Source organism: Peromyscus leucopus, chromosome 1, assembly GCF_004664715.2.
Source record: "Peromyscus leucopus breed LL Stock chromosome 1, UCI_PerLeu_2.1, whole genome shotgun sequence".
Taxonomy (NCBI): Eukaryota; Metazoa; Chordata; class Mammalia; order Rodentia; family Cricetidae; genus Peromyscus; species Peromyscus leucopus.
Window position 1 is genome coordinate 119,241,576 of NC_051063.1, and position 68,665 is coordinate 119,310,240.

Consider the following 68,665-nt stretch of genomic DNA (forward strand, 5'->3'; position numbering starts at 1 on the left):
TTTTTAGGGTGGAATGTTCTGTAGATATCTATTAAGTCCATTTGAGTCATAGCATCTGTTAGGTGCTTATTTCTCTGCAAATTTTTAGTCTGGCTTATCTATCAGTGGTGAGAGTGGGGTACAGAACTCTCCACTATTAATGTGTGGGGTTTAATGTGTGATTTAAGCTTTTTGTAATGTTTGTTTTATATATGTGGGTTCTCTTGTATTTGAGGCATAAATGTTCAGAATTGAAACTTCATCTTCGTGGATCTTTTCTGTGATGAATATGTAATGTCCGTCTGGATCTCTTTTGACTGGTTTTAATTTGAAATCTATTTTGTTAGATATTAGAATTGCTACACCAGCTTGCTTCTTAAGTCCATTTGATTGGAAAGTCTTTTCCAAGCCTTTTACTCTGAGGTAGTGTCTGTTTTTTCAGGATTAAGTGTGTTTTCTTCTTTGCAGCAGAAAGATGGATCCTGATTTCATATCCATTCCGTTAGCCTGTGTCTTTTTATAGGTTATTTTATTGCTTATTCAGGTAATATTATTTCCTTCTCTGGTATCTGAAGGAGTTGAAGACTTTCTAGTTATACTTTTTCTTGTTACCATATTCAGAAAAGAAACTCACTAAAGAGACATAAAGTGTATAGAGTTGAGAGACATTAAGAGATAGTTTTTGGTAATGCAAGTTAGAATAGAAAGTAAATTATGTACAAACTTTTGGACTCACCAAGTTAAGATAGATAATGGAGTATTTTTTCTGAGTGTGTCAATTGTTAGCAGACTACACATTGTTGATGTAATTAATGCATGTATATATTGTATAAAGTTATTGTACTTACTGTATATAGTTTTTCTTATATTAGTTATAACCTTTTATTTTTTTTCTCATGAAAGAATGCACCAAACACATTCGCATTTATTTTCTTTTTTAAGGCAAATGACATAGACCCAAAATACCAACTTTTTTAAACCTAAGCTTAACATTACATATTTAAACAATTGTCAGAACTGACGAATTTGCCAGCATCCATGCACAACTAGAAAACATCCTTAATTTACACTAAACCAGAAATGTATTACCGTTGATGCAGTAATAGCTTTCATTACTAAATACTGAAAATAAAATTGAAATATATCTGTGGAAGGTTCATCTGGCAATGTTAACTTCACAGCAGGCTGACACTACTCAATCACATGTCAACACAATAAGAAGGAAACATATCATGCTGGTGTTAAACAACAGTCTTGTCCTAGCACTACTCAAGAGTCACGGGGCTCACCTCAGATTACATTTTGTTTTCTTTTGTTTAAAGCAAAGTGCATACAGAGATTACAACAATTTTAAAGACAAAAAAAATGGTCCTATTTTGTGGCCCCAACAACAAACTCAAAAGTCTATGAAATAGGGGCTCCGATGAGCTGTTTTATAAATACTTTAGGTACAGTTATACAGAAAGTCGAGTTTTGTTTGAAATCTTAAAAAAAAGTTCCTGTTATTCCTCAACTGGTGCTTGTTATGGTTTACCGTTTCTGTTAAACGCTTGTGTTGAATTACTTGTTATCCAAGCATAGCAGGTGCTCCTTACCATTTATCGTCAGGGACTTTAACTGTCCGTCTTCCTCAACTTCTACTCTTTCCTGGCCATTCTCCACAATTCTCTTTGTAGTATTTTTTGCCATTAACTATCTTAGTAGAAGATGATATTGAATTGAAGTTGCCCATTCTGCTACTGCCCAATGATGCTGAAGAGAAGGAAGTGATATCCCATGCCCTAGTGAGCCGAAAGGAGTGAATCCTGTATCAAAAGCAGGAAATCTACCTCCAAAAGGAGGAAATCCACTCAAGGCAGAGAAAAATGAGCCTATACCTCGGTTTCTGCTTCCTCGGGGACCCTTCGGTTCCAAAAACGTCATCAAATGGGTCTTCAAAGAGGTCAAATGAAAATGGGTCCCTTCCACCAAAAAACTTCCCTGAAGACATCATCTGGATTCTGGAATGTGAAGCCAAAACTCAAACGGACTGTCAAAAATGACTTCCACTCTCCACCACCATTTAATCCTTCTTTGCCGTATTTGTCATAGATGTCCTGCTTTTTTGCATCCGATAACACTCATAGGCCTCAGCTACTTGTTTGAATTTCTGCTCTGCTTCTTCATTTTCAGGATTTTTGTCTGGATGCCATTTCAGTGCCTGTTTCCGATATGCCTTTTTAATGTCCTCAGGTGAGGCATGTCTCTGCACGCCCAGAACTTCATAGTAATCCACCATGTTTTAACAGATTGTTTGTAACAAATCCGGGGCGGGGGGGGGGGGGTGTTGGGCGGCCTGTGGCCGGTCTCCTCCTGGCTCTGGCACAGCTGCGCTGGCGGCAGTGGCGGCTTCCATAACCTTTTAATTTTAAACAAAAAGATGGAATGTGGTGATATTTTTGTTTTGGCTCTAACAAATAATGCTTGCCTGAAGATTAGAGGGTGAAGCTAGCCATTAGTTAATGATAGAGGTCTGGAGGTCAGTATAGACAGGAGACAGGAAGTGATATGGCTGGTCAGAAACAGGAATATAAGGCTGGCAGAGACAGGAGTTCAGCCCTTTTCAGTCTGAGGAGTGATGGAGCTAAGAGGTCACTTTGGCTGCTCCTTTACTTCTCTGCTCATTCAAACATTTACCCTAGTATCTGACTCCAGGTTTTTATTATTAAGACAAATTAGAATTCATGCTACAACCATCTATCTTGTGGTGGCATGGGTGGGGGAGAGTTGTACTCTCCTCCCCGCTCCATTAATGTCTGGGGCAAGTGAGAAGCTGGCCCTATGGTCATAAGAGTGGGAGAGCCAACCTTGTTAGTGCAGGTGTGTGGGTGAGCCAGCCCCAAAGTTGTGAGCATTGGAGATCTCTCCCCATTTCTCTTCCCCATCTACCTTGTAATGACATGGGTGGAGGAATGAGACACTTCCCCCTATTAATGTCTGTGGAATGTGAGAGAGTTGACCCTGTGGTTTTAAGAATAGGAGAGCTCTTCTTGACCCCCACCAGCTGCAACACTCAGGAGAGCAGTCCTGCACCTTGACAGGGCAGCACAGTAGAGCCAACCCTGTTAGCATAGGTGTGGGTTAGCCAGAATGGAAATTGTGGAGCATGGGAGAGCTTTCTCATTTCTCATCTGTCTTGTGGTGGCATAGGCAGAGAGAAATGATATCCCTGCATACCCATCAATGCCTGGGACAGATGGGAGACCTGGCCCTGTGATCATAAGAGTGGGAGAACTACCCCTGGCCCACACCAGATGCAACACTCAGGAAAGCAGGCCCTACACTTTGCTAGGGAAACACAATAGAGCCAACCCTTCTAATGCAGCTATAGGTTCAGCCATCCCCAAAATTGTTTAGCATGAGAAATCTGTCCCCATTACTCATCTTGTCTTATGGTGGCTTGGTGGGGAAAAGCTGCCCTCATCCTCCCCCTCTAACCCATTAAAATCTGGGGAGGTGGGAGAGTTGGCTCTGTGTCATATTGCAGCTTTAATGATGAGATTTTTTTTTAAAGATTTTATTGTTTTTCCTTTTTTTTCTCTTAAGCTTTGTTTTATTTGGAGTTGTACAAGCGGGGAGGACAGATGCAAAGGGATGGGAAATGAATGGAATGAAGATACATGATGCTAAAAGATACATAGAATAAATAAGAAAAAGGAGGCCGGGTGGTGGTAGCGCACGCCTTTAATCCCAGCACTCGAGAGGCAGAGCAGGGGATCTCTGTGAGTTCAAGGCCAGCCTGGACTACCAAAGTGAGTTCCAGGAAAGGCGAAAAGCTACACAGAGAACCCTGTCTCGAAAAACCAAAAAAAAAGGTCCTGTAAAAAGAAAAAAGGAGAGAAAAAAGAATGATATCCTGTGTATTCAGCTTCTTTCTTTAACCTGCCTTTTAAAGACAATATTATGGAAACCACCCCAACTCCCATTTGGCCCAAATCTCCCATCCAGCTAAGAGGTGACTGACTCTGTTTATACCAGGGAGGCCTGCCCCTAGGTCCCATCCTTGGGCCCCAGCCTTGGGGCCCCAGGGAAGACCCACCCAACTGGGCCCAGGGAAGACCTACCCAACTCAGCCCCAGTTGCTAGCCCCAGTTGCTGGCCAGTGGGCAGGGGTCTTCTGGGAAGGTTCCCCTTCTCAAGACCATCCAGAAAACCCTGCAATTTACATGCCCTGCCCCATACCATCTGCCTGAGACCTCCACCACTTCCTGAGGCTTGGAGACCAATCCTTAGCTGCCATCAGCCCAGAGCTCCCATCTGGCCCAGAGAGCTCCAATCCAGCCCAGAATGCTCCCACCCAGTCCATAGATCTCACATCTGCCAGAGAAACAGAGAGCTCCCATTGGGACAAAGAGGCATCGTTGGACCAAGAGTAAACTCTGGAGACAGGGAAACCTGCCAGCCCTGATTAGAACAAGAGTGGCTTTCTGAGAAGTAGAATCCAGCACCTCTCATTGGACCAAGAGAGGCTTTCCAAAATGCCCGAATCTGTTAGCTCTGAACTGGACCAATAGCCCTGATAACACCAAGAATGAATCCGTGAGTCACAGAATCGACTAGCTTGGGTTGACCCAAGAGCAGCTTGCTGAGACACAGAAGCTGCCTGGTCCAATCAGACTGAGAGCTAAGATTAGACCAGAAGGGCCCCCTGAGACACAGACACAAAAAGCGCAGAGTGTACAAACAGCATGTCACTCAAAAACAAGCACCTCTTATACACATTAGATGAGGAGATGGGCAGATATCAAGGCAGAAGTACATACAACAACATAAAGATCAATACAGCATCACCAAACCTAGCCCTCATTCCAACAGCAAGACCTGAATATCACAAGGTGGAAGAAGCAGAAGAAAGCAACATTAAGAATTGAATCATGAAAGATGCTAGAGGCATTTCAAGAAAAAATGAAATTGGAGAAAAGATGACCAAAAAGTGGAAGAAATCATTAAGAATAAGAGAAAAAGTCAAACAAAAAAATTGGAAGAAAATCTATAAAGAACTAGAGGAAAAGAGAAATAAAAAAGTGGAAGAAGCAACAATTCCCTTAAAGAAAAATGAATGAAGCAATGAAACAGACCAGGCAAGAAAAACAGTCCACAACCTGAAAAGGAAAATAGAAACAATGAAAAAAGACAGAAACAGAGGGAAAGCTGAAAATAGAAAATCTAAGTAAATGAACAATAAATACAGGTGCAAGCATAACCAACAGAATACAAAAGATGAAAGAGAGAATCTCTGATGTAGAGGATACAATAGAGGAAATGGATTCATCAGTCAAAGAAAATACTAGTGCCAAAAATGTCATAACACAAAATGACCAAGAAATCTGGGACACCATGAAAAGACAAAACCTAAGAATAATAGGGATAGAGGAAGGAGAAGAATACCAATTCAAAGGCACAGAAAATATATTCAACAAGATCATAGAAGAAAACTTTCCCAACTTAAAGAAGGAAATGCCTGTGAAAATACAAGAAGCCTGTAGAACACCAGAGTAGACCCCCAAAAAATTCCATTGCCACATAATAATTAAACAACTAAACATACAGAATAAAGAAAGAATATTAAGAGCAGCAAAGGAAAAAGGCCAAGTGACTTATAAAGGCAAAACCATCAGAAAAACACCCAAATTCTCAATGGAAATTTTGAAAGCCAGAGGACCTGGACAGATTTAATGCAGATATTAAGAGATCCAACCGTGGATGCCAGCCTAGAGTAATATACCCAGCAAAATTCCAATCATGATAGATGAAGGGAACAAGACATTCCAAGACAAAACCATCTTTAAATAATACTTATCCACAAACCCAGCCCTACAGAAAGCACTAGAAGCAAAATTCCAACCTAAGGAAGTCAGATACACCTCCAAAATACAAACAATAAGTTAACACCACAGAATTAAACCCCAAAGAAGAGAAATACACACACACTACCACCAAAAGAAAAACAGGAATGAACAATCACTGGTCATTAATATCCATAATATCAATGAACTTAATTCACCTATAAAAAGATATAGGCTAACAAAATGGATATGAAAGCAGGACCAGTCTTTCTGCTGCAAACAAGAAACACACCTCAAAGATAGACACTACTAAGAATAAAAGGCTGGGAAAAGACTTTCCAATCAAAAGGTCTTAAGAAGCAAGCCAGTATAGCCATCCTACTATCCAGCAAAATATATTTCAAACTAAATCAATCAAAAGAGATCAAGAAGGGCATTACATACTCATCAAAGGAAAGATAAACCAAAATGAAGTTTTTAATTCTGAACATTTATGCCCCAAACACAAGGGTACCACATATGTAAAAGAAACATTACTAAAGCTTAAATTACGTATAAAACCCACACATTAATAGTGGGAGATTTCAACACCCACTCTCACCACTGGACAGATCTGCAAAATCTAAACTTAACAGAGAAATAAAAAACTTAACTGATGTTATGACTCAAATGGAATTAATCAATATCTAAAGAAAATTCCATCCTAACAAAAAAGAATATACCTTCTTCTGAACACCCTGATGGAACTTTCTCTAAAATCGACCACATACTTGGCCACAAAGCAAACCTCAACAGATAAAAAAACAATTGGAACAACCTCCTGCATTCTATCAGACCACATGGATTAAAGTCGGATTTTAACAAACAACAAAAACTACAGAAAGCCTACTCATGGAAACTGAATAATGCTCAACTGAATCACCAATGGGTCAAGGAAGAAATAAAGAAAGAAATTAAAGACTTTCTAGAGATCAATGAAAATGAATATATCACATACCCAAACTTATGGAACACTATGAAAGCTGTGCTAAAAGCGAAATTCATAGCACTAAATGCCCACATAAAGAAGTTGGAGAAATCTCACACTAATGACTTAACAGCACACCGGAAAGCTCTAGAACAAAAAGAAGCAAAGCCACTCAAGAGGAATAGATGCCAGGAAATAATCAAATTGAGAGCTGAAATCAATAAAATAGGAACAAAGAGAACAATACAAGGAATCAATGACAATTATCCACCATGATCGAGTAGGCTTCATTCCAGGGATGCAAATGTGGTCCAACTACGAAAGTCTGTCAATGTAATACACCATATAAACAAACTGAAAGAAAAAAAACACATGATCATCTTACTAGATGCTGAAAAGGAATTTGACAAAATCCAATACCCCTTCATGATAAATGTCTTGGAGATATCAGGAATATAGGGAACATACCTAAACATAATAAAGGAAATTTACAGCAAGCCAACAGCCAACATCAAATTAAATGGAGAGAAATTCAAAGCGATTCCACTAAAATCAGGAACAAAACAAGGCTGTCTGCTCTCTCCATATTTATTCAATATAGTACTTGAAGATCTAGCCAGAGCAAAAAGACAACATAAGGAAATCAAGAGGATACAAATTGGAAAAGAAAATGACAAGCTTTCACTATTTTCAAATTAAAAACACTTCGTCTTGATATGCTACCCCACAATGAACCCAGATTAGACTTCTCTACTTTTTTGCTTTAGTCTTCTTTCATTTCTGTTTGTTTGTGGTGTGAGTCTTAATCTGTTCTTGATTGAATGCTGTTTTGTAAATCAGTCAGTCAGTCTGTCTGTCTGTCTGTCTGTCTGTCTTTCAGTGCCTGTGTTTCTATAACTCTAACAATAGGCTTTGCTCTGTCTTTTTGTGAAAAGCTCAGACAGCATCACATCAGGGAAGGAATGCAAGATTCGTTACAGAAATTGTAGTGTTTTTACAAGAAATTAAATCATTGACTTTAATTGATCCTTTCTTTAATGCTACATATTCACATTATTAGTGACTCTGAGGTTATCATTCATGTATTAAAACTATGCAGCACAAGATTCAGTATTTTGGGGTACATCATCTAGAAGCAAATGCAATTGCTTTGCATTAGTGACAATTTCTCAAATGTCCCTTATTAATTTAAGAAATAAGTTCATATAAAACCTATCAATGCACTACCTTCTTGGCTACATATATTCTGTAATGAAACAATGGCACACAATTTCTCACTGGGAAATTGGAATCAGAAGTGGTTATCCATCAATTATAGAGTTAATTCTCAGCCGGCATACTATTCAAACGTAAGCATTAAAATGGAAGAAATCAATGCTGTAGATGTAGAAATAGCTGATCACAAAATACACGTCCATGGGAACTGAGGTCTTGGTCATGTGATAGAACTCTAATAAGCAGTTTTCTTTCTAGCCTTGATATTCAGGTAGTGATGAAAAGCTCTGGATTCAGAGTGATGATTGAACTTCTAACACAGGCTGCTCCATGGGATTGTGTGCACTAGCAGATACTCAAATGTGTGTGATTTATACAGTGCATGTTCTATCGATACATGATATCAAATATGTAATCATACTATTTCCAATCATGAGCAGTATTGTTCATAGTGCCTATATGTCTGTAGTAAGCTCTATCTAGGAAAAACTATTTCTTACACTTCCATCTCAAAACTCATTTGAAATATCTGATATAATCCAAGTCAACAATTCAAATGGTAATTAGAGAATCAGTTTGATGAACTAGGCTTTTTAGCAATTTGCCAAGAGGAATCATGTTTGGGGCCTTCATGTCTACTGAAACAGAAGTAACCATAAGGGATATGGAGAGAAAGATAATCATAAACAAAATTATTACCCTTATTTGTCACCTGGATATAGGAACTCAGATGCAGGGCCTCAGGACACAGAGTGCTTAAGAATCCTCCAGAGCTGAACAGTGGGCTGAAAAACATGACTGAGAGAAGTACATGCCTTCTTTACTAGTAACTACAGTAATAAAAAGAGACACCTAGATGTGTTCATGCATAAGTGATACATGGGTTTCTGTCTGACTCTTCATGCTGCACTTCACTCGGACTCCTCTCTTGCAGACATGACAAAGATGCTCTCTTTGATCTTTGTCTTTTTGACCCTGAAACTTTTCCTCATTTTCTGCAGTTTGACTGACCCAAGTGCTTCTGGAGAACAAAAGACAAGAGAAACCAGGAAGGAGATGAAGAGCTTGATTGTTTATTTTCTATTTACACAAAGCATGGATATGTGAAGAATGATCATTTCACTGGGAATCTAGACAAGAAGTAAGTACATCTTTCATTCATTAACTTTAGTTGATCATGGAAGATTATTATTCTAGGGATACTGAGAAATAGAACATGACTCTATGTGTTCTCAATCTCTTTTGCCCTCCCAACTCTAGGATATAATCCAAATTTATTTTTATGTTTTACTGCTGGTTATCTCCCTATATCTAATGATTAATGGGGAAGTTTGTAGCTTGTTTTTTTTATCACTCTTGAGTCAACATTTCCAGCAGAAGCTAAATAAATGGCCCACACTGTCTACCATGCTCCTAGGAAGATTCCTTAATATGACAATGCCCAATCAAATCATGTGATATCTCTCATAAACATAGTACCAAACACATCTTTGAGTTTACTTCACAGAGACTACAGTAAGATGGTGTTTATCCGCCTGCTAGTGCTTCATCCATCAGCATGGATACCCAATTCCTGCAGTTGGAATGTGGTGTGTCTGCCCTGAGTTTTAGTTGCAACTGTTGAAAAGATACACAGATTTTGTTTAAAATTCGGTCATAATTTCATAATCATGTGTTCTATGACTCCTGCAGTTGAAATCAGGGATGAGAATGCTATTTCTGTTCACTGTTATAATTTTATGCTTTCCTTTCCTTTACATTCTGTTTCATATGAATAAATACATTTTTGTTGTATTAACAATGTCAGGACATTTTTCAAAGTTCTATGTTGGAAACTTATAAAGCACGTGCTTATCTAGTACATAATTTGTGCATTTGTTAGAAGAAGAGATGCCCTGCAAGCAATCATTTCCTAATTCCCTTTTCAAGTGGTAGAATAAAAAGGTGCTCCTGTGGTACCTGCTAACATTTAAGAGAGGACTGCTACAGTTACCAATTCAGTCATGATTCTCCGATGGAAGGTCATTCCCTGACTATAAATGGTTATGTCTCTTTCTGCTGCATATATTTTATGTTTTATTGATTCTACATTTTCATCTCTTTTATCTTATTGAAAACAGATTATTCTCTCATATAATACATCCCAACCACAGTTTTCTCTTTCTCAACTCCTCCAGAACCTCTCCTCCAGCCTTTTCCACTCCACTTTGTTTCCTCTTCAGAAAAGATAAGACCTCCAAGAGAAATGAGCCATACAAGACAAAACAAGATACATGAAGACAAGGCAAAAACCCTCATTCTGAGGCTGCACAAGAAAACCCATTAGAATGAAAAGAGCAGGGAAAAGAGTTAGAGATACACCTGCTCCATTGTTAGGATGCTCATAAATTCACCACACTAACAGATATAACATATACACACAGTACCTAATGCAGAACCATGCAGGCATCATGCTGTTGCTTGTTTCTCTGAGCCAATGAGAAACCTGGTTAGTTGATTCAGAAGGACTTGTTCTTTTGGGATCCTCTATCTCCTCTGGTTCCTAGAATTTTTCTGTTTTCTCTTCTGTAGAATTTCTTGAGCTCAGAGTGGAGGAATTTGTTGGGACCTCCGAGTTAGATTCTCTCTCTCTCTATCTCTCTCTCTCTCTCTCTCTCTCTCTCTCTCTCTCTCTCTCTCTCTCAGCATAATATCTGGCTGTGGATATATATATATCCACATGCACTCCACACACACTCCCATCTGCTGATGAAGGAAGCCTCTCTGATGGCAACTGGACAAGGCACCAGTCTTGAGTATAATATAATATCATCAGGAGATTTTTTCCCCAGATGTTTTTGGTCCTACCCTGGGTCTCTGGGTTATCCAGTCTCTAGTTCTAGCCATTCAGGCAGTGTAGAACATGGACTCCATGTCCTGGCCTGGGCCTCAAGTTATACCAAACATTGGTTGGCCCTCCTCAAATTCTGTGCCATCATTGTACAAGCACATCTTGCAGGCAAGAAAGATGAGAGGTGGAGAGTGTTATGGCTGCATTCTTTCTGTAGCTCAAGGGTACCTTTCTGCACCAAAGAGAAAAGAATGTAGAAGTAAAGTCTCCATGTGTGCTCCAGCTAAACCTCTCCATGTTCAATGAGCTGTGAGTGCATTTTCCTGGGCAATAGGGTCCCAAAATCAGTTTTCAGAGAGCATTATTCTATATAGGCATTATCCTGGGTTGTTTGGAGATCTCCACAGGACCCCTCAACCAACAATACAAGCAAACACAACCCAATTCCATAACTGGAAGCCTTGTCTGGTTTTAAAATATGGCCATTTAAGACTCTATATTCTCCCTTAGAAGGAGTCCTCACTAGAATCAATCTTAAAGATTCAAAGATGTTTCCACTGCACTATTTCCAAAACAAATGAAAAAGCTTGTCGATTCCACACATCACTCCTGTTTCCCTCCATCCCTTCACCCTGACTTTCTTCTTCCCATACCCATTAACCACCAGACCCACAAAATTTATCCTATTTCCTCTTCCCAAGGAAGATCATGGGTTCCCTATATACCTATCCTCTTTACCTAACCTCTCTGGATCTGGACATTGTAGATTGGTTATCATTTAATCAACTAATATCCACTTACAAGTGACTACATGCCATATTTGTCTTTCTGGATCTGGGTTACCTCACTCGGGATAATTTTTTCTAGTTCCATTGAATGCCTGCAGACTGTATGTGGTCACATTTAATGGCTGAGTAATACTCCATTTTGTAAACATTTCTTTATCATAAAATAGTTTTCTTATCCATTCTTAGGTCAAGGCATATCTAGATTGTTTCCAGTTTCTGCATATTGTGAATAAAGCCACAGTGAACATAATTGAGCAAGTGTCCTTGTAATAGGTTGGAGTGTCCTTTCAAAATATGCCCAAGAGTGGTGAAAATGGATCTTGAGGTAGATTGGTTCCCAATTTTCTAAAAAAAAAAAACCCACCATATTTATTTTCACAGTGTTCTACAAGTTTGCACTACCATGACCAATGGAGAAGTGTTCCCTTACTCCACATCTTTGCAGGCATGAGATGTTACCTGTGTATTTGTGTTTGGCCATACTGACAGATGTAAGATGGAATCTCACAGAAGTTTTGATTTGCCTTGTCTTGATGGTTAAGGATGTTGAATATTTCATAAAGTGTTTCTCAGCCATTTGAAATTCCTCTATTAAGAATTCTCTGTTTAGATCTGATTCACATTTTTAATTGTAATATATGTTTTTTTTTTATTATCAAGTTCCATGAGTTCATTGTGTATTTTGAATATTAGACCTCTATCAAATGTGGAATTGGTAAAAATCATTCCCCAATATGTAGGTTGCCTCTTTGTCCAATTAATGATGTACTTTGCCTTTTTAAGCTTTTCAGTTTCATGAGGTTCCATTTTTTAATTGTTGAACTTAGGGCCTGTGCTATTGGAGTTCTGTTCATAATGTAATTTCCCATGCCTATGCACTCAAAGCTGTGCCCAGATTCTCTTCTATTAGGTTCAATGTTTCTGGCTTTCTGTTGAAGTTTTTGATCCACTTGGACTTGAGTTATGTGCAGGGTGATAAATATTCACATGCTGCTACATACTGACATCCAATTAGACCAGCACCATTTGCTGAAGATGCTGTCTTTTTTCAGTATGTGTTTCCGGCTTTTCTATCAAAAATCAGGTATCCATGTGTGTCTGAACATATGCCTGTTCTTCAGTTAGATTCTATCGATCATCATGTCAGTTTTTACACCAATACCATGTGTTTTTAATTACTATAGCTCTGTAGTACAACTAGAAATCTGGGATCGTCATACTTCTACCAGTTCTTTTATTGTTCAGGATTGTTTTAGCTTTCCTAGTATTTTTGTTTCTTCATATGAAGTTCAGAATTTTTTTTCAAAGTCTGAAAAGAATTGTGTTGAAATTTTGATGGATACTGTATTGACTCTGTACATTGTTTTTGGGATGATGGGCATTTTTGCTATGCTAATCCTATCAATCCATGAGCATGGGAGATCTTCCCATCTTCTGATATCTTCCGCAATATCTTTCTTGAAATACTTGAAATTTATTATCATACAGGTCTTTTACTTGCTTAATTAGAGCTACTCTAAGATATTTAATATTATTTGAGGCCTCTGTGAAAGATGTTGTTTCCTTGTTTTCTTTCTTACCCCATTAGTTATTCGCATATATGAAGGCTATTGAGTTTTTTTAATTAATCTTGTATCAACCTGCCTTTCTGAAAGTGTGTAATAGTTGTATGAGTTCCCTGGTGGAATTTTGAGAGACTTTTATGTATATTGTCATATTATTTGCAAATAAGGATATTTTAACTTCTTACTTTCCAATCTGTATGCCATTGATCTATGTCAGTTGTCTCATTGCTGTAGCTAAAACATGAAGAATTATATTGAATGGATATGGAGAGATTGGGCAAACCTGTCATGCTTTAGTGTAATTGCTTTAACCTTCTCTCTATTTAGTTTGATTTTGACTACAGCCTTACTCTAAGTTGCCTTTATTATGCTTATACTTATTATGTCAGTATGTCCCCTGTATACCTAATCTTCCCAGGATTTTTATCATGAAGGGGTGTTGTATTTTGATAAAGGCTATTTTGGCATCTACTAATGTGTTATTTTTTTTCCTTTCAGTTTAGTTATATTTACTGATTTTCCTATTCTACTTTTCCCCAGCTTCAAATTTCCATAGCTTATATACATATACTACAGCAAACTTTGGCAATCAAGAAGGTTACAAGGCTATTTCTCAGGGTCACAAAGCATTTCTCTGTAAATAGAATAAGAGACACAAGCAGCGTAAACTTGTCAGCTATGGTTAGTGACCAGCTGCACCTGCAGTAAAAGTTTTGCTTGTAACATTATCTCTTAAAGGGAGAGTTTACAGGGGTTACAGAGGAAAAAGATAAACTTGAGAATTCTAAGGAAGAAGTAAAGAAACCATGTACTATTCAACATTTCTTGAGTGTAACTAATACTATAGGATAATATTTTATGATCAGCAAAAAGAAAAAAGCATAAGTTTCTTCTGATCCAGGGCACAGCCAACACTGGAAGTGTTTTCTGATTAGCCAATGTACAAACACAAATCACCTGTGTGTAACTGTGGTGACCTGTGTTAAAAAAAAAAAAAAAACAAGGAAGCCGATTCAGCACTTTCTCCAAAGGCTGACTGGCATAGAAAACATCTTAGATCCAAAAATGCATTTTCTGTCCTATATGTAGCCTCAGAACACAAAGACAAAACCTCGTAGCTTCTTTGTTTAAGTCTGAGAGGCCAGGCCACCTTCCTGAAATTCTGGCAGTCTGTGGAGCTTCTCCCACAGTAACTAGGCTTAAAGGTGATTCCCTCCAGACTAGTTTAAGTTAACTAATTAATTCTCTGTGGTCCACATAATATCCAGGACTTAAACATAAACAATTAGTAAAATGAGCCTAAAATCTTGTAACATAAACTGAGGTTAAAAGTATATTTAAAATGCTAATTGCTTAGGGAATTCTGCCAGATGCCAGTCTGTGCATTATCAACTGGTCCAGTTGGGGTTAAGCTCAGAGCAATTTAAGTCACTTATGTGCCCCAAAAGACTTTGATTCAGCAAAATTGAACATTCTGTAATTCTATCCTTGAGTATAATCTGTGAAAGTCCAACTGGTGATCTCTCCACAGAGACACTTTATCTGACCAATTTGCCCTGTCAGTGAGCTAATGATAGAGAACAGGCTTCTGAGTTTCTCATCATATTGTGGAACAAAAGCTGAACTATTAGGGCTTATTTTATTCAACAGAAATATGCAGTGTAGGAAGAATTCATCCTTCTATCAATGCACAGGCATAATTGTGCCAAGACAATGAAGAACACACTGTCAAGGTTATGGACAAGTACCATGTCTATTTTAGAGGGGTACCATGATATCACACAAGAGAATTAAAGACAGAAGCAGTCAGCTATTCATAGGTAATATTTCTTATAACCCTTGCTCATGAGTTTCCTCCACCTGAAGGTTATTTTCTGGTGGGTTGGCTTTATAAATATTGCTCTTGCCTACTGCGTATATTTGCATACTCCATCAACCAGTGGTCTCTTAGAGTCTGCAGCATATATGTACAAACCCTTCTAGATTTTAGGGTCTCCATTGACCCTAAAGTTGTGTTTAATTTTAGTTTGTCTGCATTTATATGTGACTTGGCCTTTTTCCTTTGCAGCTTTTAATATTCTTTCTTGTTCTGCATTTTTAGTGTTTTTATTGCTATGTGATGTTGCTGGAGGGCTTCTCTCCAGGTTCCCCAAGCCCCGCAGTCCACAATCCACTTATAAAATAATCACTCAGACGCTTATATCACTTATAAACTGTATGGCCGTGGCAGGCTTCTTGCTAACTGCTCTTTTATCTTAAATTAACCCATTTCTATAAAACTATACCTTGCCACGTGGCTGGTGGCTTACCAGAGTCTCTACATGCTGCTTGTCCTGGCGGTGGCTGCAGTCTCTCCTCCTTCTTCCTGTTTCCCCAATTCTCCTCTCTCTTTGTCCCGCCTATACTTCCTGCCTGGTCACTGGCCATCAGTGTTTTATTTATATAGAGTGATATCCACAGCACTTCCCCTTTTCTTCTTTTTTTAAAAAAGGAAGGTTTTAACTTTAACATGGTAAAAGTACATATAACAAAACAATTATCAAGCAAGAATTACAGTTACAATATTAAAGAAGATGTCCTATCTATCTTATATTTGTGAGTTTAAGGTTTTATATCTAACTTATCTTTTATCATAACTGAGGAAATTACAACTATCTAGTCTTCAACCACATCAAAGACCTGAGAAGGAACATAATGGTACCTGAGAAATGGTAGATGGATGCAAGCAACTTTCGGGAATCTTGCAAGAGTAGACCAAGACAACTGGCAGCCTGGACAGTCACCTAATATTTTTTAGCATTGTTGGTGCATTCAAATTGGCTACAGGCCTAGAGTATCTGACAGACCATTTTTAGAGGCAGGAATTTTAAGAGACCATCTTACCCTGTCTTGGCAGAGTACAGTGGTCGCTTTCCTTGTGTCCCACTTGTCCAGAAAGGACAGCATTGCATTTGTACTGTCAGCCATCAAGGCAAGGGCAGTTCTTTGCCCAGTAGGCCATTTTGTGCCAAAAAGACAAACTTCCAAATGGAAATGTCTTAGAAGCCCAACATTCTCTCGGGATCAATTGGTGCACCCAGGAGCAATTGTGTCTCACATCAACAGAATTTTAAGTTATTTAAATGCCATATTCTCTAGGTCTATGAAGTGTTTGAAGATTACCTGTCTATCTGAAATATATCTATGTATACCTAGAAGACTTAACTAACATGGCTACAAATATGATTATCATAGATGACTAATTATTAATCTATTTTTTAATTATCCATTACAATTTTAAATGAGCTACATAACATAATACCTCAAACAAGAATAGAAATATATATATACAGTATAACAAAATTAACTTCAAGTTTGTATCAATAAACTAAAATTTATACCAATGTAAAACATTTTAAACATAAACTAAAATCTATACCAATGTAAAACATTTTAAACAAGTTGTTCTTTAAAAGTAGGTTCATTAATCTACCCTTTTATCTTATCATCTCTATATCCTCCTATATATCTATATCATATCCCCCCCTTTTTTTCAGAAAGAGATCACATTTATAATCAACCTGTTTTAAATAAAAATATTGGTTTTTCCCTGTCCCACACCAGAGGGCTCTTCTGATTTGGGACACAAGAATCTCTTAACCATTTTTTTTTTAAAGCAATATGTCTGGGTTTAGAGGGGACTGAGCCAATTCCACCTCTAAAGCCAGCTTGGTATATTTGGGAATTTGGGCGTAGCATCTCTTACTACTTCCTGCTGGAGGGGGCGCTGTATCTTATGGGGCCGCAAAGAAAATTTTAGGCCTATGGGGTAGTCCGTGAGGCTGTATTGTGTGAACCAGTTGCCTTGAAACCGCTCTGGATGTTGGATCATCTGGGCCATGGTGTCATCGGAGACCTTTCAGGGGGTCTTGGCTGGTGAAACCTGATGTATCTTAATCTGGAACAAATCCACAGCCTCTGGCTTTCTGTGGAAACAAAAGCAGAATCTCTTTTCCAAAGCAACATATCCTTATATCCAAATTTTGAAGTCAAGGTACCTTTAAAATATACATTTTGGCATAACTCAACAGCTTTTGTAATCAAATATTTTTCTTCAGTTACGGATATCAAAGAGAACATAATCCAGATTCTCTGTGTGGTAGCCATCTTTACGTGGCTTATGTTTTATATTACCTCGAGCCTATTGCTTTAAGCTGCACCATTCTAAGACTGAAACAGCGCTGTGGCTGCTGGCTCCACCCACTTCAGCTTCCCAACAAGTCGGTGGTACATTTTCCGCCAGCTTGAGGAGCCATCAATTCTCAGAAATAGTAGGTCTAAGCTTTTATCAAAGCAGCGTGTAGAAACCTCTCTCTCTTTTTTTTTAATACTAGTAAAGACTAAATCTACCACACAGCATAATGTGCTGCTGGCAGACGCCTCATTCCCGCCATACTGCCGGTCAAACGCACACGCCAGGAACCCGCCAGTGTTCAAACCCGCGTTTTGCGGCATCTAGCTGCCCGTATGAGACAAAAAGCAGGAACCTGGTTTTGGCTCTGTTTAGAATTGGTTATTAAATATTCTCAGGTTTAAGGTGGAAACTCGAGCCGTTGGGCGCCATTTGTTGCTGGAGGGCTTCTCTCCAGGTTCCCCAAGCCCCGCAGTCCCACAATCCACTTATAAAATAATCACTCAGACACTTATATCACTTATAAACTGTATGGCCGTGGCAGGCTTCTTGCTAACTGTTCTTTTATCTTAAATTAACCCATTTTTATAAATCTATACTTTGCCACGTGGCTGGTGGCTTACCAGAGTCTCTACATGCTGCTTGTCCTGGTGGTGGCTGCCGTCTCTCTCCCCCTTCTTCCTGTTTCCCCAATTCTCCTCTCTCTTTGTCCCGCCTATACTTCCTGCCTGGTCACTGGCCATCAGTGTTTTATTTATATAGAGTGATATCCACAGCAATGTGACAACATCAAATCTTTTGAAATGAGACTTAAACAAAATCATATATTATCTTTTTACTCCATGAGCTTTGTGCCACTATTACACTAGCACATCTTTCAGGCAGGTCACCATTATAGATCTAAAGGTTTGTAATTGGGTTAGTGTTTAGCTTTCTCTTTTGGTAGCATATAAAATATTTTCAAGTAGTCAGTCAATATGAAGTCTTTAGGTAAGCAATCACTTGACTTCATCTTCAATGAGCTGGGTAGATATCATCTTCAGTCATAGGGCCTTACTATCAGTTTATAGCGAGAAGGCTTGGCAACAGCATGGGTAATTTGGGAGTTCCCACGGTGTCCCTTTGGTTCACTATTTCCTAGGATTCAACCCATTTCTGGCACCAAATGAAGCCTCATTAGGTGATAAAAGATGTCTGGCAGTGTTGGTCTCCTCATTATTTGGCAATTTCATTTAGATTGCCTTCATACATGTATGTATTTTAGGATGCTTATGCTATTTTGGATTTCCACAAAATGAACATGGTTGAGAAAGTATCTCCCATAGTAGGATGTAAAGTCATCAGGGTATATGTCCAAGAGTGGTGTGCTGGATAGTTTTATGTTGATTTGACAGAATCTAAAGCCATCTGAGAGCAAAGAACCACAATTAAGATGATGTTGCCATTATACTGGTCTAAAGGCACACCTGTGGGGCATTTACCTAATTAGTGATTGGAGGGAAAAGCCCAAGGCATTGAGGATGGAACCATCCCTGGGCTGGTAGTCACAGGGAGTATAAGAAAACAGGCTAAGTATGCCATAAGAAGCAAGCCAATTAGCAGCACCACTCCATGCCTATTAGTTTCTGCCTGTTTTAGTACCTGCTATGAATCTCTTCTATCATGAATAGGGATATGGAATTGTAAGACAAACAACCCCTTTCCTCCCCAACTTGCTTTTTTTTGAGACAGGGTTTCTTTGTGTAGCTTTGTGCCTTTCCTGGAACTCACTGTGTAGTTCAGGCTGGCCTCAAACTCACAGAGATCCACCTGCCTCTGCCTCCCAAGTGCTGGGATTAAAGGTGTGTGCCACCACTGCCCGGCTCCCAACTTGCTTTTTGTCATAGTTTTTCATCACAGCCATAAAAATCCAGATCAAGACAGGTAGTACAGCTTGATGTAGATCTATACCAAGTTTCCTGAGGAATTACATACTGATTTTTATAGTGCTGTAAAATTTTGAACTCCCATCAGCACAAATGAGTGTTACTATTACTCTGCATTCTCATACCATGAGTTGTCATTTGTTTAGTTGGTGTTGGCCATTCTGACTAATAGATCAAATTTCAAAGTACTTTTGATTTGCATTTCTCTAATGACTAAGGATTTTTAATATTTCCTTGTGTATTTCTCAGACTTTTGTATTATCACTATCAAGAATCCTTTTTAGATCTCTACTACATTTTTGGCATAATTTCTTTTTTTTTCTTTCTTCTCTTTATTTAGTATTATTACATCCAATGTATCCTGAGCACAGTTTCCCCTCGATCAACTCCTCCCATTTCCTCCTCCTCATGTCCTCTCTCCCACACTATTCATTCCTCTTCAATTTCCATTCAGAAAGAAAATGCCTCCCATGGATATCTACCAAAGACAACACAACAAGTTATAATAAGACTAGGAACAAACCCTTACATCAGGGCTGAGCAAGACAATCCAATAGAAGGAGAGGAGTCCTAAGGCCAGGCAAAAGAGTCAGATATCCCCAGTCCACTGTTAGGACTCCCACAAAAACAAAAAGAAACAAGCTAACAACAATAATGTACTTGCAGATGACCAGCTATGGTGACTGAAAGTTTTGCTGGGTATAGTGGTAGTCTGGGTTGGCATCTGTAGTATCTTAGAATCTGCAGGACATCTTTCAAAGCCCTTCTAGCTTTTAAAGTCTCCCTTGAGAAGAGGGGTGTAATTCTAACAGATTTGCCTTTATATGTTACTTACTTTTTTCCTTGCAGCTTTTGATTCTTTCTTTGTTCTGTATGTGTAGTGCTTTTATTATTATGTGGTGGGGGACTTTATGTTCCTGCCCAATGTATTTGGTGTTCTACAACCTTCTTGCAACTTTACAGGTGTGTCCTTCTTTAGGTTTCGGGGAATTTTCTTTTAAGGTTTTGTTAAATGTATTTTCTGGATCTTTGAGCTTGGATACTTCCTGTTCTATTTTTTATTGTTCTTAGTTTAGGTCTTTTTTCAATTAAGTTCTTTATTGCTTCTTTGAGAGTTTCACCTTATATACCACAATTCTGCACACCTCTTGGTCCCTCATATCTTCCACTCATCCCTGCAAAGTGCCCCCACAAAAGAAAAGTTTTTAAAATCCAAACAAACCAAGTATGAAAACAAACAAACAAAAACAAGAACAAACGAAACCAAAAAGAAAAACCCTCTTTACTTCTACTTCTCCTACTGTCCTGCCTATCCAACACCTCTTCATTTATCCTGGTGGCATTGGGAGCCCCAGTATGTCATATAGTATACCCTTTTGTCTGATCAACTTTACTAACAAATGTTCATTGCAATGAGTCACTGGCCTAGTTCAAGGCCTCTGGTTTCTGGTACACTATCTACACTAGATCCTCATGAGAATGCCTCTGTGATAACCCATGGCCACCCCCCAAGTCATGGAGATCCTGCAGGTATTGTTCAACAGGACCAGTCACTTCATGAGTTGCAGCAGATCCTTAATAGAGTATGTTAGGGTGGGACAACCCAACACCCAGACTGGGCCTGGGTGATAGCTAAGCTGGTCAGTCTAGCCACTGGGTCCAGCCACCTCAAGTGAGGGGGCAGAGCCAGCTCCCCTTTGCCCATGCCCTCAGGGTCATGGCACCCTCCCTGTGGTGAAAGGTGGAGCCAGCCCTCCCAAGTGCAGAGGCCAGCTCTCCAGAGCCAGCTCTCTAGCTACAGTGTTCAGTGTGAGGTAAAGCCAGATTTCCCTGTGCCAGTGAAGGGCAGAGCTGGCTCAGCATGGCCCTCTGATTTCAACTCACGTTTCCTATGGACCCAAGGTGACATGGGCCACAGAAATCACCACAGACCCCATCTGTAGTTAGAATGTGGACCCAGCCGGACGGTGGTGGCGCACGCCTTTAATCCCAGCACTCGGGAGGCAGAGGCAGGTGAATCTCTGTGAGTTCGAGGGCAACCTGGGCTACCAAGTAAGTTCCAGGAAAGGCACAAAGCTACACAGAGAAACCCTGTCTGGAAAAAAAAAAAGAATGTGGACCCAGACATGACCCTCAGCAGTAGCTTGGATGCAAATGACATTCTGTCTCTGGGTTGAAGTACTGGCCACTCAAGTCAGGATGGGTCTGGTCCAGGACATCACCAAAGCCTCAGGTTGTAGCACTAGCCCTGGGCTTCTATGTTACAATTGGTGGCAAAATTGGACTCAGACTTCAGTATAGACCCCAGCCATGGTAGGACCACAGACCCAGACAGCAGTAGCCTGGTCTGGATGTCACCATTGCCTCAAGTGGCAGTACAGGTCACTCAAATCATCACTGGCCCCATTGGCAGTGTGGCCCTCAGACACTAACAAGGCCACAGGTTGTGACCCAGGCCTCCGTGTGGACGCTAGTGACAATCTAGCCAATAGACTTTGACACAGACCCCAGCTGTAGTTTGACCACTGACCCAGACATGGCCCCAGGCAGCCACTTAGCCCATTAGATATCCTGGCTCCAGGTAGAAGCCCCAGCCACTCAGAGCAGAATGATTCTGGCAGCAGCATAGACCCCAGTCACCAAGAAGTGGCCCAGCCCCCAGGCTCCATGTGGCCTTTGGTGGCAACATGGGCCACATGAATGACTTACTTCACAATGCCCACTTCACTTGTATGTGGCAATTTTAGAGAAAATACTCAGTTATCTACCCTATTTGGTGAGTCCAAGTTTTATCCTAACTGGTAATATCAACTCAAAACTATTTTTTAGGGCTTAAAATAATTTTTTGACAAAAATTTAAGTGTTTATATCTCTCAATCTTATAAATTTTATACCTCCTTTGTGAGTTTCTTTTCTGTATTTGATAAGGCATACTAAAAAACTGTAACTATCTCATCTTCAATCCCATCACAGACCTGATTCTGATATAATATTAACTGAGTAAACAGGAAGTGCACAGCAGGCAACTTCAAAAACTGTTAGAAATGACAGAAATGGTCGGTTGCCTGGACAGTAACCCAAGCTACCTCCGCAACATGGGGCATCCATCTTCAACCAAAAGACCTAGAATAGATGACAGACTTTTCTGTGTAGCAGGAAATTTGAAGAATTGCCCCACCTTGTCTTTGCAAAGTATGGCAGTTTTATCAATTTGAGTCCTACTTGTCCAGTTTGTGCAGTATACTTTTATATTTTATCAGTCAAAGCAAAGGCAGTTTCTTGCCCAAATGGTTAGCCTTGCCACAATGAAAGCAAATTCCATATGGAGATTCTTCAATGCCCATCATCCTTTTTTTAAAGTAGATTCATCCTTCCAGGAGAATACATGTCTCACTGTCAGGAAAAGTCTTAGTTTATTAAACATCTTAAATGCCATGTTCTGTAAGTCTTTGAAGTGTTTGAAGACCACCTGTCTATCTAAAATACATATCTGTATGACCTTGAGAGCATACCTTACATGACTACATGCTTGATTGTTATATATGACTAACTGCTAACCTACACTTCTTAGTTATGCTAAGAAGTTTGTAATAATAACTTTCAATGACTAGATATTTACATTAAATTGGTAAATCAACTGTATAGGTACAATACCTTAAATAATAGTAGAAACATATAAACATATATACAGTATAATAAATATAACCTTACCTTTATTTCAATATACAAAACCATCATAAATAGTAGAAAAATATATAGAGTATGTTCTAACAAAAATAACCTTAAATTTGTGTCAAAATAAAATAAATCCATACCAATGTAAAATATTTGAGATTAATAGTTGCTTTTTAGTTTAAAGGAGGTTCAATAATCCAACCTTGTATTCTATCCTTTCCATATGCCCCTTTTTCTTTTCAGAAAGAGATCCTTGAATATAATCTCCTTTGTTCAGCTTCTTTCCTGGCCATTACCAACAACAACTTGTAACCAACCCCCCCAAATGATGACAAACATCCATATCCCACTGAATGATCCAAAACCACCCACCCTACCTCTTGGGATTGTAAGAATCATGTTCTCTAGACTATTTCTTGTTGTCTGGGGGTAATGGGATCTTTGTTGGACTCTGAGAAAATTAGGATAATCAAGTCCTGGAGAGCTAGCCATAACATTTGTTGTCCAGTGTGGTGATATTTTATTTGTGCTAGAATGTAATATTTTATTTGTATGTTAATAAATAAAGTTTGCCTGGAGATCAGAGGTCATAGCCAGCCAAAACCAGAAGTCAGGCAGTGGTAGAACATACCCTTAATCCAATCACATGACAGGCTGAGTCTCTGTGTGTTCAAGGACACAGCCAAGGATTGTGCTCCATGCCTTTAAACCCAGTACCAACCATAGAGACCTGGAGGTCTGTATAGACAGACAGTGACAAGAAAGTGAGGTGGCTGGGTTAAGAGAGAATTAGAAGACAGAACAGCAAGGTAATAAAGGCACAGTTTAGACAGGAAGCTGAGTCACTCACTCACTTGGGAAGCTAAGGCAATGTGGTGAACTAAGGTTAGTTCGTGGGTATTCGTTATTTCTCTGATCTCTTCAGCTATCAACCCTGTATTTGGTTCTGTGTTTCTTATTTAATAAGACTGTTTAGAAATTCATCTATACTTGATACCCAACATGGGGCTCAAAACCACAACCCTGAGCTAAAGAGTCTCATTCTCTATCAAAAAATATCATCCATATAATGACAAATTATAGATTTAGAAAACACTTTACACATCATTTCCAATGACTGTTGCACTAGAGAACCTGAGTTGGGGGTTGAAACAAGGCAATAAGGAAAGGTATGGGTTGGGATATGGTGGTTGTAACCAAGATAGTCAGGGGTATCCCCAGGAAGGCACCCTACCTGGAGTATTGGTGCCTGGCATGACCTCTGGTCAAACAGGAGACCTGTGCCTGAATTAGGAGCTGGGACATGGTGAGGAGGAGCCAGGATGGATAGGGGCTATGTTATTTGGGCACTGAGAAAGGATGGGTGATCCATGGAAAGATGGCCTACTTGGACTTCTAGAGGCCAGCATGGCTTCTAGTCAAGCAGGTGCCTCTGTTGGAATTGCAAGCCAGGATATGGTGACATGAAGTGAAGGAGCAATTGACAGTAGAGTAGGCAAGCACTGAGAGGTTGGGGGAAGTTCATGCATGGGTGGCCTACCTAGAGTTCTGGCAGGAAGAATGGCCTCTAGTCCAGCAGGGTGTCTCCATTCTGTACCACATTTTTAATGAGGTTATTTATCTTCTGATGTCCAGTTGTCTTTTGTTTGTTTGTTTGTTTGTTTGTTTTCTTTATATAATTTAGATGTTAATGCTCTTGGATGCTTAGTTGCCCCCCCCAAAAAAAGTGCTTTCCCCCTGTTGTTGCTTTCACTCTGTCTGAATGATGGCATTCTTTGCCATAAAAAAGCTTTTCAGTTTCATGAGATATAACTAATTTATTGAGTTTATAGGCTGCCAGTGTTGTGTTCAAAGACACTTTTGCTGTACCAATGAATTCAAGACTATTCCCTTATTTTTTATTTCATCATATTTAGTGTATCTTGTCTTAAGTTGAAGTCTTTGATATACTTAGCATTAAGCTTTGTGAAGGGTATAGGTAAATGTGTGTTCTTTATCATTCAGTTATACAGTTTGGCCAGCATCATTTTATGAAGATGCTTTCTAATTTTCCCAGTGTATATTTCTGGCTTCTTTATCAAAACTCAGTTACCCATAGGTCTATGGGCTTATGTATTGGTCTTCAATTCCATTCTATTGACTAAAATGTCTGTTTTGTGCCAATATCATGCTGTTTTTGTTTTTGTTTTTATAACAGCTGTGTAGTAAAATGTAAGATCAGGAATGGTGATATCACTAAGAGTTATCACATTATTTATGGTTGTTTAATCTATCCTGGACTTTTCTTTCTTTCCATATGAAACTACAAATTGATTCAAGAAGCAAAACAATTAATTTATAAACAATGCCCTATATCATTTGACATATTAAACATTCACAGAACAGTAATAGCAGTGGGTTAATTGAAGAACTCACTTTTAACAACACATATACGTCTCCAGTGCAGAATGACAGGGACCTAGAAAATATGCAATAACTACAGGCCTTTCTTGGGGAAAAGGGAGTAATTGTAGGAGATAAAGGAAGAAGACATAGCAGAAAAAAGTTATTCAAGTATGAAAAGCAGAAAAATAGAGGGAATATAGATGGTTCAGTAATTCAATACCAGATTCACAGACACAAATCATATCTAGTTATTTGATTATGTACTATAGTCACAAAGCATGGCAGGAAACATAGAACATGAGGCAAAAGTTAAAACACTCATACACAAAATACTGAAATGATATGTTAAACTTAAATAGGATTATCAAACTGTCTAAAATTATATAAAATCAGTTATAACCAGTTAAAATATGTTAAGTGAAAGGCAAAACCTCAAGTGAATATATTAGAGAATTGTGACATATCAGAACAAATCTGAACATACAAGGACTCAGGGCCAGTTCTGTAATACCCACCTAAGTGTATAGGATGATATGAATCAGTACAATCTAAGGGTCCATGTGAAGGAAAAAGAACTCATTCCTTTAAGGAAAAAGTTGTAGTTATAACCAACTTTATATCATTCAATATTTCATAGCCTCAAATAGAAAATGAAAAGTAGAAAACTGTGTGGAAGCAAGGAGGAAAGTAATAATTATTATTCTATTTGTATTATTTATGACTCATTAGAATTTTTAGAACTGTTGACACATATTCCTCATACCCATAGCAATATCATGACATTGGCCAGTAATGCCTCTATGTAAAAAAAAAAGGATAGCTATCTAGATAGCAGATAATAACAAACTATTTTCTACATATGTTAAGTATTAGGATTACAGTATAAATGTATGAGGAGATCCAGTATTTGCCAGGACTTCTTTTCTGTTCTGTAGAATGCATACAGACTTTGACGGTGTTCACAGAAAACAGGGTAGAATTGTAGGAAACTTCAAAATGACAGAATCCTACTGGTAGACAATACACCCCAACCACCTCAAAGAAATAAAATAAAACCTTTAAAATCCTTATATTCATTGCCATGTCTCATATCCTAATATGCCACAATAATAGGACCTGTGTGCATCATCATAACCATGGGTTAGGAAAAATAATCCAGTGCTAAATCCACACTAAGTGTGATTAAGATTTTCATGTTTGGAACCTAATCTCTCATGAATAGTGTCCTCTATTTTTAGGTTGACACCAAAGAACATCCACTTGATATTCTCTCTTTATTTTGCCATGGAAGAAATCAACAGGAACCCTCATATTTTACCAAACATTTCTCTGCTAGTTAACATTAACTGTGATCCAATTGCTAGTCATGTAAAAACCAGTTTGTCCTCAAGAAGAAAACATTTTCCTAACTACTACTGCACAAAACAGAGAAGATACTTAATTGTACTTACAGGACCACTGTGGAGAAAATCTGCCATTCTTGTGCCACTTCGGTACACCTCCAGAACTCCAGAGGTAAGACTGGGTGGATTACTTTAAATGAATTACTTTTTCCCTTCAAGTTAACTTTCTGGGTGCCAAAAGCAACTGGTACTGGGCAAGTACTGGGTGTGTTCCTATTCTGATCCATAAACCATAAACACTCAAATATTTTCTGTGGGGAAACATAACTTTATCACAAATGGGCATGGGGAAACTGTGAAATGTTTTACCTGAAAACTTAGGTTATCTGTACTTGTTTAGATAATCACAAGAAATTAGATATGATTTTAATAATTAAATGAAGAATTCATACTTTCTAATTCTCCCCACATTTGCTTAGCACACTTAGATCTTAGACTTAGTGGTATTCATTCCAACATCTTCATATTGTTGCTTATGTTCTATGTCTTTCAGCTTTACTATGGTCATTTTCAACCTCTCCTGAATATTCATGAACGAAATCCTCATCTCTACCAAATATCTCCCAAGGACACATCTCTAGCACTAGCTATGCTCTCGCTAGTGGCTCACTTCAAATGGAACTGGGTGGGGATGATCATTTCAGATGACGACCATGGAATTCAATTTCTTTCTGAATGGAGAGGAGAGATGCAAAGAAACATTGTCTGTTTAGCATTTGTGACTATGATCTCAACAGATTCAATGTTATACTTTAAAATGTTAAATAAGTATTATAACCAGATCATGACATCATCAGCAAAAGCTGTGATCGTTAATGGAGACAAAGAATCTCATCTAAAGTGGAACTTTATCCTATGGCAATCTCTAAACATTCGGAGAATCTGGGTCAGTGTGTCACAATTTGATATGATCACAGTAAGAGGAGATTTCTTGCTTAAATCCCACATGGGACTCTCATTTTTTCACATCAGCATTCTGAGGTATCTGGTTTTAAGCAATTTCTTCAGACAGTGCATCCTTCAAACTACAGTACTGAAATTTCTCTTGCAAAACTGTGGTGGACTTATTTTAAGTGTTCTTTACCATCATCTAATTGTAACAAACTGAAGTATTGTTCAACAGAAACCCTACTGAAATGGTTATTTAGGACACCATCTGGAATGGCCATGAGTGATACGACTTATAACTTATATAATGCTGTGTTTGCTGTGGCCCACTCACTCCATGAGGTGCTTCTGCAACAAGTAGACACATGGTCCAGTAATGCTGGGAAGGAACTGGAATTTGACCCCTGGAAGGTAGTGTGTCTTACACTGAATTGCATGTGTCTCATAGAGATGATGTTCTTAAAGGGAACCATAAGTTCTAAATGCATGTAAATAAGGAATCTTTTTCCTAAATGCATATGTGCCTGTACCCTAGCACTGCATGTGAGGTAGATCATGTTAGTATCATCAATGATGATGCACTAAACACTGGCATCCAAGTCAGCATTTTACAATCTAAGTCAAGAAATACTGCTTAGAGGTTTCCACCATACACACATCTCATATTTTTAACATTTGAAAAAAAATATTTTCTCATGAAGTTATTAATGATAATAAGAAAATGACTTGTCTTTTTGTGATAAAAAAGTTACTGATCAATGTAATGAAGAGACACAAAATAATGTTAAGTAGTTTTGTCACTTTTTAACCCATTGGGAATCTCAATTCCCTAGGTTATGATCAAATAACTGTTAGTAGAAAGAAGTAGGGAATGTGTCACTACTCTTCAAGAATACATTTAAGGTGTGCATGTGTTGATATGTGTTGAGGCATGAACTCCAGCAAGAAAATTGTATTTTTAAAGCATATTGATCTTTATACATACTTTGAATTTCTTCTTTTCTATTACTGAGTACTTATAATAGTTATATTTTAGGAAAGGCTAATGAAAATTAAGGTCATTACAAACATATTTTCTGGCCTAATGTGTAGGCCAGGTTGAAACTAATATGACCAATGTGTTTTAGGTGTTCTCTTTCCTGAAGAACATACAATTTGTAAATCCTGCTGGAGATCTTGTAAACATGAACCAGGAAGTAAAACTGGATGCAGAGTATGACATTTTCTATATCATGGATTTTCCACCAAATTTTGGACTTAAGGTGAAAATAGGAAAGTTTTCTGGACGTTCTCTATATTATCAGCAATTGTATATGTCTGATGAAATGATACAATGGGCTACTGGTCTTAGACAGGTAATTGTGTCTTAATACTAATGCTTTATATGTGACATAAGTACCTAAAATTAAATGATCTGCTTATGATTCCTCATGGGATAAGATGGGATAAAGCACTTTGACACTTATTACCATCTCTCCCTTTCTCTCTGTCTCTCTGTCTCTATCTTTCTGTCTTTCTTTCTCTCTCTCAATTGACAATATATATTATCCATACATTCATTATATTTTATTTAAAAACAATGAGATTTTGTTCTATTTTTTCTTCTATTGAAGATAGATTCTTTTCTCATACAATATATCCTGACTATAGTTTACCCTTCCTGTACTCCTTCCAGTTTCTCCCTCCTCTTCCTCCCTCAAGAGGCACTCCCTTGCCGGGCGGTGTGGCACACGCCTTTAATCCCAGCACTCGGGAGGCAGAGCCAGGCGGATCTCTGTGAGTTCGAGGCAAGCCTGGGCTACCAAGTGAGATCCAGGAAAGGCGCAAAGCTACACAGAGAAACCCTGTCTCTAAAAAAACCAAAAAAAAAAAAAAGAGGCACTCCTTTTCTGTTTCTCAGTAGAAAATAACAGGCTTCTTGGAGATAGCAACCAATCATAACAAAAGAAAGTAGAATAAAATGAAGGAAAAACTATCATATTGAAGTTGGACATGCATGCCAACAGAAAGAAAAGAATCCCAAGAGTTGGCACAAGAGTCAGAGACCCACTTATTCTCACAGTCAGGGGTCTCACAAAATTCTAACCTAATACTTTAATCTAGACCTTTTACAGACCCATGTAGGTTCTGTGCTTGCTGCTTCAGTCCCTGTGAGCTCATATGTGGCTTGCTTAATTGACTCAAAACACCTTGTTCTCCTGATGTCCTCTGTCTCTTCTGGCTCTCACAATTTTTCCACCTCCTCTTCTACAGGATTCCTTGCACTCAAATTGGAGGTATTTGATGGAGACTTCAAACTTAGACTCTCCACATAATATGTAAATGTGGGTTTCTGAATCTGTTCTCATCTCCTGCTGGAGGAAGCTTCTCTGATGATGACTAGTTAAGGCACTGATCTGTGAATATCGCAGAACATTCATGGATGCTATGTGAAATTAAGTTAATTATAAAATAAAAATATATAAAAAAGAACCATATTATTGACTTTTGTTTTTAGACCAACTGGTATTGGTCTCTGAGCTATCGAGTCTTTGCTTCATGTTTACCCAAGTTGTGGCAGGTATGACTTTCTTCTCATGGAGTGGGCTATATGTCAACTTGGACAGTTGTATACTCCCATGAGTTCTGTGCCACCATAAACCTAGCATATTTTGTTGGCAGGATGTATTTTAGGTGAAGTTCTGTGACTGGGTTGGTGTCCATTTATTTTTTTGGTAGCCTGAAAACTGCCTTCTGCAACAAACAGAGTAGAATGTAGGATGAACAACTTGACTTCTCCATTTTCAATGTATTGTAGTGCGTTGCAATGCATGTTCTCCTCAACAAGGAAGCCCCACTGTCAGTTTGCAGAGAGCAATGTTTTGTCTAAGCAACAGCCTTTATTGTTTGGAGATTTCCATGGGATCCCCTTAGCCAACAATTCATTGAATGCATCCTAGTTCTACAATTGGAAGTCTAGCTTCACTACACAAGGTGGTCATTTGGGACTCTTTGTTCTTCATTACTAGTAGTCCTCATTATGATTACCTTCATAGATTCCAGGAAGTTTCCATTGCTCTAGGTCTCCACACCACTCCTCAAAAAGCCCTCCTAATTCCAAATATCTATTCAATAACTCTCTCCTTCTACCCTATCTCCTCCTACATGGTTCCCCCACTCTCGTCCACCAGGCACAGTCTACAAATAAAATTTATTCTGCTTCTCTCTCCCAGGGAGATCCCTTTTTTGTCCAATGCCACCTCTTTATCTAACTTCTCTGGGTCTATAGAGCCTAGTTATCATATATTTAAAGGCTAATATTTGCTGATAAGTGAATACATGCCATAATTATCTTTCTGGATCTGTGTTACCTCACTCAGAATGGTTCTTTTGTAGTTTCGTCCATTTGCCTGCAAATTTCATAACATTTTTTTCTTTTAAAACCTAAGTAATATTTCATTGTGTAAGTATACAACATTTCTTTATTCTGCTGAGGGACATATGGGTTGCTTCTAGTGTCTGATTATCATGAACAAATCTTCAATGAAGGAAATTGATCAAGTGTCCTTGTGGTAATATGGAGTGTCCTTCAGTTATATGCTGAAAATAGTATATCTGGGTCTAGAGATACTTATTGTCATATTTCTGAGAAAATGATATTTTGATTTCCTTGCTGGATATACAATTAGCACTCCCCCTGGTAATGGAATGGTGATCCCCTTTTTTCACATCCTTACCAGCAAGAGATATCATTTGTGTTATTAAACTTAGCCAATGTGACAGGTGTAAGATGGAATCCCAAAGTAGTTTTATTTGGTATTTCTCTGATGGCTAAGGATGTTGAACATTTCTTCAATTGTTTCTCAGCTATTTGAGATTCTTCACTGAGAATTTCCTGTGTAGGTCTTTTCCCATTTTTAATTGGATTATTTGGTTTTTTATTAATTGATCATTTGAGTCGCTTGAATTCCTTCTATATTTTAGATATTAGTCCTCTGTCAACTGTTGAGTTGGTAAAGACCTTTCTTTTATTCTGTAGACTGCCTCTCTATCTAGTTGATGATATCCTTTGCCTTACATAAGTTTTTCAGTTTCAAAAGGTTCCATTTAATTGGCAGTCTTTGTGCCTGCATTATCAGTATTCTATACAGAAAGTCATTTCATGTGCCAATACCTCCAAGGCAATTCCCCACTTTCCCTTCTATCAGGTTCATTTTATCTGTTTTGTTGTTGTTGTTGTTGTATTTGATGTCTTTGATCCACTTGGAATTGAGATTTTTGCAGAGTGTTAAATGTGGGTGTTTTGTATTCTGCTACATACAGACATCTAGTTTGACCAGCACGATTTGTTGAAGATGCTGTCTTTTTTCCAGTGTGTGTTTCTGGCTTCTGTGTCAAAAATCAGATGTTCAGCCAGGTGGTGGTAGGGCATGCCTTTAATTCCAGCACTAGGGAGGCAGAGACAGTCGGATCTCTGTAAGTTTGAGGCCAGCCTGGTCTCCAAAGTTCCAGGAAAGGCTCAAAGCTACACAGAGAAACCCTGTCTCGAAAAACCAAAAAAAATCAGATGTCCATGTGTATCTGAACTTATATCTGGTCTTCAGTTAAATTACATTGATCAGTATCTGTTCTTATGCCAATACCATGTGGTTTTAATGATTATAGCTCTGTAGTACAACTTGAAACCAGTGATGCTGATACTTCCAGCTGGTCTTTTACTGTTCAGGATTGTTTTTGCTCTCTTGAGGTTATTATTTGTCCATATGAAATTGTGAATTGTCCTTTCAAGGTCTGTAAAGAATTGCATTGGAATTTTTATGGTTGCTGTGTTGAATCTGTTGATTGCTTGTGGAGGATTACCATTTTTACTATGTTAAACCTACCAATCCATGAACATGGGAGATCTTTCCATTTCTTTTTTATTTGAAAAGCAGCATGCAGATTTGTGTTAGTATGGCATTTTTATTTATTTTTTCCCTTTTATTTTATTTTACAATACCATTCAGTTCTACATATCAGCCACAGATTCCCTTGTTCTCCCCCTCCTGCCCCTCCCCCTCCCCCCAGCCCACTGCCCATTCCCACCTCCTCCAGGGCAAAGCCTCCCCAGGACTGAGATTGACCTGGTAGACTCAGTCCAGGCAGGTCAAGTCCTTCCCTCCAAGACTGAGCCAAGCATCCCTACCTAAGTCCCAGGTTTCAAAGAGCTAACTCATGCAATGAGCCAGGACCCGGTACCACTGCCTAGATGCCTCCCAAACAGATCAAGCCAATCAACTGTCTCACCTATTCAGAGGGCCTGATCCAGTTGGGGCCCCTCAGCCTTTGGTTCATAGCTCATGAGTTTCCATTCGTTTGGCTATTTGTCCCTGTGCTTTATCCAACCTTGGTTTCAACAATTCTCGCTCATATAAACCCTCCTCTTTCTCGCTAATTAGACTCCCGGCCCTCCACTGGGGTCCTAGCTGTGGATCTCTGCATCCAGATTCCTCAGTCCTTGGATGGGGTTTCTGGCAAGACTATTAGGGTGTTTGACCATCCCAACACCAGAGTAGATCAGTTCCGGCTATCTCTCGACCATTTCCAGCAGTCTATTGTGGGGGTATCTTTGTGGATTTCTGTGTGCCTCTCTAGCACTTTGTTTCTTCCTTTCCTCACATGGTCTTCATTTACCATGGTCTCCTATTCCTTGTTCTCCCTCTCTGTTCTTAATCCACCTGGGATCTCCCGCTCCCACAGGCTCTCTTTCCCTTGACCCTCGCACTTTATTTTCTTATTTCTTTTTCAATTTATTTCCCCAAAGACTGAAACTTTTTATCATAGAAATATTTCCCTTGCTTGCTTAGAGTTTACTCAAAATATTTTATATTATTTGATGGTATTGTGAAAGGTGTTGTTTCCCTGACTTCTTTTTGTTTGTCATTTGTACATAGATAGCCTGTTGATACTTTTTATTAATATTGTATCTAGCCACTTTGCTGAAAATGTTTATCAGCTGTAGGAGTTCCCTGGTGGATTTTTTAAATGTCATTTAGGCATACTATCATATCCTCTGCAAATAATGATACTTTGTATCACTTTGCTCTATTTCAAATATCTGACTGTTATAGCTAAAACATCAAGTAAAATTTTTAATAGATATAAGGAGAGTGGACAACCTTGTCTTGTTACTGATTTTAGTAGAATTGTCAGTTTCTTTCCATTAATTTAAATATTGGCTATAGGCTTACTGTAAATTACCTTATTGTATTTACTTATGGCCCTTATATCCCTAATATCTTCAGGTCTTTATCATGAAGGAATATTGGATATTGTCAGAGGCCTTTTGTGCATCTAATGAGATAAACCTATGGTTTTATTTCTTTCAGTTTATTCATATAGTGGGTTACAGTTACTGATTTCCCTATGTTGAAACATCTCTGCATCTCCTGGATGAAAGCTACTTGGTGATGGATAATAACCTTTTTTATATGTTCTTGGATTTTGTTTGCATGTATTTAATTGAGTATTTTTGAATCTATTTTATAAGGAAAATTGGCCTGTAATTCTTTCTTTATTGACTCTTTATATGGTTTTGATATTAGGGTAACTGGATTCATGAACTGGGCAATGCTCCTTCTGTTCCAATTTTGGAAAATAATTTGGAAAATATTAGAGTTAACTCTTTGACAGTCTTATAAAATTCTATGCTGAAACCACACAGCCATAACTTTTTTGTTTGTTTTGTTTAGTTTTGTTTTCTTTTGTTTGATTGCCAAAGTTTTTTCATTTGGTTGGTTGGGTTTTTTGGTTTTTTGGTTTGTTTGGTTTGGTTTGTTTGTTGATTGGTTTGTTGGTTTGGCTTGAGTTTTTTCTCCTTCTTGACTAGAAGAATTTTAATGACAGCTTTGATTTCACTAAATGTTAGAGGTTTGTTTAAATTGTTAAACTGATCTTGATTTAACTTTAGTAAGCTGTATCTTTTGAGAGAACTGGCCATTTCTTTTACATGTTCCATTTTGGAGGAGTACAGGTTATTAAAGAATGTCCTCTGGAGTACAGGTTTTCCAGTTATTTACTTATGATTTTCTGATTTTCCTCACTCTCTGTGGATATGGCCTTATTTCTTTTTTTATTTGTTAATTTAATTATTCTCTCTCTGTCTATCTTGTTGACTTTCTCAAAGACCAGCTCTTTGTTTCATTGACTCTTTGCATTATTCTCTTTTTTCCTATTTTATAGATTTCAGCCTTCAGTTTGATTATCTCTTGCCATCTACTACTCTGGTGTGAGTTTATTGCTGTCTTATAGAGCTTTTAGGTGAGCTGTTAAGCGGATAGTATGAGATCTCTCCAATTTCTTTATGAAGGCAATTACTGCTAGGAACTTTTCTCTTTGCTGCACTTTCATAGTGTCGCATGGGGTTTGCTGTGTATGCAGTTTCACTGAATTCTAGGAAAATTCAAATTTGTTTTCTGACTCTTTTTTTTTTTTTTTTTTGGTTTTTCGAGACAGGGTTTCTCTGTGTAGCTTTGCGCCTTTCCTGGAGCTCACTTGGTAGCCCAGGCTGGCCTCGAACTTACAGAGATCCGCTTGGCTCTGCCTCCCGAGTGCTGGGATTAAAGGCGTGTGCCACCAATGCCTGGCTCTTTTCTGACTCTTATCTTGACTCATTTTTCATTCAGTAGAGAGTTGTTCAATTTTCATGAGTTTGTAGGCTTTCTGGGGTTTTTTTCCTGTTGTTGTTGATTTTCAGATTTAATACCTGGTGGTCTAATAGACTACATGAAATTATTTCAGTTTTCTTCTCTCTGTTCAGACTTGCTTTGTGTCTGAATATTGGTGAAATTATTGAGACAACTCCACGTAGTTAAAAGGGAGGTTTATTTTGTGGTGTAATTCACAAATGAAGGGATAGGACAGGGTCTGTGAAAGGGGTAGCACAGGCTGGCAGTGTTCTCTGAAGAACTCTGCTCCATCTACCTCCAGCATCCAAGGTCCAAGGAACCAAGAGGGCAGGCATCCAGATCTCCGGTCTTCAGGGTCCAGATGTCTGGTCTTCCGGTCTTCATGCCTTGTAGGCATGACAGTTACTGAAGCCTCAATGGGGGTTGGAACTTCCAGATCAAAGCTGGAATGGCTACCCACTACATCTGAATATGTGGAAATTTTTGGAGAAAGCTCCATGAGGTGCAGAGTATAGAAGAATTCTTTTGTGTTTGTGTGAATTGGCCTTGAATTAACAATTAGGTCCATTTTGTGTATAATGTCTCTTAGCTCCAGTATTTCACTGTTTAATTTTTGTCTGGGAACCATCCATTGGTGAGAGTGGAGTATTGAAGTCTCCCACTATTCATCTGAGAGGACCCATGTATATTTTAAGCTGTAGTGGTGTTTCTTTTACAAACCTGGGTGCACAGGTGTTTGTGGCATAGATGTTAAGAATTGAAATGTCAACTTATTGGGTTTTTTCCCTTTTTTTGTGTACGTAGTATCTCTATCTCCTTTTATTATTTTTTGTTTGAAGTTTATTTCATTAGATATTAAAATGACTATATCTGCTTGAGTGTTAGAGGTACATCTTGGATTATCTTTTCCCAACTCTTCACCCTGAGGTTATGTCTTGCCTCAATATTAGGGAGTATTTCTTGGATACAACAGAAGCATGGATTTTCTTTAGACAGCCATTGTGTTTGTGTATTTTTATTGGGAAATTGAGAGCACTGACTTTGAAATTTCAATTACCAATGATTGTTGATTCATGTGATTTTGCTGAGGGAAAGGAGATCAGTGAGAGAGAGACAAAGAGAGAGAGACACAGACAGAGAGAAAGAATCCATTCTTTTAATTTTTCTGCTGTGAGACTATTTCCTATTATTTCATTTGTGTTCTTAAACTTTTTAGTTATGATTTTTTTCTTCTAGCATCTTCTGTACAACTGGATGAATAGGTAGATATTGTTGAAATTTGACTCCTTCATGCAATATATTATTTTCTCCATTGATGATGGGTGAAAGTTTTATGGATGGTATAGTAGTCCGGACCGGCCTATGTGGTATCTGTCTGGGATGTTTTGACTCCATTGAGAAGTTGGGTATAATTCTAATAGACTTGTATTTATATGTTAATTGGTCTTTTCCTTGCCAATTTTAATATTCTTTCTTTGTTCTGTATGCTTTGTGTTTCTGTTGTTATAGGCAAAGGCACTATCTTCTCTAGTTTAATTTATTTGGTGTTCTGTATACTTCTCATACCTTTATAGTCATTTCTTTCTTTACACTAAAAAAAATTTCTTCTATGATTTTGTAGAAAATATTGTCTGGGCCCTTGAGCTGGGTTTCTTTTCCTTCCTATTTCTCTATTATTCTTAGGCTTGATCTTCATAATGTTCCTGATATCCTGATATCCTGGGTGTTTAATGTCATGATTTTTTCAGTTTTGACAATTTCTTTCACATATGTACCCATTTCTTCTATCATCTTCAATGCCTTACATTTTATCACCCATCTCTTGTATTCTGCTAGTGAAGCTTTCCTCTATACTTCATGTTTAGTTCCTAAATTTATCATATCCAGAATTCCCTCAGTTTGGATTATTTTTATTGATTCTATTTCCATTTTCTGGTCTTAAACAGTTTTATATATTTCCTTATACTGTCGGCTTGTGTTTTTCCATGTTTCTTTAAGGAATTCATTAATTTCCTAGGGACCTCCATCAAATCCAAAAAGGCAATTTTAAGGTATTTTTCTTGTCCTTTCAGCTATGTTTAGATATTCAGGGCCTGCTGAGGTAAGATAGCTGGGCTCTAATGAAGACATACTGTCGTGGCTGTTGTTGATTGATTTTTATGCTGGCATCCTGGCATCTGGGTTTTGGGTTCTTAAAATTGTTAGTGCTGATGTTTGGATTTGTCTTTGTTGGCTGGTGTGTTTTTTCCCTTGGTTTCTCATTCCTCTCTGGATGTTCAGAGTGTGATGTATGTTATCTGTGTGTTGCCTGGCATGTTCAGCCACTTGGTTTTTGAGGCTGGGTAATTAGGATGAGTTGAGAAAAGGAAGTTTGGAGGAGAAGGTCTTTGTGATCCACTGAGGACAGTATCAGACAGGAAAGTTAGAGCACAGCAGGTTTTCAGCAACAGATCTGGGACTGAGACTCAAAGGATTGTATCTCAAGAGTATTAGGAAGAGGTTGTGAGTCTGTTTTCAATCTACTTGTTGACTTGGGAGGGGTGGTACTTGAATTGTCAGGAGATTCCTACTGGAGTTGAAGGCTGGGATTCAGTAATGAATGGGGGGGTTAGGAAGGGATAACTTGTTGGACTGACATGAGATATAAGCAGGGGTGAGGGAAGGCTGCAGATGGCATTCTGCTGCAGCACTAATGAGGAGAATGCAGGATTGTATCTAGGGGAACAGAGAGACAGAAGAAGGCCTGCCATAGCCTACCTAGCTTTCTGGCAGGTATGGCATCTGTTTAAGCAGGACATGCCTGGTAGAGTTGGGTACTGTAATGTGGGGATGAGCGAGGAAAGGGAGGCTACAAAGCAATGATCGATGGCATTTATGGGAGATGTGGTAAGAGAAGGGAAGGCTGCAACTGGTGTTCTGGTTCAGCACCAGGGAGTAAACTGTGGAACTGGGTCTGGAGGAAAGGAGAAGCATGAGAAGGTACTGAAATTATGCTTTATAATATGATGCATGTATGTAAAGGGAGACTTTTCAGTGGATCCATACTGTGAATCACTGCTGTTTTTGTCATATATGTTGAGCTTTTTATTTCAAAATTGTATCTGATTTTCCACAGACTCCACCCTCTATATGCAGTAGGCCTTGCAATCCAGGATTCAGAAAATCCCCTCAGCAGGGAAATGCTGTCTGCTGTTTTGACTGTAACCCCTGTCCAGAAAATGAAATTTCAAACATGACAAGTAAGAATATAATTTACCAAAATAATCAACTGATTGTTTATTTTCTACCATGTTTATATAGTTCTCAGAGATCTCTTTGGGGAAAAGGAAAAGATAAATGTCATTATAAATGTAAATGAGTTAAGAACACTGCTCTTTGAAACTATATGCTGCCTTGTTCATGAACTATACATTATGGTCTAATCATTCCAAACAAGTGAATTAGTATTTTCTCATAGATACTTCTTTACAGTACTAAATATTTCCTGTACATCTAGTCTATATTTTAGAATTCAGAATATTGTAATAAATTTTATCTACTTTTAATTTTATTAAAGTTATGAATGCTATGCACCTGTCTCAGCTACAGTTTATAAAGCGATAAAGAGACACCATGACCATGGCAACTCTTATAAAGGAAAAACATTTAATTGGAGTGGCTTATAGTTCAGAAATTTAATCCAATATCACCATGGTGGGACATAGTGGCATATAGGCAGACATGATACTAGAGAAAGAGCTGGAAAATTACAACTTCATCCAAAGGCAACAGAAATGAACAAGGTATCATACTGGGCCTGATAAAAGAGACCTCAAAGGTCACTCCCACATTGACACATTTCCTCCAACAAGGACACATCTAGTCCAACAAAGCCACACCTCCTAATAATGCTACTCCCTATGAGATTATGGAGGCCAATTACATTCTAACTACCACATTCCACTTCCTGACCCCTATAAGCTTGTAACAATATCGTAATGCAAAATGCATTTAGTTCAACTTCAATAGTCTCCACAATCTATCAAAGTCTCAACTATGTTTAAAAGTACAAAATACTAAATCTCTTCTGAGATTCATGCAATCTCTTAACTATAATTCCCTATAAAATCAAAAGAAAAATAAATCACATATTTCCAACATACAATTACACAGGATATACATTACCATTCTAAAACATAGGAGATACTTGACCAACACAAAACCAAAAACCAGCTGGGGAATTCCAAACCCTGTATCTCCATGTCTGATGTCAAAACACTCTTCAGAACCCCAAATCCTTTCAGCTTTGTTGAGAGCAACACACTTCTCTCTTTTGTGCTGGTTCCAGGACCTGTTAGTAGCTCTCCCAAAAAGGTTCTGGCATTTCTGACATCTTGGGGTTTCCAAGCAATCCAGGCTTCACCTTCACAGGGTCACACAATGGGTTCTCTGGGCCTCCATTCATGAATACCCTTGACAGATGCCTGGCCTCAGCAACAGGCCTTAATCATTGAGGAAGTGTCCATAATCCCTTTCTTCAATCCTTAAAACCAGAATCGCACGGCCAAAGCTTCCCAATTCTGCAACTTGCTGGGGCTGCAGCATGGTCTCCTTGTTCAATTACATCTTTACCAAATTTCTGTTTTCAATGGTATCCTTCACTGCCTGAGCTTAGCTATCCTGAAACTGAATCTGCAAACCAGGCTGACCTCAAACTCAAAGATGTGCCAACATTTTCCTACGGAGTGCTGGGATTGAAAGTGTAAACCATCACACAAGGCTCTATGCTTTTCTTTAATTCCTTTCCACAAATTGGAAACTTATCTGGGTGGAATCTTATCATGAGGTCACCACTCCCTTTATTCCAGTTCTTAATCAGTTGAACTCCTTAACACAGGACTTAGCTCCATTCCACTACCTGGTGTTCCTTTTCTCCTCAAATTGTATATTCTGTATTTTACCTTGCTCACCTGCTCCTTTTCATTACAAATCTTCTGTAGAGTTAACACTAATAACCACACATGGCAGTTTTATGGGGCTTTTTGTGCTCTTTTCTCATTATTGGGATGTTTTGAAATTTCCTCTGCCAATAGAATAAATCCAAAACTCTTCACTTTAGCCTCAGGCAGACTCTTCAGACAAGGGCAAAAAGCAGCTGCATTCTTCATCAAAATATTACAAGAATGATGTCTAGGCCCTGTATTAATATTCTTCTCTGAAACACTTTGAGGCAGGCTGCCACAGTTCATCAAATGACACTCATCACCACTGTCTTCCATGCTGTCCATTAAGCAGCACTTAAAACATTCTACTGCCTTTCTAATCTACAGTCTATATTCCTTCAAAGATAAGTATGGTCAGGCCTATCACATCAATATACCTCAGTCTCTGAAACCAACTTCTGTCTTACTTAGGGTTTCTATTGCTATGAAGAGACACTATGACTAAGGAAAATCCTATAAAGGAAATCATTTAATTGGATCAGCTTACAGGTCAGAGGTTTAGTCCATTATCATCATGGTTGGACATGGTGGTATGCAGGTAGACAAGGTGCTGGATAAGGACATGGTACTTAGGAGGAGCTGAGAATTCTGCATCTTGATCTAAAGGCAACAGGAAGTGAACTGGATCTCACACTGAGACTGATCAAAGGAGACTTCAAAGCCCACCCCCTAGAGATACACTTCCTCCAACAAGGCCATGTCTACTCCAAAAAACAAAGCCACACTTCCCCAAAGTGCCACTCTCTATGAGATTACAGAGACTAATCACATTCAGACTTCCACAGCATCCATATTTTCCAATTGTCACTCAATGTCTCTATCAAGAAGTGGATATTTAGTAATGTATCAGATTTTAGAAACATGTCTTTTTTATTGTGTTCTATGGTAAATCAATACAATCATTGGTAGGTTTCATTTTCAGTAGTATTCTAGGCCACAGATGAGTTTGGAGGCCAATATATTAAACTCTGAATTAAATCTTTTATTCTAATGATCATAACAAATATGAATGGAGAGTTTTTTAATTCAATATGTGGTGAAAACTCAATATGAATTTCATAGTAATACTGGAAATGATGTTATTGTTAGTGTATGGGGTAACTGAAAGATGGAATTAATTGTGGTTGGAGTGATGAGAAAAGCTAAATAATAAACTTAAAGTTTTATTTAAGAATAAGACCAAAATGTATATGGTTTCATATGATGTGAACAGGATTATGAAGATGAAGTACATATTTTAAAAATTATACTGAATATTAACATATTTAATTAGAAAACCCAATGAAAAGTACGAGAAGATAAACCAATTGAATAGAATAATGCAATGAAAAGAAATTAATAAAATTATATCTATTTAAATGATTCTATTAAATATATATCTAATTCAATTAAAAGTTTGTTTATTGACATTTGTGTTGGTCGAATACAAGGTTAATAAACAGAGTTAGATTAAATTCCCCTTGTTCCTGTGTGTAATTTTTAAAGCTTTAAAATATAACATTTTATAACACATAATAATTTGAAATTGATATAAAAAGTTGAAGTATGTGAATACTTAGATTTACTAGTTTAGATACCTTTGTTCAGAGCAATCAGATAGAATATAAAAACTGAAAAAGAATATACATCTTTCAATGAAGAGACTCAGTACACCATCACTTCTCAATATGACCTGTTGGCTCACTGCAAATGAAAGAAAACTGAATGCACTGCAGTATAAATTATAAACATATGGGTGGAAGGATGTCCTAAGCCCCATTTAGTACTGTCTTTCAAAATTATGTCCTTTATATATGGAATACTATCTTGACCATGATATTTCTCAATGAATACGAAACTGTCTTGAGACTTGGGCAGTTGAATCTTACAGACATTAGTAAAGCTGGCAAATAATATACCCTACCAAAATTCATACATTGAAACATAAGCCAAAGGAAATGATTTTGACATGCAGATAATTTAGGTGGTAATTTGTTCATGTTGTCTCTGCCTTCTTTGATATTATCAATGCTTTTGTTTGCTTCATTTATTTTTAAGATTATAATATAATTACATAATATTCCTTTCCCTATCCTTCTTCCAAAAACTGCCACACATGCCTCTTCCCTCTCTTTAAAACTCATGGTCAATCTTCTTATTAATTGATGCCACATAAAATACTTTATGTATACATGTATTTCTTTATACAACCTGTTCAATATGTGCAATATAACTCTTACATTTTCAGGACTGATCATTTTGTTATTCAGAGATAATCGGTGTGCACTTCTCTTTCAATATTCCTGCAGTTATATAACTGTCTACAGTTCTCTGCATATAGTTGTTTTCTGATGGTCTTTCTCCAACTATCTTTGTCATGTCCGTTGTTTTTATCCTTGTTCAGCTCATGTTTAAGCTGGCATATTGGTGAGACATTATGGATGTTGCTTGGGATGTTCCTAGGAAACACAGACTCACATCAAACTCTGTGAAGTGGCTCTTGTAAGCTTTCCAACCAGCTTTCATGGTATTTTCCATGAGCCTTAGTGATAGAATAGTGTTGTAGATGAATCCAATGGACTAGACCATAACTCTAGATTTTCATTGGTTGCATTTTCCCTAATGGTCTCTGTCTGTTCCAAGGTAAGTTTCCATGATGAGGAGTAAGGACTATACTTATGTGTATAAGAAAAAATATTTAAAATGACTTAGGGAATATACTGCCTAAGTAAAGTGCTTGTTGTAGGTTCTTTTCAAAAATATAAGGTAAGTTGAGATAGTATGTCCAAGGAGTCATAGGAGGCCATTAATGTTGGATCAAATTTGTTGCTGATAGACCATAAGATGCAGGGAAGCAGCTCATTCTAAGTTCTTATTTTGCATACTAAACAAAACCATGAATAAAAAAGTGTGCTTCCATCAATGATCCAATCCAAGGTATGTTGTAGCATAAGTCTAAATATTATGTGACAGTACATTATTGTTTTTGAAAACTACTAGTTAATTCATGAGTATGTAAGATAAATATGAACAAGGGCATTCATAAAAATGATAAGTTTTGGAAATTGGGATGAAACCCTATGAATTAAATATATTTAGATTTCCATAAACCACAAAATATAAGGCTAATTTATCTATGAAATTCCAAAGTATTAGTATTTTGCATATTTTGTACATAAAAATAGAGAAAAATTAAAACTGATAATAATGCCTTTCCTATACTAGACATGGACGAATGTGTGAAGTGTCCACCTGATCAGTATGCCAACACAGATCAAACTCACTGCCTCAAAAAAGTTATAACCTTTCTGGCTTATGAAGATCCTTTGGGAATATCTCTGGTCTGCTTGGCTCTGTGCTTCTCTGCTCTCACAGCTGTTGTATTCTGTGTCTTCTTGAAGCACCAAGACACTCCCATTGTCAAGGCCAATAACAGAGCTCTCAGCTATGTCCTACTCATCTCCCTCATCTTTTGCTTTCTCTGTCCCTTGCTCTACATTGGCCATCCACATACAATCACCTGTATAATGCAGCAGACCACATTTGCAATTGTCTTCACTGTAGCCACCTCTACTGTCTTGGCAAAGACTATTACTGTAGTACTGGCATTCAAAGTCACTGTTCCAGATAAAAGAATGAGGTCACTGCTGGTTTCAGGGGCACCTAACTTCATCATCCCCGTGTGCACCATGATTCAAATGCTTCTCTGTGGAATCTGGATAGGAACTTCTCCTCCATTTGTTGATGCTGATGTACACATGGAACATGGCCACATCATCATTGTTTGCAACAAAGGTTCAGTGATTTCCTTCTACTGTGTCCTGGGGTACATGGGCTCTCTTGCCCTGGCAAGTTTCACTATAGCTTTCCTGGCCAGGAATCTGCCTGACACATTCAATGAAACTAAGTTCCTGACATTCAGCATGCTGGTGTTCTGCAGTGTTTGGGTCACCTTTCTAGCTGTCTACCAAAGCACCAAAGGCAAGGCTCTGGTGGCCGTGGAGGTCTTCTCTATCTTAGCCTCAAGTGCAGGGCTATTTCTTTGCATCTTTGCCCCAAAATGCTACATTATTTTGTTAAGACCAAAGATAAATTCTTTTCACAAGTTCAGAGTCACAAATGCTAAAGCTGAATATATTCATTGAGTTTATCTAGCTTACTTACAGCTGTAAGCAAATCTAAAAGATTAAAAGCTACTTTCTACTCATTAAATATTGTGTCAAAATATAAAGTTTCTCCATGTAAAATGAAGAAAATAAGATGAATAATAGTTTCATCAAATGACCAGGACCTCAGTTCTATGGATCAAACCTTGTGATTAGGCACATTCTGGTGTCATAGTTGAAGGACTGTGGGACTTTCATTAAATTCTGTGCTAAAATGTTGGGGCATTATATGAAATCTTAAGGTTAGATAGGCTAGATGATCTATTAAGTGATCTAAATAGGGAGATCATTCTACTTCAATATTAATAGGAGCTTAGATTAGAGAAAGAGAAGAAACAAAAGTAGTACTGATTAAATTACAAAATTAAGTGTTTCTATTCATTTTCTTTTTTTAAATTTTCATATATATACATAATTTGTATTTTATAATTAACTTAATTTCACATATCGGCCACAGATTCCCGTCCTCCCTCCTCCCATCCCGCAGTCCTCCCCCATCCCACCCCCCCATTCCCACCTCCTCCAAGGCAAGGTCTCCCCTGGGGAGTGAGCCCAGCTTGGTAGACTCAGCCAAGGCAGGTCCAGTCCCCTCCTCCCTACACTAAAGCTGAGCAAAGTGTCCCAGCTTAGGCCCCAGGCTCCAAAAAGCTAGCTCATGCACTAAGGACAGGTTCCAGCTCCACTGCCTGGGGGCCTCCCAAACAGTTCAAGCTAATTGACTGTCTCACTTATCCAGAGGGCTTGGTCCAGTTCATTGGGAGCTCCATAGCCAGTGGTTCACAGTTCAGGCCTTTCCACTAGTTTGGCTATTTGTCCCTGTGCTTTTTCCAATCATGATCTCAATATCTTTCGCTCATACAATCCCTCCTCTCTCTTGACATTTAGGCTCCCAGAGCTCCACCTGGGGCTCAGTCATGGATCTCAGCATCTGCTTCCATCAGACACTGTTTCAATTCAGAATATTTGTGCCCCAAACACAAGAGCAACCACATATGTAAAAGAAACTTTACTAAAGCTTAAATCGCACATAAATCCCCACACATTAATAGTGGGATACTTCAACACCCCACTCTCACCATTGGACATATCTATAAAATTGAAACTTCACAGAGAAATAAGGGACTTAACTGATGTTATGACTCAAATGGACTTGATATCTATAGAATATTCCATCCTAACAAAAAAGAATATACTTTCTTCTCAGCACCCTATGGTAACTTCTCTAAAATTGACCACATACTCGGCCACAAAGCAAATCTCTATTCATTTTCAAAGCATGGTATAAGGTTAAGAACTACAGTGTAAACTGGGACCACATAATTATTTACAACCCTTAAGTCCTCAATCATTCTGTAAGCTTATTTTAACATTTTCATGGACAAGAAAAGGGTTTGTCTTGAAGTGTTCCATAGGTATCATAGGGAATAGTCTACTTGAATATTAATAGGAGCTTGAATTGGAGACAAAGAAAAGGCAAAAATTGTACTGATTAAGCTATAAAACTAAGTGCAACTGTTCATTTTTCTGTTTTATCACTTATTCTTATTAATGTTTTTGTTTATTTTACATACCAGCCAGTTTCCCCTCCCTGCTCTTCTCCAATCCACTCCTCAGAAATGATAAGGCTTCCCCTAATAGTCAACAAAGCATGGCATACTGAGTTAAGCCTAGGTGGGACTGGACTAGGCCATTTACATGGTGAGACAGTTATATAGATTTATCTGCTTGGGAGACCCCTTGAGGTAGGATCATAAACCATCTCTGGTGCATGAGGGGGCTTTGTGGAGCCTACTACCTATGATAGGACAACTTGTGCAGCCTTGAGGCAAGGGGAAGGGCTTGGACTTGCCTCTACTAAAAGTGCCTCCACATGGGAGGCCATGCCTTCTTGTTGGAAGGAGGGGGCATAGGAACAGAGGGAAGGCTACATGGGTGGAAGGAGGAAAGAGGGACATCTTTGATTGGTGTATAAAATGAATGAAAAAAATTAATTAAAAAAGTTATAAAACTTGTTACTGTTCATTTTTCTGTTTTTTTCATTTTTTTCTTAAATTTTTTGTTTATTTTACATGCAAAACACTTTCTCCTCCCTGCTCTTCTCCAGTTTCCTCCCCCACCTCTTTTCTACACTCTCATTCACTCCTCAGAAATGATAAGGCATCCCATAATAGTCAACAAAGTATGGCATACCAAGTTGAGGCAGGACAGAACTCCTCCTTCTGCATTAAGGATGAGCAAGGCCTCCTATCATAGGAAATAGGTTCCAAAAAGGCAGCTCATGTGCCAAGGACAGAGCCTATTCCCACTGCTAGGGACCCCAAAAACATGCCAGGTCATACAAATGTCACCCACATACAGAGGGCCTAGGTTGGTCCCATGAAGGCTCCTTAGCTGTCTTTCTAGGATCGGTGAGCTTGCACAGCTCAGGTAATCTGTCCCTGTAGGTTTCCCCATCATGATCTTGACCCCCACTTGCTTACATAATCCCTCCTCCTTCTCTTCATCTGGACTCCTGGAACTCAGCCCAGTGCTTGGCTGCAGATTTCTGCAACTGCTTCCATCAGTTACGGGATGAAGGTTCTGTGACAATTAGAATAGTCACAAATCTGATTACAGAAGAAGTCTAGTTCAGACACCCTCTCGACTATTGTCAGGTGTCATAGCAGGGGTCATCCTTATGGAATCGTGAGAGTTTCCCTGGTACTGAGGTTGTCCCTAGCCCTGTAATGTCTGCCTCTATCAAGATAATCACTTTTGTTGCCCTCCCCAACTTGACCATACTGACCTTCAAGTTCCCATCCCCCACACCCTCCTTTCTACCACTCCACTCCCAGTTTACCCAGGAGGCCTCATTTATTCCCCCTTCCCTGGGTGATCCATTCATCCCTCTTAGGGTCCTCCTTGTAATGTAGCTTCCCCAAGGCTGTGGATTATAGCCTGGTTATCCTTTATGTTATATCTACTATCCACTTATGCCTGAGTATATTTATCTTTCTGGGTATCAGTTACCTCACTCAGGATGATTTTTTTTCTAGTTTCATTCATTTGCCTTCAAATTTCATGATATCATTGTTTTTTTTAGCACTGAGTAATATTCCATTGTGTAAATGTACCACATTTACTTCATCCATTCTTTAGTTGAGGGGCATTTAGGTTGTTTCTAGTTCTGACTATTTTGAATAATGCTGCTATGAACATGATTGAGCAAGTGTCCTTATGGTCTGACTGAGCATCCCTTGGGTATATGCCCAAGAGTGGTATCATTGGGTCTTGAGGTAGATTGATTCTCAATTTTCTGAGAAACTGCCATACTGATTTCCAAAATGGCTATACAAGTTGCACTCCCACCAGCAATGGAGGATTGTTCTCCTTATACCACATCCTTTCCAACATAAGCTGTCATCAGTGTTTTGATTAGCCATTCTGACAGTTGTAAGATTTTTATTCCACAAATGTCTATGGATGTTAAGCAATTCCTTAAATGTCTTTGGGCCATTTGAAATTCTTCTGTTGAGAATTCTCTGTTTAGATATGTAGCCCATTTTTTAATTGTGTAATTTGGTGTTTTGATGTCTAGTTTCTTGAATTCTTTATATATTTTGGAGATCAGCCCTCTGTCAGATGTGGGGATGCTGAACATCTTCTCCCATTCTGTAGGAAGCATTTTTGTCTTATTGAACATGTCTTTTGCCTTACACCAGATTTTCAATTTCAGAAGGTCCTATTTATTAATTGTTGCTCTCAGTGACTGTAATACTGGTCTCATATTCAGGAAGTAGTGTCCTGTGCCAATGTGCTCAAGGCTACTTCCCACTTTCTGTTTTCTTCAGGTTCTTTGGATTTATGTTAGGTCTTTGACCAACTCAGATTTGAGTTTTATGCATGATGATACATACAGATCTATTTATATTCTTCTACAGGTTGATATCCAGTTATGCCAGCACCATTTGTTGAAAATGCTTTCTTTTTTCCACTGTAAGATTTTAGTTTCTTTGTCAAAACTTAGGGTCTTTGATTTGATTCCACTGATCCATGTGTCTGTTTTTATATCAGTACCAAGCTATATTTATTACTATAGCTCAATAGTATAGCTTGAGGTGAAGAATGGTGGTGCCTCCAGAGGTGGCACCTCTTTATTGTACAGGACTGTTTTAGGTATCCTGGGTTTTTGTTTTTCCATATGAAGTTGAGTATTGTTCTTTTGATGTCTGTGAAAAATGGTGTTGGAATTTTGATGGGATTGCATTGAATCTGTAGATTGTTTTTCATAAGATTTCCACTTTTTTTTACTGTGGTAATCCTACCTATCCAAGAACATAGGAGATCATTCAATTTTTTGATATCTTCAGTTTTTTCTTCAAAGATTTAGAGTTCTTGTCATATAAGTCTTTTACTTGATTGCTTAGAGTTACCTCAAGATATTTTATGTTATTTGTGGCTATTATAAAGGGTTATGTTTCTCTGATTTCTTTCTCAGCCCATTTATCATTTGTATATAGGAGGACTACTGATTTTTTTTTAGTTAATCTTGTATCCTACCACATTATCTAAGTTGTTTATAAGCTGTAGGAGTTCTCTGGGAGAATTTTTGGGGTCACTTATGTAGACTATTATATCATCTGCAAATACCAAAAGTATGACTTCTTCCTTTCCAATTTGTATCCCTTGATCTCCTTTTGCTGTCTTATTGCTCTAGCTATAACTTTGAGTACTATATTGAATAGATATGGAGAGAGTGGACAGCCCTATCTTGTTCCTCACTTTTGTGTAATCACTGAATTTCTCTCTATTTAATTTGATGTTGGCTGTCCCATTGCTGTATATTGCTTTTATTATGCATAGGTATGTTCCTTGTATCCCTGATTTCTCCAAGACCTTTATCATGCATGGGTGTTGTATTTTGTCAAAGGCTTTTTCATCACCTAATGAGATGATTATGTGGGTTTTTTTCTTTTTGTTTCTTTATATGGTGGATTTCATTGACAGATTTTTGTATATTAAACCACTCTTGTATCTCTGGGATAAAACCTATTTGCTGGATGATGTTTTTATGTGTTTTTGGATTCAGTTTGCCAATATTTTATTGAGAATTTTTGCATTAGTGTTCATGATGGAGATTGGTCTGTAATATTCTTTCTTTGTTGTGTATTTGTGTGGTATAGGTATCAGGGTAACTGTAGCCTCAAAAAGTGTTTGGCAATATTCCCTATGTTTCTATTGTGTGAAACAATTTGAAGAGTATTGGTCTTAGCTCTTCTTTGAAATTCTGGTAGAATTCTGTGGTGAAACAATCTGGCCCTGAGCTGTTTTTGGTTGGGAGAATTTGATGACTGCTTCAATTTCCTTAGGCATTGTACATCTATATAAATTATTTATCTGATCTTGATTTAATTTTAGTATGTGTTACCTAACCAGAAAATTTTCCATTTCTTTTAGATTTTCCAATTTTGTGGAGTACAGGTTTTTGAAGTATGAATGTAGCTGAAGTTTTCCTTCCCATGGCCCCGGTGTCGCCCAGCTGCTCAGACCCAAGTAAATACACAGAACTTACATTATTTTTAAACTATGGCCACGGCAGACTTCTTGCTAGCTAGCTCTTAGATATTAAATTAACCCATTTCTATAAATCTATACTCTGCCATGTGGCTTGTGGCTTACCAGTATCTTTACATCTTGCTTCTCCTGGCAGCAGTTAGCAGTGTCTCCTCTGCTGTCTTTCTCTTTCTCTAATTAGAATGCCCAGTCTAAACTCATTCTGCCTCACTGTTGGCCAAACAGCTTTATTTCTCAACCAATCAGAGCAACACATATTCACAACATACGGAACTTCATCATTGATCATATGACTTAATGATTCTTCGGGTTTCTCCAGTGTCTGTTGTTATGTCCCCCTTTTCATTTCTGATTTTGTTGATTTGGATATTCTTTCTCTGCTTTTGGGTTAGTTTGGTTAAGGATTTGTCTACCTTGTTGATTTTCTCCAAGAACCAACTCTTTGTTTCATTGATTCTTTGTATTAATCTCTTTGTTTCTATTTTATTGATTTCAGCCCTCACATTGATTATTTCCTGTCATCTACTCCTCCTTGGTGAGTTTGCTTCTTTTTGTTCTAGGGCATTCACGTGTGCTGTTAATTTGCTGGTGTGAGATTTCCCCAATTTCTTCATGTAGGCACTTAGTGCTATGAACTTTCATCTTAGCACTACTTTCATAGTGTCCCATATGTTTGGGTATGTTGTGCATTCCTTTTCATTAAATTCTAGGAAGTCTTTAATTTCTTTCTTTATTTCTTTCTTGACCCAGTGGTGATTCAATTAAGTGTTGTTCAGTTTCCATGAGTTTGTAGGCTTTTTGCAATTTATATTATTGTTGAATGAAAACTTTAAGCCATGGTGATTTAATAAGATATTAAGCATTGTTCCTATTTTTTGCATCTGTTGAGATTTGCTTGGTGACTGACTTTGTGTTCAGTTTTACAAAAGGTTCCCTGAAATGCTGAGAAGCTATATTTTTTGTGTTTGAGAGAAATGTTCTATATATGTCTGTTAAGTCCATTTGAGTCATAAAATCTGTTAGTTCATGTGGTGGTATTTTAATTGTGCTCAAATGTGATTTTATTTGTATGTTAATAAATAAAGTTTGCCTGGAGATCAGAGGTCACATATTGAGCCATAAGCAGAATAAGGCATTGGTAGCACAAGCCCTTAATCCAACCATATGGCAGTCAGAGTCTTTGTGTGGTCAAGGACACAGCCAAGCATGGTTACAGGAGCCTTTAATCCCAGTACCAACCATAGAGACCTGAAGGTCTGTATAGACAGGCAGTGACAAGGAAGTCATGGTAGCTGGGCTTAAAGCCAATGAGAAGGCAAAACAGAAAAAGAATAAAAACAGAAGTCAGACAGAGAGAAACTCTCTCTGGGGAAGTGTTGGCAGTGAGGTGGTAAGATGAGGTAGTTGTGCTCTTTGCCAGTTCTCTGGTTTCTTTGGCTATTACCTCTGTATTTGGCTCTGTGTTTCTTATTTAATAAGACTATTTAGAAATTCATATACATTTGGCAAAAAGATTGAGAGATTTTTCTGTCCCATATCAGAAGAGCCCTCTGGTGTGGTAGAGAAAAAAACCAATATTTTTTTTTTATTTAAGGCAGGCTGATTATAAATGCAATCTTTTTCTTAAAAGGGGAGGAAGTATTGGGGATGTCTTTCTGTATGCTGTGAAAGAGTTGTTATGATTAATTGATAAATCAAACACTGATTGGCCAGTAGCCAGGCAGGAAGTATAGTATAGGCAGGATAATCAGAGGAAAGAATCCTGGTGAGTGGAAGGCTGAGTCACTGCCAGCTACATCCCCCATGAGAAGTAAGATGTAAAGTGCTGGTAAGCCATGAGCTACATGGCAACTTATAGATTAATTGAAATGATTTAATTTAAGATAAAAGAACTAGATAATAAGAAGCCTGACCCATTAGGCCAAACAGTTTAAATAATATAAGCGCCTGTGTGTTTATGTGGGTCTGAGTGGCTGTGGGTCCAGGCGTGACTGCAGATAACTCCAGCTACATGTTCCCTTATTTCTCTAAAGTTTCTGTTTGGAAGACCTGTCTGTTGGTTTAAGCAGGTTGTTGAAGTCTCTCACTATTAGTGTGTATGGTTTCATGTGTGATTTAAGTGTTTATTATCATCATCATTATTATTATTATTAAGAAATTTTCTATTCATTTTACATACCAACCACAGATCCTCCCTCATCCCTATTCCTGCTCCCCAGCCTTTTCCCCAACACACAACTCCTTCCCACCTCCTCCAAGTTAAGGACTCCCATGGGAAGTCAGCAGAGCCTGGTGCATTCAGTTGAGACAGGTCCAAGCCACTCCTCCCTGAACCAAGGCTACACAAGGTGTCACACCTTAGGCACTGGGCTCCAAAAAGTCTGCTTATGTAACAGGATGGATCACAATCCCCCTGCCTGGGGGCACCCCAAAGAGTACAAGCTAAACAACTATCTCACCTATCCAGAGGGCCTAGTCAAGTCCCATGGGGACTCCACAGCTAGTGGTCCACACTCATGGGTTTTCACTAGTGTGGTTGGTCCTCTCTGTATGTTTTCCCATCATGATCTCAGTGTCCCTTGCTTATAGAATCCCTTCTCTCTCTCTCTCATATATTGGACTCCTGGAGGTCAGCTTGGTGCCCAGCTGTGGATCTCTGTATCTGCTTCCACCAGTAACTGGAAGGCTCTATGATGACAGTTAGGGTATTCACTAATCTGGTTACTGGAGTAGACCAGTTCAGGCACCATCTCCACTATTGCTAGTGGTTTAAGGTGGGGTCATCTTTGTGGATTCCTGGCAACTTTCCTAGCACCCTGTTTATTCCTATTCCCATGATATCTTCATTTATCATGGTATCTCTTTCCTTGCTCTCCCAATCTGACCATGTTCATGCTTGAACCTCCCGTTTCCTTATGTTCTCATCTCCATTCCTTGCTGTCTACTACCTCTCCTTAGCCCCAGTTTACTCATGTACATCTCATCTATTTCTCCTTCACTGGGCTATCTATGTGACCCTCTTAAGATCCTCCTTGTTAGCTAGCTTCTCTGAAGCTGTGGGTTGTAGTCTGATTCTCCTTTGCTTTACATCTGGTATCCCCTTATGAGCGAGTGCATACCATGTTTGTCCTTCTGGGTCTGGGTTACCTTACTCTGGATGATATTTTCTAGTTCCATCCATTTCCCTGCAAATTTCATGATATCATTTTTTTTTACTACTGTGTAATACTCTATTATGTATATGTGCCACATTTTCTTCATCCATTCTTTGGTTGAGGGGCATCCAGGATTTTTCCAGGTTCTGGCTATTATGAATAATGCCACCATGAAAATAGTTGAGCATGTACCCTTCTGGTAAGACTGAGCATTCCATGAGTATATGCCCAAGATTGATAGAGCTGAGTATTCAGGTAGATTGATTCCCAATTTTCTGAGAAACTGTCATACTGATTTCCAGAGTGGCTACTCAAGTTTGCATTCCCACCAACATTGCAGGAGTTTTCCCCTTGCTCCGCATCCTCTTTAACATAAGCTGTCTTCAGTTTTTGATCGTAGCCATTCTGACAGGTGTAAGATGGTATCACAGAGTTGTTTTGATTTGCATTTCCCTGATGACTAAGGATGTTGAGCAATTTCTTGAATGTCTTTCAGAAATTTGAGATTCTTCTGTTGAGAATTCTCTTTAGCTCTGTAGCCCATTTTTTAATTGGATTGTTTGGTATTTTGATGTCTAATTTCTTGAATTCCTTATATATTCTGGAGATCAGCCCTCTGTCAGACATGGGGTTGAAGATTTTTTTTCCATTCTGTAGGATGTCATTTTGTCTTATTGACTAAGTCCATTGCCCTACAAAAGCTTCTCAGTTTTAGTATATTCCATTTATTTATTTCCCCCCTTTTTTATTTTGTTATTAAGAATTTTTTCATTTTACACAGCATTCAGAGATACCCCCTCTTCTCTCTTTTTGCCCCCCAATCTCTTCCCCAGCCCACTCCTATTCCTCCTCCCACAAGAAGGCAAGGCCTCCAAGAGAGACACACATCCAGTAAAGGCAAGTCCAAGCCCTTCCCCTGTCTCAAGGCTACATGAGGTGGCCCATCATAGGTAGTGGTCTCCAAAAAGCCCCTTATGCACCAGGGATGGATTCTGATTCTACCACCAAGGGGTACCCCAAGGAAATTTAGCTACAAAATTGTCTTCCCATGGAGAGGGCCTAGTCCAGTCTCATGCAGGCTCCAAAGCTGTTGATCCAACTTTCATGAGTTCCCACTAGTTTGGTTGTCTCTGCAGATTTCCCCAACACAATCCTGATGTACTTGCTGACAGACTCCATCTTCTCTCTGCAACTAGACTCCTGGAGCTCTGCCTGCTGTTTGGCTGTCAGGAGATCCCATTTATTTATTGTTGCTCTTAATGTCTGTGCTATTGGTGTTACATTTAGGAAGTGGTCTCTTGTGCCAATGCATTCAAGACTACTTCCTATGTTCTCTTCTATCAGGTTCAGTGTAACTGGTTTTATGTTGAGGTCTTTGATCCTCTTGGACATGAATTTTGTACATGGCAATAGAGGTGGATCTATTTGCAATCTTCTACATTTTGACACCCAGTTATGGCAGCACCATTTGTTGAAGATTCTTTCTTTTTTACATTGTACACTTTTGGCTTCTTTGTCAAAAATCAGGTGTTCATGGGTGTGCATATTAATGTCAGGGTCTTCAATTTGATTCCATTGGTCCATATATCATTTTTTATGCCAATACCAATCTTTTTTATTACTACAGCTCTAGAGAAGAGTTTGATGTCAGAGATGGTGATGCCTCCAGAGGTGGCTTTATTGTACAGGATTCTTTTAGCTATCCTAGGTTTTCTGTTTTTCTAAATGAAGTTGAGTATTGTTCTTTCCAGGTCTGTGAAGAATTGCATTGGAATTTTATTAGGATTACGTTGAATCTGTAGATATCTTTTGGTAAGATTGCCATCATTACTATGTTAATCCTACCCATTTATGAGCATGGGAGATCTTTTCATTTTCTGATATCTTTAATTTCTTTCTTCAGAGATTTAAAGTTTTTGTCATACAGGTCTTTCACTTGCCAAGTTAGATTAACCCTGAGGTATTTTATAATTTTTTGGCTATTGTAAAGGGTGATGTTTCTCTGATTTCTTTCTCAACCTGTTTATCATTTTTATATAGGGGAGCTACTAATTTTTTGAGTAAATCTTCTATCCTGCCACATTGCTAAAGGTGTTTATCAGCTGTAGGAGTTCCCTGGTCAAATTTTTAGGGACACATATGTATAATATCATATCATCTGCAAATACTTAGAGTTTGACTTCTTCCTTTCCAGATTGTATCCCCTTGATCTTTGTTGTCTTATTGCTTTAGCTAGATATTTAAGAGCTATATTGAATAAATATAGGAAGAGCAGACAGTCTAGTCTTGTTACTGATTTTAGTGGAATCACTTTGTGTTTCTCTCCATTTAACGTGATGTTGGCTGTCAGTTTGCTGTAAATTGCCTTTAATATGTTTAGGTATGTTCCTTATATTCCTGATCTCTCAAAAACCTTTATCATGAAGGGATGTTGGATTTTGTCAAAGGCCTTTTCAGCATCTAATGAAATCATCATGTGGTTTTTTTCTTTCAGTTTATTTATATGGTGTATTACATTTACTGATTTTTGTATGTTGAACTATCCTTGCATCTCTGGGATGAAGCTTACTTGGCCAAGCTGTTTAATTTTTGATGTGTTCTTGTATTCTGTTTGCCAGTATTTTATTGAATATTTTTGCATCAGTGTTCATGAGGGAGACTGGTCTATAATTTGCTTTCTTTGTTGCATCTTTGTGTGGCTTGGGAATCAGAGTAACTGTAGCCTCATAAAAGGAGTTTGGCAAATTTTCTTCTGTTTATATTGTGTGGAACAATTTGAAGAGTATAGGTATTAACTCTTGTTTGAAAATCTGGTAGAATTCTGCATTGAAACCATCTGCTCCTGGGGTTTTTTTGGTTGGGAGACTTTTAGACTGATTCTCTTTCCTTAGGGGTTATTAGTCTATTTAAATTGTTTATCTGGTCTTGCTTTCACTTTGGGTATGTGGTAACTATCCAGAAATTAATCCATTTCTTTTAGATTTACCAGTTTTTTGAAGTACAGGTTTTTGAAGTATGACCTGCTGATTCTCTGAATTTCCTCATTGTCTGTTGTTATGTCTCCCTTTTCATTTATGATTTTGCTAATTTCTGCCTTTTGGTTAGTTTGGATGAGAGCTTGTATATTGTGTTGATTTTCTCAAAGAACCAACTCTTTATTTCATTGATTCTTTGTATTGTTCTCTTTGTTTCTATTTTATTGATTTCACCTCTCACTTTGATTATTTCATGGAATCTATTCCTTCTGGGTGACTTGCTTCTTTTTGTTCTAGAGCTTTTAGGTGTGCTGTTAAGTCATTAGTATGAGATTTCTCCAACTTCTTTATGTGGGCATTTAGTGCTATGAATTTTCTTCTTAGCACTGCTTTCATAGTGTTCCATAATTTTGGGTATGTAGTACATTCATTTTCATTGAATTCTAGAAGGTCTTTAATTTCTTTCTTTATTTCTTCCTTGGCCCATAGATGGTTCAGTTGAGCACTATTCAGTTTCCATGAGTTTGTAGGCTTTTGTAACTTTTGCTGCTGCTGTTGTTGTTGTTGTTGTTGTTGTTGTTGTTGTTGTTGTTGAAATCTAACTTTAAGCTATGGTGGTGAGAGAGAATACAGGATGTTATTCCAATTTTTTGCATCTGTTGAGATTTGCTTTATGACTGGGTATGTGGTCAGGTTTAGAGAAGGTTCCATGGGGTGCTGAGAAGGAGGCATATTCTTTTTTCTAGGGTGGAATGTTCTGCAGATATCTTTTAAGTCCATTTGAGTCATAATATCTGCTAGGTCCTTTATTTCTCTGTAAAGTTTCAGTCTGTCAGAGCTATCCAGTGGTGAGAGTGGGGTATTGAAGTCTCCCACTATTAATGAGTGGGTTTTATGTGATTTAAGCTTTTGTAATGTTTTTTTTTTACATATGTGTGTGCCCTTGTATTTTGGGCATAAATACTCAGAATTGAAACTTCTTCTTGGTGGATCTTTCCTATGATGAGTATGTAGTGTCCTTATGGATCTCTTTCGATTAATTTTAATTTGAAGTCTATTTTGTTAGATACTAGAATAGCTACATCAGCTTGCTTCTTAAGTCCATTTGATTGGAAAGTCTTTTCCCAGCCTTTTACTCTGAGGTAGTATCTGTCTTTGAGGATGAGGGTTTTTCCTTGTATGCAAAGAAGAATGGATCCTGACTTCACATCCATTCTGTCAACCTGTGTCTTTTTATAGGTGAAATATGTTCATTGATATTAAGGGATATTAATAACCAATGATTGTTAATTCTGTTATCTTTTGGTGGTAATGTGTGTGTATTTGTCTTCTTTGGTATTTATTGCTATGGGATTATCTATTGCCTGTGTTTTGTGGGTGTATCTGACTTCCTTAGGTTGGAATTTCTTTCCATTGCTTTCTGTAGGGTTGCATTTGTGGATAGGTATTGTTTAAATGTCTTGGAATGTTTTGTTCACTCCATCTATGGTGATTGAAAGTTTTGCTGGATATATTAGTCTAGGCTAGTATCCATCATCTGCTAGTGTCTGCATTACTGTCCAGTACCTTCTGGCTTTCAAGGTTTCCATTGAGAAGTTGGGTTTTATTTTGATGGGTCTGCCTTTATAAGTCACTTGGCCTTTTTTCTTTGATGCTCTTAATATTCTTTCTTTATTATGTATGTTAGTAGTTTATAGGGTTTTTTGTTGTTATTGTTTTTTGTTTTTTGAGACAGGGTTTCTCTGTGTAGCTTTGCACCTTTCTTGGAACTCACTTGGTAGCCCAGGCTGGCCTTGAACTCACAGAGATCTGCCTGGCTCTGCCTCCCGAGTGCTGGGATTAAAGGTGTGTGCCACCACCACCCGGCGTATGTTAGTAGTTTAATTATTATGTGGTAAGGGGACTTTTAATTGGGGTCTAGTCTATTTGGTGTTCTATAGTTTTTTTTGTATCTTCATAGGTATTTCCTCCTTTAAGTTGGAAAAGTTTTCTTGCATGATTTCGTTGAATATATTTTCTGTGCCTTTGAGTTGCTATTCCTCCTTCCTCCATCCCTATTATTCTTAGGTTTGGCCTTTGCATGGTGTCCCAGATTTCCTGGACAATTTGTGTTATGACTTTTTTGCCTTCAGTGTTTTCTTTGACTGATGAACTATTTCCTCTAATGTGTCTTCTACACCAGAGATTCTCTCTTTCATCTCTTGTATTCTGTTGCTTATGATTGCATCTGTGTTTCATGTTCATTTACTCAGATTTTCTATTTCCATCATTCCCTCCGTTTGTGTCTTCTTCATTGTTTCTCTTTCACTTTTCAGGTCTTTAACTGTTTCCTTCACAGGTTTAATTGCTTTTTCATGGTTTCCTTGGCTTCCTTTAAGGGATTTATTGATTTCTTCCCATTTTTGTTTACCTTTTCCCCAATTTCTTTATTGATTTCTTCCAATTTTTTTGTTTATCTTTTCCTCAATTTCTTTAAGAAAATTTTTCATTTCCTCTTTAAAGGCCTCTAACATCTTCATGAAGTTATTTTTAAGGTCACTTTTTTCTGCTTCTTCTTCATTGTGATGTTCAGGTCTTGCTGTTGTAGATGGGCCAGGTTCTGATGATGCCATATTGCTCTTTATGTTATTACATGTGAGATTTTCACTGACATCTACCCATCTCTTCCTCAAATAAGTGTAAGAGGTGCCTGTGTCTGAGTTAACTGCTATTGGTCCAGCCTGTGCTTGCTGTGTCTGTGTCTCAGGGGCCCACTCTGGGGTCAAACTTAGCTCTTGGTCTAGTTGGAACTGGCAGATTCTATATATCAGGGAGCTGCCCTTGGTCCAATCCAAGCTGGCTCTTTCTATGACTCAGAGAGCCGCTCTTGGTCTAATCAGGAGGCTCTTTCCAGTCAGAGGTGGTGGATTCTGTGTCTCAGTAAGTTACTGGGGGTAAAAGCTGATGGGTATTGGGGTAGGGCATAGGTCTTAGAGATTGTCAGGTATGATGGGGGGTTTTGGTGGGGGATCTTGCCCACAGGAGTTTTCCCTGCTAGCTGGCAACTGGGACACAAATGGGTGGGGTATCCTAGGGACTGGCTATGTACCTGTGCCTTGGGCCTTGAGGCTGGATTCTTCCTCATTTTATATGGAGAACACCAACTTTTGAAGTCCCTAAATTTTATACTGATGCTTAACAAATCATTAAAGGCAGGTTATAAATCAGGAAGTTTAAGTAGCTCAAAGCCCTTATGATTCTGTCCAAAAGTCAGAATAATATGCTATTCTCATGGTATTAATAGATTTTAAACAACCTCTTAAGATAGTTACTGACTCTCAGTATGCAGAAAGAGTTGTTTTACACATTGAAACTGCTGAATTTTTTTCTGATGAGTCAGAATTAACTTAATTATTTATGCAATTACAAGAAATAATCAGAAATAGATCGTCCCTTATATATAAAACACACATCAGACCCCATAGGAGTCAGCCAGGCCCTCTAGTACAATGTAATGATGAAACCAATCAACTATTGATAAGAAATATGCTTGAGACCTCAGAATTTTACAAAAATACTACATCAGTAGCCAAGGTTTAAAAAAAGCTTATTCTAGGACCTCTTGATCTGGACAAGAGGTGAGTGCCTAGGCTCATACCCAGAGAGGCTTGCCCCTAGGTTCCATCCCTGGGCACCAGCCATTCCAGGGAAGACATGCCCAACTTGGCTTCAGGTTCTGGCCATTGAGCAGGATCCCCTCAACCCCCACCAGGAAGGTTCCCCTTCTCTAAGACCCCCGGCAGACACTGCAATCTCCATGTCCTTCCCACATGCCCATCTGTCTGAGACTCCTGCCACTTTCTGAGACTTAGAAACCAGCCCCCAGCTCCCATCCTACCCCAGAGCTCCCATCTGGACAAGAGAGCTTCCATTTGGACTAGAGAGAGGCTTCCTAAATCTGTCAGCTCTGTCTGGACCAAGGATGAATCCACAAGGAGATCAACAGACATCAAGGCAGAAGTACATACAACAAAATGAAGAGCAATACAGCATCACCAGAACCTAGCCCTCCATCAAGCTGCTAGACCTGAACATCACAAAATGGAAGAAGCAGAAGAAAGCAACTTTATGAATAACATCATGAAGAGACTAGAGCCTTATATAGAATAAAAAAGCTTATTCCATCTCTTTGCAACAAGCTAAGGAAATTATAAGGAAATGTCCTACTTGATCTTTATACAACTAGACTCCACTACCTGTGGGAAGTAACCCAAAGAATACTTAAAGAAATGAAATCTGGCAGATGGATGTGTTTTGTTTTTCAGAGTTTGGAAAATTAAAAATATGTATAACATAGCATAAATAAATATTTAGAATTTAAATGGGCAAATGCTTTGAGTTCTGAAAAGGCTCATTCCATAATTACATATATGTTAGAAATTATGGCAATTATGTGTATACCTGTACAAATTAAGACTTACAATGCTCCAGCATATATGTCTAGTAAAATAAAACAAGTTTTTTTGCTTATTACAATACAAAACATATTAAAGGTATACCACATAATCCTACAGGGCAAGTAGTTATAGAAAGATCAAATCAAACTCTAAAGAATATGGTAAATAAACAGAAAGGGTTAATAAAGACAACCAGAAATAGATTGAATAATGCTTTATTAACTTTGAATTTCCTAAGTGCTAATGAAAAAGGAATGACAGCAGTGGAGAGACATTGGATAATAGAAAAGTTATGGAATTAGCATGTATACTTTAAAGATGTGCTTACCTCAGAAAGGAAACCAGGATATGTGTTACATTAGGAAAGAGGTTTTGCTTTTGTTTTTTCAGGAAAAGAAAAGCAATGGATACATCAAAATTGATAAAGGTTTGATTTGAACAAGAGAGACCTCTTAATCAAAAGAGATGATAGTTCATCAACAGCATGACCATTCAATCTGAACTAACTAATAAGACTAACAAATGCTTGTTAATTTGATCAGATATAACTAGCCAAAAAAAGAAACACCCCAAGCTAGGGTTTGGGCAGGGTTTTGTTTTTGTCTTTCAGGAGAATGAAGGCATCCAGCTAAGGAATCTAAAGACCATTGGAAAAATGTCCCATGAAAAAGAATAAATTACTCAGCAGGTAAGTGCATTGACTGCTCTTCTTTTTTTTTCAGAGATGAGGAACAAACCCAGGGCCTTGCTCTTACTAGGCAAGCGCTCTACCAGTGAGCTAAATCCCCAACCCCAGAGAGGCAGAACAACGAGAGAGACCATGATAAATGAAGACCCCATAAGAATAGGAAGAAGCAAAGTGCTAGAGAGGTCCCCACAAATTCACAAAGATACCTTCACAATTGACTACTGGCAATGGTTGAGAGAAAGCCTGAACTGACCTACTCTGGTGATAAGATGGCCAAACATCCTAACTGTCATAATAGAACACTCATCCAATGACTGATGGGAGCAGATGCAGAGATCCATGGCCAGGCCTAGGTGGAGCTCCAGGAGTCCAATTGGCGAGAGAGAGGAGGGATTGTATGAGAGAGAGAGAGAGAGAGATGTTGAGACCATGATTGAAAAAAAGCACAGGGAAAAATAGCCAAACTAGTGGAAACACATGAACTATGAACCAATAGCTGAGGAGCCCCCATGAAACTGGATCAGGCCCTCTGGATAAGTGAGACAGTCGATTAGCTTGAACTGTTTGGGAGGCCCCCAGGCAGTGGAGCCAGGACCTGTCCTTAGTGCATGAGCTGGCTTTTTGGAGCCTGGGGCCTATACTGGGATACTTTCCTCAGCCTGGGTGAAGGGAGGAGGGGACTGGACCTGCCTAGACTGAATCTACCAGGCTGAGCTGAATCCTCAGGGGAGTCCTTGCCCTGGAGGAGATGGGAATGGGAAATGGATTTGGGAGATAGGAAGAGGAGGGAGGACAGGGGAATCCATGTCTGACATGTAAAATTAAATTAATTATAAAATTTTAAAAAATAAATATAAAGAATCATTACAAGTACTTACAGTTTAAAAGAAAGAAAAAGAATTGCTGTGGGATGGACGGTATGTCATATGTGTCAAATGTGTTGCTCTGATTGGTCAATAAATAAAACACTGATTGGCCAGTAGCCAGATGGGAAGTATAGGCAGGAGAGGAGAACTGAGAGAACAGGAAGGCAGAGAGAGACACTGTCAGCTGCCGCCATGACAAGCAGCATGTGAAGATGCCGGTGAGCCACAAGCCACATGGCAAGGTATAGATTTATAGAAATGGGTTAATTTAAGATATAAGAACACTTAGCAAGAAGCCTGAGCCATTAGGCCAAACAGTTTAAATAATATAAGCATCTGCGTGTTTATTTTTTACATGGGCTGTCGGACTGCCAAGGCTTGGCAGAACCCGGGGAGAAAATTCTCCAGCTACAAAGAATAAATTGGCCTATTAACATATCATATCTCTAACAAGATATAATTTCATAAATCTTCCAAGATGTTTGTTTCTGGTTTTTTCTTCAGACAAATAATGCAAATGGTCTTTTTGTAGACCTGATTCAACAAAAAAATTAAAGCCACCTACAGAGTTGGAGCATGGCTCTCTCCTTTTCTAAACACAAGCATGCTTGCTAAAATAAGATCCAAAATCTCTATCTCATGTCAGAAGAGCTACCTGATATGGAACAGAATAAAAACCAAAATTAGGGACTATTCTATTGGTACTAATCTCATATTTTGGTATTGTTTTGATTCTTTAAAACTTTTCTGAAGATATGAATATTATGTTAATATTATATATATATATATGTATATATATATATATATATTAAACTTATTGACATGATTTCTTTTGGTTTTTGAGACAGAGTTTCTCTGTGTAACAGTCCTACTTGTCCTGGAACTCACTTTATAGACCAGGCTGGACTCAAACCCACAGAGATCTGCCTGCCTTTGCCTGGAATTAAAGGTGTTATACTAATGGTTATATAGAGTACTAACTAATTTTTAAAAAGGCTTCATCTAGATTCCCATACATGATTTGTGGTTTGAGACTCAGGTAAATAGAAATTAAGTTTGTGTGCTATGGATATGTATAAAAGACATTTAACCTCTTTGAGATCTACTGCATATGACATTTAAAATGTTTAAGTTTTCCACATTGAAACATGACCATGCCTAACAGCAATATTTGTAGCCTCCAAAAGGAGAATGGGGCCTCACAACAATGATTCCACCAGGACTATAATAATACCACTAATCTGACATACATCACCCAATGATCGGCTTTGGACTACAAAGTGCTCAGGAAAATTTCAAGGTGGGTAGCTGAGCTGATTCAGCCTCACAGACTACTCTAGCCAGGACTTGAGGTAAGCCCTGCATTTGCCCATTATGCAGAAACTGGAAAACAAATGATACAGCCACCTCTCCCAGTACTTAAAAATTTCTTTTCAGGATCCCATAAAGATGTCATTGCCCCCAGACAGCAGATAGTAATTTTAAGAACACGATGCTCACGTTCCCAGTAGGTGTGGTGGGTTTTTGTTTTGTTTTTTGTTTGTCTGTTTGTTTTGTTTTGGTTTTGGTTTTGGTTTTGGTTTTGGTTTTTCAATGTGTAATGGATATTTTTCATTGTTTAGGGTGGTTGGTTACAAGTTCTTATTTGGGATGGTTTTAAAAAAGCATAACAAAGGAGATTAGATTCAGGGTTCTTATTTTGAAAAAAGGAAAGAAAGAAGGAAGGAAGAGGAAGAAAGAAAGAAAGAAAGAAAGAAAGAAAGAAAGAAAGAAAGAAAGAAAGAAAGAAAGAAAGAAGAGGTGAGTATCCAGGCCCAACCCGGACACCATCCCTGGGCACCAGCCACTCAGGGAAGACCTGCCCAACTTGGTCCCAGGTTCTGGGTACCAGGCAGTTCCCCTTCTAGAACCACTGGGAGAGATCCCCTTTTCCAAGCCCCGGGCAGCCCCTGCAATCTCCACGCCCTGCCCCCATGCCCATCTGCCCGAGACCCCAGCCACTTCCTGAGACTTAGAGACCAGCCCCCAGCTCCCATCCTGCTCCCAACAACACTTCTGGACCAGAGGTGAGTTTCCAGGCCCAACTCTGACCCCATCCCTGGGCACCATCCAATCCGGGAAGACTTGCCCAACTTGGCCCCAGATTCTGGGCACTGGGCAAGTTCCCTTCTAGCCCCACCTGGAAGGATCCCCTTCTCCAAGCCCCCTGGCCGCCCCCTGCAATCTGCACGCCCTGCCCCCCACAACCATCTGCCCGAGATACCAGCCACTTCCTGAGATATAAAGACCGGCCCCCAGCTCCCATCCTGCCCCTGACTTCCCTTCTGGACCAGAGAGGGCTCCCATCTTGCCTTGGACTTCCCTTCTGGACAACAGCTCACATCCTGACCTGGACTTCCCTTCTGGACAAGAGCGCACATCCTACACCGAACTTCCTGTTTGAACAAAAGCTCCCATCCTGCCCCAGACTTCCAGTCCAGATAAGAGCTTCCATCCTGCCCCAGAGTTCCCATTTGGACGAGAGAGCTCCCATCTGGACAAGAGAGAGAGACTTCCTGAATCTGTCAGCTGTTTCTGAACCAAGTACACTAATAAGACCAAGAATGAACCACAAGGAGATGGGCAGACGTCAACATACAACAAAATGAAGAGCAATACAGCATCACCAGAACCTAGCCCACCTCCGACATCTAGACCTGAACATCAAAAATTGGAAGAAGCAGAAGAAAACAGCCTTATGAATAACATCATGAAGAAGGGAGAGGCTTGTGTAGAGGAAAAGACAAAAAAATGGAAGAACACTGCAAATAACTAGAGGAAAGGGCAAACAAATTAGAAGAAAACAATAAAGTCCTGCAAGAAAAAAATAAAGTCCTGAAAGAAAACAATAAAGTACTGGAAAAAAACAAAGTACTGAAAGAAAATCATGAAAAAGCAATGAAACAAATAAAGAAAACAATCCAAGACCTAAAAAGGGAAATTGAAAAAATAAAGAAGACACAAACAGAGGAAATGCTGGAAATAGAAAACCTGAGTAAAAGATCGGGATCTTCAGATGCAGGTATAACCAACAGAATGCAAGAGATGGAAGAGAGGCTCTCTGGCATTGAAGAGACGGTAGAAGAAATAGTTTCATCAGTTGAAGGAAACACTAAAGCCAACAAAGTCATGAACCAAAATGTCCAAGAAATTTGGGACACCATGAAAAGACCAAACCTACGAATTATAGGGATAGAAGAAGGTGAAGAATACCAACTCAAAGGCACAGAAAATATAATCAACAAAATTATAGAAGAAAACTTTCCCAACTTAAAGAAGGAAATGCCTATGAACATACAAGAAGCCTAGAGAACACCAAACAGACTAGACCCCCAAAAAAAGTTCCCTCGACACATAATAACTAAACAACTAAATGTACAGAATGAAGAAAGAATATTAAGAGCAGCAAAGGAAAAAGGCCAAGTGACCTATAAAGGTAAACCCATCAGAGTAACACACGATTTCTCAATGGAGACTTTGAAAGCCAGAAGGACCAGGACAGATGTAATGTGGAAACTAAGAGACCATGGATGTCAGCCCAGACTAATATACCCAGCAAAACTTTCAATCATCATAGACAGAAGGAAAAAGACATTCCAAGACAAAGTCAGATTTAAACAATACCTATCCGCAAACCCAGCCCTACAGAAAGCACTAGAAGGAAAATTCCAACCGAAGGAAGTCAGATACACACTCAAAAACACAGGCAATAGATAAAGCCACAACAGTAAACCCCAAAGAAGATAAGTACACACACACTACCACCAAAAATAACAGGGATGAACAATCACTGGTCGTTAATATCCCCTAATATCAATGGACTTAATTCATCTATAAAAAGACATAGGCTTAGAGAATGGATACAAAAGCAGGACCCATCTTTCTGGTGCATACAAAAACACATCTCAAATTCAAAGACAGACACTACCTAAGGATAAAAGGTTGGTAAAAGACATTCCAATTAAATGGTCTTAAGAAACAAGCAGGGGTAGCCATCCTGATATCCAACAAAATAGACTTCAAACTAAAATCAATCAAAAGAGCATTACATCCTCATCACAGGAAAGATCCACCAAGATGAAGTTTCAATTCTGAACATTTATGCCCCAAACACAAGGGCACCCACATATGTAAAAGAAACATTACTAAAGCTTAAACCACATATAAAACCCTACACATTAATAGTGGGAGATCTCAACACCCCACTTTCACCACTGGACAGATCTCCCAAATCGAAATTTAACAGAGAAATAAAGGACTTAACTGATGTCATGACCCAAATGGACATAATAGATGTCTACAGAACATTCCATCCTAACAAGAAAGAATATAGCTTCTTCTCAGCACCCCATGGAACTTTCTCTAAAATCGACCCCATACTTGGCCACAAAGCAAATTTCAACAGATACAAAACAATTGGAATAACCTCCTGTGTTCTATCAGACCACCATGGTTTAAAGTTAGATTTCAACAACAACAAAAACTACAGAAAACCTACAATCTCATGGAAACTGAATAATGCTCAACTGAATCACCAATGGGTTAAGGAAGAAGTAAAGAAAGAAATTAAAGACTTCCTAGAGATCAATGAAAATGAAGACACCACATACCCAAACTTATGGGACACTATGAAAGCAGTGCTAAGAGAGAAATTCATAGCACTAAATGCCCACATAAAGAAGTTGGAGAAATCTCACACTAGTGACTTAACAGCACACCTGAAAGCTCTAGAACAAAAAGAAGCAAAGTCTCCAGGAAGAATAGATGCCAGGAAATTATCAAAGTGAGAGGTGAAATTAATAAATTAGAAACTAAGAGAATAATACAAAAAATTAATGAAACAAAGAGTTGGTTCTTTGAGAAAATCAACAAGATAGACAAGCCCTTATCCAAACTAACCAAAAGACAGAGAGAGAGAATCCAAATCAACAAAATCAGAAATGAAAAGGGGACGTAACAACAGACATTGAGGAAATCCAGAGAATTATAAGGTCATATTTCAAAAACCTCTACTCCATAAAACTGGAAAACCTAAAAAAATGGATAATTTTCTATATAAGTACCACATACCTAAGTTAAATCAAGACCAGATAAACTATTTAAATAGTCCAATAACCCCTAAGGAAATAGAAACAGTCATTAAAATTCTCCCAACCAAAAAAAGCCCAGGACCAGATGGTTTCAGTGCAGAATTCTACCAGATCTTCAAAGAAGAGTTAATACCAATACTCTCTAAATTGTTCCACATAATAGAAACAGAAGGAACTTTACCAAACTCCTTCTATGAGGCTACAATTATCCTGATTCCTAAACCAAACAAGGATGCAACAAAGAAAGAAAACTACAGACCGATCTCCCTCATGAACATTGATGCAAAGATACTCAATAAAATACTGGCAAACAGACTCCAAGAACACATCGGAACAATTATCCACCATGATCAAGTAGGCTTCATCCCAGGGATGCAAGGATGGTTCAACATACAAAAGTCCATCAATGTAATACAGCACATAAACAAACTCAAAGAAGAAAACCACATGATCATCTCACTAGATGCAGAAAAGACATTTGACAAAATCCAACACCCCTTCATAATAAAAGTCTTGGAGCGATCAGGAATACAGGGAACATGCATAAACATAATAAAGGCAATTTACAGCAAGCCAACAGCCAACATCAAATTAAATGGAGAGAAACTCAAAGCAAATCCACTAAAATCAGGAACGAGGCAAGGCTGTCCACTCTCCCCATTCTTATTCAATATAGTGCTTGAAGTTCTAGCCAGAGCAATAAGACAACATAAGGAGTTTAAGGGGATACAAATTGGAAAGGAAGAAGTCAAACTTTCCCTATTTGCAGATGACATGATAGTATACTTGAGTGACCTCAAAGATTCCACCCAGGAACTGATAAAGCTTAAAAACAATCTTCAGCAACATAGCAGGATACAAGATCAACTCAAAAAAATCAGTAGCCCTCCTATATACAATGGACGAAGAAGCTGAGAAGGCAATTCGAGATACATCACCCTTTACAACAGCCACAAATGACATAAAATACCTTGGAGTAACACTAACCAAGCAAGTGAAGGACCTATATGACAAGAACATTAAGTCCCTGAAAAAAGAAATTGAAGAAGATGTCAGAAAATAGAAAGATCTCCCATGCTCATGGATAGGGAGGACCAACATAGTAAAAATTGCAATCTTACCAAAAGCCATTTACAGATTCAATGCAATCCCCATCAAAATCCCAACACAATTCTTCACAGACCTGCAAAGAATAATACTCAACTTCCTATGGAAAAACAAAAAACCCAGGATAGCCAAAAGAATCCTGTACAATACAACAACCTCTGGAGGCATCACAATCCCTGACTTCAAGCTCTACTATAGAGCTACTGTAATAAAAACAGCTTGGTATTGGCATAAAAACCGACATGTGGACCAATGGAATTGAATTGAAGACTCTGACATTAACCCACACACTTTTGAACATATAGTTTTTGACAAAGAAGCCAAAAGTGTACAATGGAAAAAAGAAAGCATCTTCAACAAATGGTGC

General features: G+C 38.4%; 2 pseudogenes; one reads left to right on the forward strand and one right to left on the reverse strand.

The window, feature by feature from the left end:
• Positions 1–1,533: 1,533 nt before the first annotated feature.
• On the reverse strand, positions 1,534–2,267 carry LOC114686826 (annotated as a pseudogene).
• A 6,664-nt stretch (positions 2,268–8,931) lies between these two features.
• LOC114686825 lies at positions 8,932–44,368 on the forward strand (annotated as a pseudogene).
• The last annotated feature ends 24,297 nt before the right edge of the window (positions 44,369–68,665 follow it).